The following is a 54340-nucleotide window of genomic DNA, read 5'->3' on the forward strand; positions in this document are numbered from 1 at the left end:
GCGTCGAGAGCAGATTTCAAAGATTTACACGTTGCCGTCGCTTTATTGGCTCGGTACAAACTGCAGGAATGGTACGAAGCACCCGCGGCGTTGGGTTTGAATAACACCACACCGAACACTAACGCCAAGCCTACAATGGGCGCACCGCTGCGCCTTACGGATGTGGTCACACTTTCAGTTTTAATTTCATGTAAAGTTTCAGTACTCAGTATTTCAGTACAAAAACAACCACATGTAATAACATAAAAATAATGAAAATAGCATCAGTAGAGTGAGGTTTATGAATAAAATATAATTTGAATTTATGTACTAATAAAGATAAAAGTATGTAAAATTTGTCAAACGTATTAAAATGAATCTTTTCGTATGTTAAATCCTATTATTATTTATTTTTTGTAAGAACAGATAACAATGTTTTCGAAAAAGATTCCTCTCTGATGTACGGCTAGTGTAGCTGGGTGGTAATATATGGAGTTGCACAGGTTAGCTCTTCGTAATCGGTTTGACAACATGTCCTTTAAAAAAATATTCGTAGTAATATGTCAATTGCAATTCAAATTTTTAAACTATTTAAAGTATGGAACAATCGGATTTCACAATCGTTCAACTACTACAACATCTATCTATTCAAAACAGTATTATAAGATTTAAATTAGCCACAATAGAGGAATATTCCTTAAGCAATATGAGGTAGATTTAACGTGTTAAGCTTTTCTGCATCATAATCCTTTCATAATGTATAAGGATATAGGTAAAGCTATACGTTATAGGTAAAGTTACTACGCCAATAAGGACCATTGGAATTTTATTTACATCCACAAAATTGTGTTATTTAAAGTAGTTGGACACCACTATTTCATGTAGCTATATTTCAAATTGTCGTAATTTTGCATTGCATGTATGCATAATGATTTTTCTTTCTTCTTTTGTTTTTTATCATGCTTAAATCGTGAGTATGATAGTTATTGCAATACAAATTACAAATGGGAAACTATAATGCAAAACGATGATTTTTTTTTTAATTTCACAATGCTGTAAAAGGTGTCAACGTTTTCAAATGTTTTTCTACAAATGGAAGCAAGCTATTACTTACATCTGATTTTTCCCAAAATCGATTACTGCATCATTTAACTGCATTAATCCTTAAAGATTTCCCAGTGCAAATATACCTCAACCACGTGCGTCACGACGTACCACAGGGTGACTCTGCGCACACATCGCATCACTCTACGCTCACATGAAAGGAAAAATTTCCACATTTTCCCAGGCCCGCACTTGTCAATGGTAAGATGCACCCGTGTTCTACGATCCGGCACCAACACACGCACAGTGGAAAGGACGACGTACTACGGCGAATCCTACGCGCATCGCACACAAACAGAGCCGACCCTTTTTTTTACTTGTGGGAAAATTTTCAACGAAAAATGGCAGCGAACCGGACGGTTGCGCTGCGTGCTGGGAGTATTTAGACAGTGAAATTCGGTAAAATTCCGGTCTATCTTCAACAGAATACGGCATAAAACGCTGCTACGAAGTGATAACGTTGCGGGTACGGTAAAGTGTTAAGCGAATTCCTCGAGTTCAGCGTGGAAATAGTGAACTAAAAAGGGAGAGATAACGAATCCTGATCAGTCTAGTATCCACCCTGATAACGGGCTTGTATTTTTCTTAGAGTGAAGAAACGTTCTAATCCTTGGCCGCAAACTGAGCAGTGGGAGTGTTGATCACATAACCCACCATACACCAAAGGGACAAATCCTAATGTGTTCTTGATTGATTTAACATAGCGATTCCCTTCGCTTAGCTAATCGTCCACTGTCTGCCTGCCCAAGAGTTTTTTCCCCCAGCACTCCCTTTCAAAGCACGCACCCACAAACACACACATACACACAGTCATCCACACGGCGGAGGTTTTCTTGTGCGGTCTCCGCTCGAGGGGTTGGAAAAATCGATACACCGACCGCGCTACCGGCAACCGTTACACCATCACATCCTTCACCGTCATCGACCGCCGTCGTCTTCATTTTCGCGAATGTAAACGCACAGCCGTGCATTAGAGTAAAAGGACGAGAACGGGCAGGATCTAGTGTTCGTTTAGTGACGAAACTGTGAGTGAGCCTTCGAATAAAGTGGGCTTTAAAACAGGCGAGTAATGCACGAGTGTACGTTTGCCAGGCTACCGATTGTTAGAGCTGTGCGATAGTGTTTCTTGTGGTCCAGAGAATGCTAGTGTGCACTATAAGTGATTTTGTGATATTTGTCTCACATATTTCTGTTAGTTCCGTCGAGCATTAAATCAGTTCTGAGACTGTTATCGCCGGAGACCAGTTTTGCGTTTTTGCGCCGTCAAGAAAATTCCAAGTAGTGTGACTATTTTGTTATTCTTATCTATCTATTTCTCGATTAGAATTCAAAGGAAGTATTTGCACATGCGACCGATTGAGTCATCATCGGTTTTTTGCACGTCAATCCTTCTTCACACCCTCCACCGTGTACTATGTGCTACTACTGGCGTTGCGCGCTAGTTCCGGCGGCGGTGAAGCAGGATTCCAGGAGCAGTGCTGCAATGTTCGTGTGACGAGATAATACAAGTGCTAGCAATATCCATTTTTCATCATAACATGGCTCTATAAAAAGCGTTCAGAATTGATCCCAACAACTTAGTATACCAAAAATATAGGAAAATGCAGACGATTCGCAAGAAGACCAGTCCTTTAAAATGTAAGTTTTGCATCTTTGATCGATATGAATTTTGTTCTTACACGCACGCGACACTAATATTTTTATGTTTATCTACCCTCAATTGTATGATAAGAGGACCAGAAAACAATAAAAGATAAAAAACCAAAAAAATTATCATGCAACATGTGCTTCAGTCCTTTGGTTTTTCAAAATATTTGCTAACTTTATTATGCATATGTATTCAAACGAATGAGAATCATATTTGTCATGTTTGTTCAAAACTAGGATACAACAATTGTTATTGTTAAAGGTCCTTTTTTAAAAATTCATAAAATATCCTGCTTTGCTAATAGGTTTTTCCGCTAGACATTTTGCATTTATAACGGAAAGGATATGTACCGTATGAAAACTTAGTGTACATTTGTAATATTAAAGTAGTATTTCTAAGTAGTAGTATTTATACTTAGTGTATAAGAAATACTATTTAGTTTACTGGCTTAAGGGTTAACGTTAATTCGCTCTCTCATTCACTCACTCTCTGTCTCGTTCCTGTTTCGCTCTCATTCTCTCTATGCCGCTGTCAGGTTACGCTTTGACAGCTGAAAGCTTGACAGTATTATAAACAAAACAATTTTACAAACAATTTTATTTTCAACTTCATACGATGTGTGAACCAGAAGGTGCTCTCTAATTGTACCTCGATGAGTAATCATCGACGGCATTTAAATGCCAGTGCAAAGCTATGTAAAAGGAAAACACGCGGCCGTTAGTGGCTAAGCCGCCGTGTTTCAATTCTGCGTTGAAAGGGTCGTTATTTGCACGGTCGAGGTAACTTATGATAGGATTTATTTTATCCATCACGAGACCTGGCCCAAGATAGCAGTTGCAGTTGCCGGATAACGTAGTTGGTTTATCGACTGCTGCATTCGTACATAAGGTGATAATTTAACATCCTCACCTACGGCGCCGTGTGAATTCACTTAACCAGTGCAGTGTTCAATTGCACTCTGCAGTAGTCGAGTTTGTTGTGTACGGTTTATTTACATGTCCCCGTCCGGGGCGGGCATATGGGGTTGTTTGCGACAATACGAAAAACTGTGTTACTGTACCGTGAAGTGAGTGTGTCCCTGAAGATGGTCATTCCCTTCCCGGACAGTTTACGCTAGCTGAATAGTGGCAGAAAGGAACGCCTCTGGTTCAAATTTGCCACCGGTTGCAAACGGTGCATTCGCAAACAAGAGCATTCGCTTGTATTCTTGTCTGGGAAAAAGCTGTTGAAGTGGTTACTAAGCAACTAAAATCATCCAAAAGCATAATGAAGAACACAACGCGTGCGTCCGATCGTGGCATTCTGCGACGTAAGAACAATGTGACCTCCTTTTTCGTCCTCTATCCACACGCAGAGAGGAGGACGAAAAAAAAATCCTTCAACAATCGATATACTAATGCCTCGCTTTTCCTCTTTATTCCAGATCGAAATGAACCCGGGCGGTTCTTCGGCGATGGTGTGAGCTTCAAGGCCAAACTCATCGGCATCCTCGAGGTCGGTGAGGCCCGAGGCGATCGGATGTGCCAGGAAGCGTTGCAGGTACGGGGTTCCCTCACACCGCCGCTGGCGGATGCAGCAAGAAGCGAATGATCAAGAAGAAGCAAACGAAAGAATAAAGGGCCACCGTGCACCCGCGCTCATCACGGTCCGGCTTGCTATTTTTAGCATGGCAGCTCCCCTCGCCGGCTCTGCCGTGCCCGCGAGATGTGCGCCCAAGCATCCTGGTTTGCCCGCACTTGGAGCTGAAATGCCGCATCGATTGCATGTGCGGCGCATTCTGGTATCGCGGCGCGCTTGTCAAGAGCAAATAAGATAAAATCCGGCCCCGGGTGTGCCAGCAGACTCGTGAGAATTGGCTTCAATTCAAACTGGCGGGCGCGCATTATCATACCGTCTCCAACACCCGGTCGAAGAAGCTCCCCCTAATCTCGCTCCAGTGCGGGTTTTATTGGCGAATTTACGATGGCAAAACATATAAATCATAAAACCGTGCAGGCCCACGGTGTTGTCTGTGGTGGGGATAAGGTGGTGCTGTACCTCCCGGCCACATTTGTTGCCGTAATCTGGTGCGGCATTTTATTGTACGATGGCGCAAAAAAAACAACAACCAGTATCATCCACACAAGCAGAGCAACACGCCGCCGTTCGGTACGCTTGATTGAACATGCTGACGAAACACGCGTTTGCGTTGTGCATTGTGGCAGCATTGTATCGCATTGTGGTATTGATCTGAGGTCACCTCGAAATGTAACTCTTCTCGTCATTACGAGTTTTGCAAATCGTATCGAATTTCCCTTCCTCTGGCCCACTGGTTTGCTGCTAACAGGCCTTACTGCGAGCGGCTGTATAACAATATACTACAGTATGTTCATTTGATACCAAATACCTGTTTACCAGAGGTCTGTTTTGGAGTCAATGAAGCGGAACTGTTGCGGAAATGTGTAATAGAATATCTATACAATTTCCTGCGCCGATTTTATAGTTGTCCATTTTAGACAAATTAATTAATATTATATAGAATGAAAAAGGCAATGGCCAAGTTGTGGTTACAGGCATGATTGAATTTCGTGTAGAACTTCTCAGCTCTTGGCAATAGGAAGTACGAGTGCGGCTGCATTACTCTTGTCTGAAAATCGCTTGTTCCGGTGACCTTTACCATTTTCTTGTGATATTTTTATTCCAGGACCTGAAAATGGCAATACGCGCTGCAGGAGAACACAAGCAACGCATCACGATACACGTCACGATTGATGGGTTGCGGTTGAGAGATGAAAAAACAGGCGTAAGTTTACTTTCCACTTCCAGCATTGAGGAAGCAAAACGCTAACGTGAGCATTTTCCCCCCCCCCAACAGGATTCTCTCTACCACCATCCCGTGCACAAGATATCATTTATCGCCCAGGACATGACGGATTCGCGTGCATTTGGCTATATTTTTGGTTCCCCAGACAGTGGCCATCGGTTTTTCGGTATCAAAACCGATAAAGCCGCCAGCCAGGTGGTGCTGGCGATGCGCGACCTGTTTCAGGTCGTATTCGAGCTAAAGAAGAAAGAGATTGAGCTGGCCCGGCAGCACATTCAGAGTAAAATTACGGCTCACGAACATCAGGCCGTTTCGGCTTCGTTGGTAGCGAAAAGTACGACCGCATTGGAGAGCGGAACAGGAATAGGCGGAAGCGGGAGTGCAACTGGTAGCTATGGAAAGAACCATTCAAACGAAACAGGAACGCTAGGCGCTCTCGGAGGTTGCAGTTCGTCCTTGGCTGGTCCAAGTAGTGGCATGAAAGTAGCCGCAGGCAAGAGTGAAAAATCACCGGAATCCGTTGCGGATCTGGTGGATCTCGAGCAGGAGCTGAGCTGTATTCAGCGTGGTATCACGCAAATGGAGCGCATTACACCCAGCGAAGGTCCTGGCAAGAGTGTACTAGACGACGATCCGTTTGGAGACTCGTTTGCAAATATTCCTCCGGTATGTACAACTAAAGGAAAGGGTATTTCTAGCACGCTTCCTGTTGACAATTCCTTTACCATTTTTCAGTCATACAATCTACTTCCACCTCCGGAATCAACCAAACGTCACCAGAAACAAACGCACCGTTCGACAGAAAATCTATCGGGGATCGAGACGAGCCCCGTAATATCTTCAACACCTCCTCCTATGCCCGCACCTCCAGTCCCTACACAATCAAATGCTTCTAGTAGTAGTGCAACTACGAGCGGTAACACGTCTCACCTTCCCATGGGGTCCTCAGTTGGAAGTAGTGCCAATAGTAACAACCAAGCTCCGCAAGCAAGTAGTAACAAGTTGACTAGCAGCAACTCGGTGCAAAACGATGACTGGCTAAACTCCCCGCCCAATACATCACGCTTTGATCCCGATCCCGCACGGTACTCAGATGAACCGATCAACATAGACGAAAATGGCAAGGTACGTTAGGCAAACGGGCATATTCTTCAAAGCCATTAAAGCTTTAAAGCTGTCCATCCGTTGGACTTTTTATCACCTTATCATTATTATCTGGCATTTACTTACAAATAATGCATTTTAATTATGTGATATCTTTTCACAGACTCCTCCAATAACGAGTGGGGCTGCCCAACCATCATCGTATACAGACGTCTTTACTGACCTTGATCCGCTAGGGACAGGAAAAATAAAGCCGTACATTGACAAGAAGTACTTCTTCCAGGAGCTGAAGAATCCTCCCAAAAAAGTGCTGAAGGACTTGTCAGGCAAAGAAAGCACGTTTAATGCAAATTTTGCCCCAGAAGAACAGTCCGCATCACAATTACTCCAGCAAGCTATGGGAGGTTCGGCTGCGTTAAATGCGAACAACATCTCCACGCTGGCCAGTGGAAGTGGAGATCTCTTTAAGGCTAGCTTCGATGAAGCGCAATCGATGAAGAACAACGCCACCGAACCATCAGGCGCAGTGAGTGAAGGTGGTAGGACCGGTGGTATGCCGCTGATAGAGTCGCTGGTCGGCGGAGGAGGATCTAAAACGTCCGTTGATCCATTCATGGAGGAAGACGATTTCTCCAAACTTCAGCTGGATCCATTTGAGGCACACTTCTCACGGAACGCATCACCACGCAATGCGTCAGGAAGCAGTGCGCAGCAAGACGGTGGAAGACCGTCGGATTCGGAGGAAACTCCGAATAAATCGTCCCATCCACCGGGAGATCAGTCCGCCGAAGGAAAGGACGGGTCGGTTTACAATGGACCGTTGCAGGTGAATCTTCCACCGGAGTCGTGGGCGAGCTACATCAGCCAGAAACGGCTCGAAAGGCAATCATCCGAAGCCAATGCAGCCCAAGCGCCATCGGGCAGTGCTGGACTTGGTGTGCACCGCACCCGTCCGGCGGCCAGCAGCGTGTTCAAACAGAACACAGTCGATGTGATCTCTAGTCTTAGTTCTAGTTCCAAGAAGATGAAACCGAATTTGTTTGGGCAGAAATTCTCCAAGCGCGATTCCAACAGCATAAACATGCGTCGTTTGCAGGAGAGCGACTCGCTGAGCGAAACGGAGACGGCACCAGAACCTCCCCCTCGACCGGATTCTGGCTCTCACATCGAACCACCACCGTTACCCCCGAAGAAACAATTTGCGGACATCGTGATAAGGCCTTCACCGAGATCATCGCATTCGGGCGGTGGGGGTAGCATGGGATCTGGGTCGGCTTCAGGACACGGCCCTCGGGAGCGCTACGATTATGTAGGTTCAAAGTACGAAAGCAACCGGTCACCGTCGGGAGTTGCTCCTGGTTCTGATGCGCCTCCATTGCCCCTGCCGTCGCGCAAGGTTGGTCGCTCAACCGGTGATACAATTGGCCCAGGACGTCCACAAAAGAAAAGCGCAGACGAGGACGACTATCTGACACCGATCGGGAAGGGAGACATCCCGACGTTATTGCCACCACCGCAACGAAAGGACGCATCGAAAACCACACGCAATACTCGGAAGCAATCGGAAACGGATCCGCGGAATCTGGACGAACCGACACCTCCGCCGACGTCGAAATCGCCCACCGCACACGTGGCGGGTCACTTTTCCAAAGAGCTCGACCAACAGCACCAACAGGCGGCGTCTTCTTCCGCCTCCTTGCTGCCCGACATTACGCTTAGTCAATTACTAACGCTCGGGATCGATGAACTTGCTGCCAAGCTGAATGTTCCGGTGTCCAAGCTGAGTACGATGACGCTTGTCGAGCTGACCACGTATCTGTCCGAGTTTATCGAAAACAGCAAATACCCAACCGCGCCGCCTCCACCATCGGCGGCACCTTCGTGGGCCACGAGCAGTAGCATTAGCCAGGACAACACGGCAGGACTGGATGGAAGCATCAGTGAATCGCCCGTATTTAAGGTGAACTTTGACGACACGAACGAGGCTACCTTTGTGGCCAAGTTTGACGATAACTTTGGAGAGGATGACCGTCCCAGGAGCGGTTCCACAACAGGTGACAGTGCCAGGACCGGTCGAGGTGTGGGCTCATTTGTGGCGAATTTCGACAACTTTAATATGCAGTCAGGCTCCTCTCATTCGCCTGCACCGGTTGTGGATAAGTACGCCGTGTTTCGTGAGATAATGCAACAAGATATTGGACCCGATGGAACTCCTGCTGATTCGGATCCGGCCGACCATGACGAGCGCTTGTCACGATCTGGACCGAACGATCGTGCGGATTCGCTAGATTTGCAAAGAGAAGTCGCCTCCGAGATGAGCCGGTTATCGCCGGCCTTCGGGGGAGGTGAAGGATCAAATATCGGATCGTCTCCTCTGCCCACGATGGGGTCCCATGCGTTTGGAGGTTCTTCCGCTAGTCCGTTGTCTATGGTTCCACCGTTGACTAAGATCGATACGAAGATAACGGAGGTGATTTCACAGGCAAAGGATCGCTACGCGGCCTTGAGGGACATTATTCTGGTGGAGGACCTATTCGAAAAGCCACCTCAGCCAGCACAGGCACCGATGGCACGGATGGAGTCTTCCTCGTTCGAAGACCGTGATCTGGAGGAGGACGCGAAATTTGAAGCAAACTTCGACGATATGGATCTGATGCCGAAACAACATGAGGCCACTTCTCCCGAGATTAACATATCCGACGCCGATTTGAACGAGGAAGAGATGCACCAGCAATCAACCGGCCACGGAGAGCTGCATGGAGGAATCACTTCGTTCCGCAACACCATGACACCGCGCGAAGATCTAGAGATTGATGAACTGATGCATAAGGCAGTGTCGAATATTTCCCTGCATAGCACAGAGCAGCTCTCACCGGCCCCACCTGTCCCGAATGTCCAGCCAGGGCTCGCGGTGAAAGGAAGCCCACAGATGCAGCACAGCTCGACCTCACCGTACAGGCCTACAAACATGTCCACTTCCACAACCCTGTTGAACGATATGATTGGACCGAAGAGCAAATCTCCCAGCGCCAGTACCATGGTTCAGTACGAGACACTTTCCCTTGGGCACAACGCGCAATCTGGCCGCGCTGGTGGCTTGAACGACATGAGCACATCTCCTATTCCACCCTTAGTTCCCAAGTCATCCTCTTCTTCCGGTGGTGGTAGCGGGATGGCGAAGAGTCCCATTCTGAAACCATCGCCCGGCACTCGAAGACACGAGGAGAGTATGCGTAAAAAACCAACTCCTGCACCACGTGGCCAGTCGTCCAGTGATAAGCGTTCGTCTGGTTCGATGAGCGATGGTGAGGGCGAATCCTCACCAGAAGGCGATAACAACGAAGGTACGTTTGAGAGGCTTATGGTTTTTTACAGATTATAGAAGTAATATATTATGGCTATCGTTTGATTGTCGTTTCAGGTGGTAAGCTGTCTCGACTGACACCCACCAACACTAATGAATCGTGGGCCGTTTTTGATCAACCCGAGCCACCATCACACCACACATCCAAGAGACAGGATCTAAGACATGATACAAGTCGCAACGATGGAAGAAGTACGTATTGTTCGATCTGTGCTGGAACTGTATTGTCCTTAGACCAGTTTGTAACATAATGCTTTCCTTTCACAGGAAGTGGCGATAAGAACGGACCAGATTCTCCGTGCTCTTCCGATCCGAAGGACGAATGGACCAAAACGGACCAGCGCGAGTACAGCCGAAGGTGGCCGACGAAAGGACATACATCGTCGTCCTCGCGGGACGTCAGCCCGTGGGACGAAGAAGGGCCGGACTATCGCAAACGTTCGTCAATGCATCCGTCTGGCCATCACCACTCAACGTCCGGGGAGCGTTACCATCATCCGCGTATGCCACCGCGACGCATCAACTCAAACGACGAAGACTATGACGAAGAGCTCGTCAAGGATCAACGCAGCCAACAGCGGCGTCGAATGAAGGGTGGCGTAGGATCGCGAAGCCGTGACAACTTCGAGGACGAGCACTGGTACCACGATCATCACGCCGGTCCGCAGTGGTCTTCGCCGACAGAGGACGAGGATACACGTGGTCCGCCGGGTGGCGATCGTGGTTCTCGATCGTTTGATCGGAACGCATATGAGCGCAGTACGTATGGTCCACCGTACGAGAAGCGAGAACCAAAGAGCCTGCCACCGGCGTATGATAGGAGAGATTACAAGAACTACGACAAGCGGAAGTACTATCGCGATAGAGATCCACCGCGAGGAGGCAGCGGCGGTGGTGGTGGTGGTCGATCAAACTACGATTACGATCCGTACGGCGGTGACGTACCTAGCGGCTACGGTGGAAGGAGATCCGATTACGACGACGGCGTCTACGAGCGGCCCAGCCGGGACAGTCGGGCTGCCAGGGAGTATTTTTACGACCGTGAGCGCAAAAGCTTCGACCGGGAAAGCAACGAATCGTACGACAGCCGGGAACGGCAGCGTAGCTTCGGCAGTGGAGACATCTACGGTAGCTTGGATAGTCGGGCGGAGTATCGCGATAGGGATCGGTATCTTTCCCTGGACAAAAGTCGCTCCCTACGGCGAGGCCTTCGCAACGCTGGCAGTGCCCGGCTCGATCAGGAGCTGGACCAGGATTCCGAAGGCGATCTTATGGGTGGCATGATCGGTGGTGGCCGTTCCGGGAGTGGATTACGCGATGGTGGCGGAAACAGTTTGCACCGCTCCAGTCAAAACATTGGCCGCGGAAGCAAACAGCAACAGCAGCAGCAGATGATGATGATGCTGGACGATGATGTGTGGGGCGTAACGAAAGGTGGTGCTGGTTCTGCGGCCACTATGCCATGGAAGAGACCCTCGAGTGCCACGGAACAGCAGGAGCAGCGGCGATACAACGAAGGGGGTCGAAACCGTGGCATGATGCCGTCTGGTGGCCACCTCGGAGGTGTAAATCTGGCTGGTTCCGATGGAGAAAAGGATCGTCGGTTCCGGAAGAAAAGCCGTTCACGTGCCGATAGGAAGGATATCGATATGCGGTCGAATTACGCCACCATGCGCTACCCGCTGAGGTCCAAGGAAGATTACTTCGATTTCGATGCACCAGAAGGCGGTCGAGGTGGCGGAGGAGCAGTGGACGACGATGAGGATGACGATGACGAAGAAGACGTCCCCGGAAGCGGAGGCAACAAGATGATGTTGGACGATCCGATGGATGATAGTCCGGCGTACTACGGCCGTAGACAGCCTTTGGGAGGATCGTTACAGGGTACGGGCGGATACTACGGGAAATCATCCACCCCGCGGCAGGAAGGACGAACCATGAACGATGCACTTATCGCTCAGGAAGCTAAGAAGATGTCACGCTACGAGTACGAAGAGGAAGCGCTGCGGCGCATGAAGAAAAGCAATAGTCGCGATCTGTACTTCGAAGGTGGAACGAGTGGCGGGCATGGCTATGGCAGTGTGACACCCCCCAAGAACGCCCAAAAGCAACATCCTCAGCACAACGTTCCACAAGCGTCCGCTGGGCGGACGATGGATTTCGAGTTTGATGAGTTCGCGGATTCGACCGGACCACCGGTTGGTGGGGATGGGTTTGAGAGTGACTTCAACTCACCACCGACTACGGTTGGTGGTGGTGTACCAAGTGGACCGTCACTTGGTGGAAGGGGAGAAGGCCATAAATCGTACCGGTTCTCGAGTGACTTCTCGAACGACAAGGAACGGCAAGCGCATTACGCACACGAACCCCCGATGGGATATCACAGGCAGCAGCAACAGCAGCATTACAAGAGTCACTCCGGGACCGGTGCGAACACTGGATACGGAGATACCGGCGAATATCCGCAACCTATGCAGCAGATGGGCCCGCCATCGACACCTCCTCCGGCGCATGGTTCAGGACATCACCATCATCGAGAGCAGCAAGCAAGCAGTGGTTCAAAGTTGCGATTCAATGAAAATGTCACCGTTTCTAAGTTCGATGCCGAAGCCACGACCATGTTCGAGGATGACTTTGCCGGACGCTCCGACACCGAGCAGGATATGGACGACGAGCAGCACCAGCCGCATCAACAACAACAGCAGCAAGGCTGGTGTTCAGCGAGTATCGCAACCAGTCCCGGTCCTTCGACGGGGACGAGCAATAATGGTAGTAACAAGAAGATATTAAAAACTTCTAGTCAAGCAGGGCACCATCAACAGCACCCGCAGCAACAGCACCAGCAGCAGCAGCAGCAATCACTCAGCCAGGATAATATTCGTAAATCGGACAGTATTAATATTTTTGCCAAAAAGGTAGACGACCCGTTCGAGGATGACGACTTCTTCTCCTCTGGCGCAGGTGGCGGTGGCCGGGGAGATCCATTTGGTGGTAACGGAAACGGAAACACTGGACCCGACCCGGCTAGTCAATGCGCCAATCCGAGAGGAGGGACATCCACATCCGGATCTGGGTGGGACAAAAATTTTGCCAACTTTGACGATAATATCTGATTGCTTGGTAGCCTGATGATCGACAGCAACTTCCTCAGTCGCCAGCTGAGCCGAAGTTTGAGTGCCCGGCAGCAGTATCAGTACTGCTGCCAACAGGACGAACATCAGCGCTACTCACTGGCCAAGGACATCCGGAAGCTGTACATGCGGATCAAGCACTGCAACCGGTATCAGGTGTTTGTTTAAGGTGGTATGTGTTGTGAAATTGTGTTTAACGTTGGACGGAACCGGCTTGGTTCTTTAACGATCTGTGGCACATCGTTTCGATAGTCAAGTAAAGCTTTAATCAACTTAGATTCTCTCTCATTCACATCACCCACCCGTCATTCCGGCCAACAGTGCTTCATTTTAATTGCCGCGAACTTGAGTTTTACTGAGTTCAGGCGCTTGATGGTGGGAACTTCAAGAAGCGAACACTGCTATATTTTAGAATAGCTTGTAATACAGGTTGGCAACTAAGGTGGCTTGTATTTCGTTTTGGTGCTGGTTTGTGTCGCTTAATCTTACTCACTCATATCAACCATTTTAACACTCGTTAGTGCTATTGATTAGTTAAATTATTATTCTTCGGTGGGTACGCGTTGAGGGTATCAAACAGGTAGAGTTGAATATCTGAATGTGAGAAAATTCTCCATTAGAAAGGGACGATATGAACTGCTGCTGCAGCTGCTAGTGCAGTTGAGATCACTTGCAAAAATAACGAAATGATATCGAACGCACTCAGTGAACAGAGGCATAAGCTTCCAGCTTGCTAGCAATTGTTCGCTATTCAAAAGCTGTCCTTTCTATTTCCTATTTAAAATTGTAGCAAATCCAAAATTTCTCCTAATACTTATATTCAAAAAAAATGGCAGACAGACACACAGACAGAGGAATAGAGAGACTTCTTTTATCTTTTGATTATCGCTCTTCATACGTTACTAAATATATGATGGAACTATGAGGGAAAGGCAGCAGGACGAGGGCAACCTGCGTGATGGTTTGCAAGGATCTACTCCTTACTACTAAAGGAGATGCCATACTAAACATGTAATCCGGAAAGAGATGAAACTGGACACTATCGAAGCGCAATATTAGACTTAGACACATAATCGCAACAGTTCGTGTAGGTGGGCAGCTGGGCAGCTAGGCAGCTAGGAAGAAAAATGAAATCAGGAACGCGAGCGCAGGCACGTTTGTTTTGGGCTGGGTTTAGTCTTAACGTTTTCCCGTGTTTTTGGTATAGCTATGCTAAACGGTGCTGTGTCATATTATCTCTGTTTATCGAGTATTACTCTCGCTTTTCTCGATCTCGGGAACCGTAGCAATGGAATCCGCTGACTATCGACAAGCAAAAGCAAATTCGCACGAAGAAAAGGCAAGCTTTCTAGGACCGCTGGGACCGGGATTCAGCCAGGTGGATTAGGTTAGCAATAATATGTTCAATGTAGTGTATTGTACAACGCCCTCTCAATCAGTAGTCGCTGGGACGGACGGAGGAAGACGTGCAGCTGCTTTAGTGAAAACCGGTAGCTTGATTTGTGGTTATGATTAGGTGAAAAACTAATAAGTTAATGGATAAACCAATTTTTTAGATTAATATTGATTCTACCCCGACTATGAGACAAGCCAGGCGCCAGATATATACATACACTCACCACATCCACACTTAATATGTGGTCTTTAGATATAATTAACAAAAATATTCAACGCAAAAGAGCACATACTAGCCAGGCGGGCAAGAGGCGACCGTTCCAGGGATGAAAAGCTTTGGACTCTTGCTTTTGGAAAGTTGGAACCCCCATTGGATTTTTCGTCTAAGTGTGATGAAATCGCACAGCGCTTTCGTGTAGTGATTACGTTTCGCTTATGATATGTTTGGTTTTGTAAAAATATCGTAAAGCACATAACAAGCAAAGCAACAAAAAAACGAGAACAAAATTCATGATACTCTAAATACTATTTCTCACCGTTTACGTCTTGGTATTTGATATTGAATATTGCCTGTCTGGGAGGTAGGCCATCCAGTACGGCGCGGGAAAGTAGTAGAATAAGTGAAACCCAACCAGCAAACCAACCGACAACACCATACTATACTTAAATTAACGTCGCCCCAAAGGTCTCACAACATAACGAACTTACGAAATGGAGCAGAAATAGAATCCTTCGGACGTACTCCTTATAGGTGAGCTGCATCCGTAAGCATTAACGCAACTCGAACAAAATCAATACTCAACTCAACCAGAACGGCCGTTCAAACCGGTCCAGGCGACTGCAGAGTTGTTGATATTCTTCCCTTTTTCCATTGGAAATGATCAGAAATTTGAAGAAGAAAAAAAAGGCAGCATAAATTACAGTCAAAAAAAACTAACAGATTTCATGTAGTGTCGAGTCCTGGTTTTTTTGTTCTCTTCGATTTTGTTCCACGATAGCGCGTAACAAAAAAAACCACTGTGTAGATGTTTTTTCTCTTGGATAACTAGTGTTGAAACTGTTGCATTTTTTGACGGGAATGAAGAGTAACAGGGATATAGCCGGTAAAACGGGAGTAGCGAAAGTTACATAGCATGTTACAGAAAACTGAACAAACTACATAAGTGAGCACTGAACGCAAACGGCAGCAAATAGCAAATGACGACGTATTGCAATGAGTCACGTGTGAGCAGAGGATCTGTGGAGCACCAGCAAAGCGCAAAGGTTGCGAATGAACAACTGCATACGGTGGGAAAAAGAGGAAAATAGCTTACCGTACGGGAAAACTGTGAGAAAAAACGACCGATTACAAACACAAAAACAACTATTAAGAACTAAAAGTATATCATTAAAAATTTTAAAAAACAATATATACTAGTCGTTTGTTTAAAGCATAGACGTTCGAATCAACCGCCGAACGTGCTTATTTCAAGGAAAAGGTTTATTAAATACCATCAACTGCGGATCATTATTGATGAAGACAAAAACGAACAGAAAAAATTCCCACAACCAAAGATCTTAGCATACCGGAGTCAAGAATCCTCGTCCTAGACGTTGAGTGCCTTAACGCTTTCTCGCCATAGCCGTTCCGAGGTTTCCTCGTCGAACTTGGCCTTGGATTTGGTTTGCTCGATGTTCGTCACGAAGTAACCGGTAACCGGGTTCTTTTCCTCCGTATTAACGTTGTCCGTCGCGCAGTGGATGATGTTTTGTGCTCCCTTAAAAAGAATGCACAAATGTTACGATGAGGATAAGGACATTCGGAGAAACTTGTTCCCTTACCTGACGAGCGGAACGCAGGAACAGCAGCACAACCGGCGAGAACAGAATATAGTGATACCACTTGGGATTGTAGTCCCGGAAGAAATCCGTGTGGCACAAGCCTGGACACAACACGTGTACGTTGTAGCCCTGCTTGTACAGCTCGCGGGCGAAGTAAAAGTTCATCAGCTTCGAATTGTTGTACAAATTGTTGAACCGATCACCTCGACCACGTTCGACCCATTTGCCCAGGTTGTCGAAGTCAATCCGTGCCCGCTCGTGCATCTTGGACGAAACCACCACGATGCGTGCTGCATTCGCGCGGATGTTGTCCTTCAGCAGATCTACCAACAGGAAATGGCCCAAATGGTTGACCCCGTAGTGCACCTCGTAGTTTTCCTTCGTGTACGTGGGTGTCTGTATGGCCAACCCGGCATTATTGATGAGACAATCGAACGACGGGAACCTACTTTTGATCGCTTCACTAAAGCCACGGATCGACTCGAACGAGGCCAGATCAAGCTCGATCGGAATCAGTTCCCCGTGTTGTGTGTGCTGCCGGATTCGCCGGATAGCTTCACCAGCCCGTTCCATGCTACGGCATGCCATAATGACCGTGGCTTGTCGGGCGGCCAGCGCCTGGGCCGTCTCAAAGCCCAGACCCGTGTTGGCACCGGTGATGATGAACACCTTTCCGCGAAGTGGCGCATTATTGCGCACCCAGCCCCATTTCCATTCTCGCAGTTTGCGGATCACGTACAGACTGGCACCGACACCGACTGGCACGAGGAGGTAGAGCAACGAGGCAGACATTTCCGCGGTTGTGGGTGATTGTCAGCAAGATGCACGATGCAGACTGAGAACAAAAAAGAAAAGCAGATCGTTGTTCTCATTAGTAATCGATGGGTGATGCAGTTGATGTAGCTCGTAGACTGCAATCTTGCGGAAAAAAACGAAGCGGACATGTTGCTAGCAATGAATTTTGTGGACCTCCTCTGTTTGAACTTGTCCTTTTTTTAATTTTACGCACCCCCTGAGTACCTCAGGAGGATATTTGCTTTACCCAAACCTTTAATGATACGATGATACAATTTGGTGCTCTGAATGACGAGCACGTTGTGGGATTGGAATTAGGAACCTACCCCAGTAACAGAGCGGTAAATTAGTTTGGTATCGATTTATTTGTATCGTACATTAACTCTAAAAATACGACTGAAAGCGTAAACGTTTGCTGCGAACAACACTCAAATCTTCACGTCGGTAAGCTGCATAAGGAGCTACTTCACTTTCTTGGGCTCGACCATGTTTGCTTCACTAGCGGTCTCATCCGGTGCATTTTCATCATCTTCTTTCGCGTCTTCATAGCCCCGCAAGGCGTACAGCAAGATGATCACGTTCACGACCAAAACTGCCGCCACAACGGAACCGCAGGTGTTGGGAAAGCCTTCGATGTGCAGGTAATCGGTCAGTGCATGCCGAGTGAAATAAAACGCCCCGAACGGAAGTGTGAACATGGCCAGGCTATAAATCAAAAGCCAGTCCAGCGCTGACGTAGCTCGCCGCTGTTCCAATATAGCTTGGCCGCCCTTTTGGCGCTCGGAAGGACTTGCGTTTTCCATTGGGTGTTTAACAATTGAACGATTACATTCACAATCTACAGCATACTAGCCGAAATGCTATGCGGCGCTGTAAAACGATATGTTGTATTTAGAAAATGGTTTCTATACATTTTATACACCGTATTACTAAGCACAAAATCTAAAAGAAATTGGTATTCTCCACGGAACGTAGTAAACCCTCTAGTGCCCTGCAAAAGCCCAACGTTTATATTATGCCCCCCTAATGCCTTGTCGTCTTCATATGCTTTCTTAAAGGTAGTTATCCTTTTAGCTGATGGTTGAATATCAATCCTTAACCGAGTACATATGCCATTCCATCACCATCAAAAGAACTCCGGAAGGGTATGTTTTCCCTGACTGCCCACGTGGTTACTTATGGTCAGATTCCTGCTTTTCCGACTCCGCAATCATACGAACGCTCTCATCCCATAACCGGACGGATGTTTCCTCGTTGAAATGAAACTTCGAGCGGCGCATCTTTACGTTCGAAATAAAGTAACCCGTCACTGGGTTGCGTTCGCGTGTTGTCACGCTCTCCGTCGCCGCGTATATGATATTCTGGGCACCCTGAAGGTAGAGGAATGGTAGACGGAAGCGGTTTGATTATCAGTTTCACCCCACACCGGAAGGGGTCCTATTTTTCCTCTCTCCACCGCGTACCTGTTCTCCGGACCTAAGCATCAGCCAAACGATGGGCGAAAACACCAGATAATGGTACCACCGGGGTTCGTAATGGCGGAAGAAATCCGTATGGCAGAGTCCGGGACAGAGCACGTGCACGTTGAAGCCGCGTTTGTACAACTCCCGGGCGTAGTAAAAGTTCATGAGCTTCGAGTTGTTGTACAACCGGTTCAGCCGGCTGCCATAGTCAACCCAGCGGCCAAGATTCTCGAAATCGATCTCCGCCTCGATCTCGTGCATGCGGGATGATACGACGACAACACGCGTTTGCTGCTCCTGTAGCTGCTCCTTCAGTAAATCCACCAGCAGGAACTGACCGAGATGATTAACGCCAAAGTGAACCTCGTAGTTTTCGTGGGTGTGCTGGGGAGTCCGCACCGCCAGTCCGGCATTGTTCACGAGGCAGTACAATTGCGGCGTGGTGCGCTTTAGCTCCCCGACAAACGTTCGAATCGAGCGAAACGAAGCCAGATCAAGCTCCATTGGGATGAGTTTGTCCGCTACGTTTTCTCCCAGCTCCGTGCGAATCGTCTTGATCGCTTCGCTGGCTTTCGTGAGATTGCGACATGCCATGATGACGGTTGCCTGGCGACGGGCAAGTGCCTTTGTAGTTTCGTATCCTAGTCCCGTATTGGCGCCGGTAATGACGAATGTTTTCCCGTGCAGGGAAAAGTTCGATTTCACCCAGCCCCACTTGCGCAGTTTGTACAACCGTAGAAGCATGATCGAACCAGCGAGTCCGGTGGCTCCCGCACCAGCCGTGAAAAGCGATACGTCCGATGGGATGAATGGCATTGCGATGGGATGAATGGGGGCTAGTGAATCAAGAGGTGATTCGTTGGAGAATCATCGACCACCTGCTGCTAGAGGGAAAGGAGAATGCACAGATTGTGGATTGGGCTGCGGTTCTTCTTCAAAGTGCTTCGTTTGTTTCCCAGCCACCAGATTAGCCAGCATGTTCTCCGTGCAGTTAATAGTTAATACAGGTAACAACACCAATCCAAACCCCTTGTTCCATTTTCTCTCCAATACTGAACCGTTCGCAGCTTTCGCTTTAGAAGTGAAATGTTTACATTCATTTATTAGGGGCTAATCTTGCATTGAACAAATTAATACGTTTGCTTCCGACCACGGAGGGTTGTCCTAATTCGCGCTTATTATCCCGCGCACTGCGAGGTCAAAGGTTTTTGATGTCAACGGTTCACCGGGCGTGTAGAACGGATTGCAGACGGCATCGGTGTAGAGATTGTGCAGGTTTCGGAACATCGCACGCACCTCGTTCTCCCGGTATGAGGACGTACTGTTCGCGTCGATTACAATCAGAAACTTGATCTTGGTATTCGTGACATAGCCGTAGATTTTGTACTGCTCGGTCGATATGAGCGATCCGAGATACAGCTCACGACCATCGGCCGCGGCCTTTTGGTTCGTGGCACACCGCTCATCGATCACGTCCAGCGAAGCGTGGACCTGGTACTGCAGCGCGATCTCCTTATCCACGTTCGCGGTCGCGATGTAGAGCGGAGCGTTGTCCTTTCCAATTATCGCCACACAGGCACACATCTGAACGGTTGGGAACGATAGCGGACGAAATGGTGCCACCCGGGAAGAAAGCAAAAAAGAACGTACTCCTTAATGTAATACCCCATTGAGTGATACCATAACGACACAAAGCTGATGCAAACACAAAGGTAAAAAAAGAATATTGTGCGTTCTACGATTCACGAGCTTGAGACCGTTACACGAGCATGAAAGGGCGTAAACGCCCATGCTTCAGTGATTTTGTGGACGTGGTAGGGCCCCAGTACATGGGAAAAGCAGGACGAATGCAAACCATGTAACCGATATTAGCTAATCTTCTCCCACGAAATATTTAAACCTTTGGGGAATTGTAAATTATGCACCAAATTTAGAAGGTCATTAAACCCCGATAAATGACGCACCACAATCGGGTCCGTAGCGAATGTCTCCATATTATAACCATAATACTAAGTAACTTAAGCTACCTGACTTCGATAAATAATACACGGTGAACGTACCTTATATGCTTATTTGTAGGAATGTTGAAAAACCAACGATTCAATGGAAAATACAACACAATATTCGAATAAGAATGCACTTTACAAGTTATCGTTCTGCAGTGGTTTTTGTTTACGAATTGAGCAATGTTTGACAACATCACAACCCATAGTCATGGAGAGTGTGAAGGCAAGAAAATGTAATTTCGTACATTTTTTATCAAGCAAAACCGTTTTTCCAATTTTAAATTATACAAAAATATAACCTTTTCGTCAAATAAACGGTGATATTCGATATTATATTCAAGAACGATAATATTAGTATTACGCAGTTAATATTCTATATCTTTTATTGTTTTATTTTTCCCGAAAATGATCCTTAACAAATGTTTCACCAATTAGTATCGGAAAAACCAAGCTGGCCTCCGCGTACACCTTTACAGGCGATGCGTCTTTCTTTATTTTCCCCCACGAAATAGCTTCATCTGGCCGGGCTCCACTATCGCTGCCATCGTACTCGGATGCGGTGTTGATAAACACCGAGAAATCCGCACCATTTCGCATCAGATTCGCATTGCAAACATGGTGCTTTATCACACCACCACCGACGATGATGATACCAGATTGAACGGCCTTCACAGCCATCGTGTTAAGTCGCCGTAAATCCGATACGATGTCCACTACAAGCCCCGGGTTGCGGAAAGAGTGAAAATACATCATATCACCCAGACTGCCATCAGTCAACGCAGGACTGAATACGGGAATGTGATTCTTGGCAGCCCAGTAGTAGATCGACGTTTCATCGTTAATTTTTTCACCCAACCTAGCGATCACCTTCGACGGTGTCCACAGAGTCCCTTTGCTCTTTTGCTCCTCTAGCATTTCATCTAGGATGGGAGTAACCCAGTTCTCGAATTGACAATAGTTTTCATTCGGTACCAGTAGGTTTCCTATCCGATTGATGCCTTTCTCGCGCAGTTCTCGCCCTGCTAGTTCAAATGACCCAAGGTAGGTTGGTGCCAGGCATTTGATCAGGTCCTCTTCTACACCTCCCGCCGTCGTCACAATGCAGTCCACCATACGATGTTGCACTAAAAATCTGATCGTTTCGCGTACTCCAGCGGATACCATGTTGGAAGTGTAGCCAAGGAAAATGGTACAGCTTGAACGCCGTCTGATGAAATCATCCTCTTCGTACACATCAAGTTTATCCTCAGGGAGAGGAACACGTCGAGCGGTAATCTACAAAAAGTAAAAGCGATACAATGATGCCATATACCGGAAAGTAATAACACGTGTTAGCATACCATTTTATTAACTTCTTCAATCGCTTTCCCGAGATTCGTCGCCTGGAATCCACTGTGAACATACGAGCCGAACAGTTTTTCATAGTTATATCCTTCGTTCCAATCGTAGCCTCGAATAGTTGGTGTGTCCGCCGGTAACTTTGCGCTTTCCTGCAGTACCGCTTCTTTTGCAACGGCTGGCTCCACGTTGTTATCCATTTACAAGGTAGATTATTCGATTTTCAATATCAAACACTAATGGTAAGCATGTGCTTTCCATGTGAAAATGTTTTTGTTTCTTTGCGGGTTGGAGAGCTCTTAACGTCACTTGGAGCTAAGAGCGCGCGAGAGAGAACGCGCAGAGAGGGTGTGTAGCATCTGGAATGAATAACAACAAAACTGTGATATTTTGCCCTCTTTTTTCGTCACTAATTAAATTATTGCTAATGAATAAACACAGCCAAATGCTCACCATGGTCTGGTGATTACATCTTCATACATGATTTTGCTGAAATAACGACGTTTTCGGCGCAGTCGTGCATTTTGCGTCACTCTCACGCTGCGCCAGCTGTCAAAGTCAGCTGAGCGTCAAAAAGGGCACAAAAAACACCATTCGTGAGCCAGAGCTGTCAGTTATACACACGCAACTCGGGTCGGTCGTCGCGAAACAACGCGTTCCTCTCGCGGGTTCGAATTAATTGTGGAGTTTTCCGCGGGTTTCGGTTCGGTTCGGTTCGTTTTGGTGTAGTTTTCCTCCGGTTCGGTGTGATTTAGTGATCTTCTGTCAGAAAAACTTCCCCAAGTGATGGTACAATAGCGCCAAGCTGAACATCCCTGATACAATACAAAAGGTAAACAGAGGGATTGACTGCCGCGTGACTAAGAAACGGGAATCCGGGGAAAATGTTACAAACTAGCAGCACAATGTGGGACAGATTGCGCAGGGGGTTACGTTCTCCATGCCAGTGTCAGTGGCGTCATTCTAGCTGTGGTCGTACGAGCAAAGAATCGAAGCGTCTGCTGCGTCCCCGCGGACGTAACGATTCCGAGAAATTCCACCCGGGAACGGAAACACCAAGTGCTGTATCCCAAACTATTTATCACCCGCCACCGCTTCCACCATGCTCTGCAAGCAGCCATCGCCGGTTGCCATGGCGTTGCGATAGTGCCTATAGTTTGTTGGTAATGCAGTAGTAAATTGCTGATAAACGGTTCTCTCTCCCTCTACCCCCCGGGTGAGCGTGTTTCCAGCGGAAAGCATGTGCTAGTGCCTCCCTCAACACGCCCCGCGAGAGGGGAACACAGGAAATTGAAGAGACGGCATTATCCGCCGCTCCACCCACGCCCACGTCAGATGCATCCCTTCGGTTGCATCGCAAGGGCCCACCACTGCACTAGTGTCCGGGTGCAACGGGGCTTGCTTGCAATTGACGGTCATTCGTGGGGCAAGGCCACCCAACACATTGACAGCACGAGGAGACCCCAAAATAACGATTGAACCAAACCCCGTGGCTGGGGGTGGGTTTTGAGTGCTTTGAATGTGCTGCGTCTGAAATTGCCCCGTCGTCGCCTGGCACGATTTCGATTCCACTCCCCTCAGGGGTGGCTAGAAGGTCGCTGGGTCTCGTCGTACACACACCTGGGCACGAACGCGTCGCTGAAGGGTGGGACAATTTAAATGCAACATCGCTCCCTTCTTCTGCTATTGATTGCAGAACGAGAATCTCGCAATCGTCGGGCTACTTTTGTTCTCCAGCAATCGATCGCTGGCGTACGACCGACCTGGCCTGGCGCATCTCTGCTTCTTGCAGCAGGTTCTGTGTGAGGTGTTCTTGAACCGGTGGCCTTGAGATACGCACGATGCCCTTGCTAGGCTGGCGTGAGTTTATTTTTTTCTTTTTCTTTTCGCTTTTCCGCTCGGCTTACGCATTGCGCGCCGCCGTCGATTTCCCGTCCGGATGGTGGTTCAATCTCCCTACCCCTTTACGAGTCCATGGCACGGTCTGCCAATGAACTGAAACAGAAGCAAAAGGATTTGCAGATCCGATCGTCTGCCGCGACCTGGTATGTGCGAACGATTTCCATCTGGTCTGGTGTGTTTCTCGGGCGCCAGTCGATTCATTCTCAAGGTGTTCGGTGTAACATAACCGGCTGAAGGAAGTGGACGAACGGAAATTCCATCCGCAACCGATGGACCTTTTTATGATCATTTTGATCATTAACATTGTACGCCTCATCACGTGGAAGCAGCTCGTCCAACAGGCGCAATTAACTGCCGATGGAAACATGCCAGCCTACTTTGTGGCTAGTAAATTGAAAAAAAAAATGGCAGTCAAACTGACAAAATAGTTTGAATTCCATATCTCAACAAACTTAACCGAATTCATTAAACTAACACCGGTCGACGTTTACCAAAAGCTTACATGATCATTTCGCTAACCTCTCCCACCCAGCAATGATGTCGTAGATCGCGCGTCCGCCGTTACGTCACCACCCTTAAACACACACAAAGGAAATGCAACTAGCGGCAACTTCATCGAGAAAATTCACAAAATAACGCTAAAAAGAACTCGGGTATTCACCGCCGATTGCGCCCTCCATGCGGATGGTTTGGGTGATTCACAAGTTCCCTAAAATCACCGGCAGCTTATCTTATGGATACAATTAACGTTTTTTCGCTGCTGCCAAATCAGACCCCCCGATAATGTTCGCTTTCTGCGTGCGCATGTGGCGTGGGACGAAGTGGTGTTTTGTGAGATTAAACACCATCGAGTAGGTTAGTGGCTTATGCAACTGCTAAGACAAAATAATAACTCAACTCTCCTCCGCTGGTCGCTTGACCACCAAACCGAAACCTCCAAATGGCCCTTGGTGTGTGGCACTGTCTCACTCACTCTTTATCACCCCATGAAATGTGTGAATTATGGAAGCGTATTGTATTTCCTCGCCGTGCTGCGCCCGTGAGTCCGTTTGGCCACACAAATATGACGGCATGGACATACGACGATTGCGTGCCCTTCCCTGCACGTGCTGCTCAATAATCGAACCTCCCAAACGGACGAATGGGGATGGCTGTCCTAACCCCACCCAACACGCTTTGAGGCCCGCAACGCGGCATAAGGATCCTGCCGGAGGGTGTCTTATTTTCTGCCGCTGCTTCTTCTTCTTCTTCTTCTTCTTCTTCTTCTTCTTCTTCTTCTGCGATGCCTTTACGGCTTCCCGAAATGCTCTCGCTTGCTGACACACACCCCCCCGAGAAGGGGGGCCACCCAAAAATTGGCTCTCGAAGGCATCGCGACACGCACGCTGGGCACGTTTTAAACTTTCTATTTACCTGCAAAGTTGGGGTTATTTTTTTATGGCTCGCACCGGCAAGCGCACACGTACTGCTCCATCCCGGCGTGGAATTGCATAATGGGGCCAAAGTTGATCTATCGAGCGGTGCGCTGCTCTGAAGGGCAAACACCACAAATCGTACTAATGAGCCCGCGGTAAAACACCCTCACCGAAAGGACCGAGCGTGAGGCTGCGGTTCGATTGGCTTCGAGTTTGGCTTTAATCCTTTACCAATAAAAGTTGGTGGAGCAAAAACATAAAAAAAACACCCGTACCGTTTATGACGAGAGAGAGAGAGAGAGGGTCCCAAATTGGGTGGACAAAGCGTCCATTGGGTCGCATAAAACAAAGCCTGTTCGAAGAACGGATGAATGGAGATGACTCGACTTTACGACACATCCTCGCATCCCTCACGATCCTTCATTTATTATTAGTTTGTATTTTTCCCTTGTTCTCTCTCCTTCTTCGCAGCACCACCGCACGCAGGCAGGCACCAGGCATTGGAAAACAAAAAAAAAAGGCAGCCCCACCACCAACGGCGATCGATAGCGTGGCATGGTTTGAAACGTGCGCGCTTCTCAACAGCATCTGCATCATCGGTAGCATCATCAGTCAGTCGTGGACAGTCATTCGGGGTGATTGGATGTGCGGATTTGGCATACCGAAGCGTGCTGCCACTTTGACCCAGTCTCACACACTGCCGTACGATCGTTAGCTTTCCAACAGAAGGTTTTCCACCGACACCAACGCTTCGGCCAGCGTGTTTTCGCGCCACGTGGCACTGTTAGTAGCGCGCGCGGTAAGGAAACTCGCACCCACATGGCCCAGGACAGTGAGAGTGTGAACATATCGTAGTGTGCGCGTTCGTGTGATCGTGTGGTTTTTCCGGTTGTGGGAAATACTTTGGTTGCGTTTTCGTTCGAGCGTGTTTTTTTTTCGGTAGCGAAGCAAAAGAGCGTAAAACAGACACGACGACGATGGTGATTTCGAAGATCTGCTGCATCGGGGCCGGGTATGTTGGTGGGCCGACGTGCAGCGTGATGGCACTCAAGTGTCCTGACATCCAGATAACGGTCGTCGATCGCAGCACGGAACGGATAGCCCAGTGGAACTCGGACAAGCTGCCCATCTACGAGGTAAGCAAAGCTGGCCGTCTTTTGTCGATCGTGTTTTCGGGCTTTTTGGGTGTTTTGGGGCACTTTTTTGGGGGCTCTTTTTTTTGCAGCATAGGCTGTCGTAAGCATCCGCACGTTGGGCTTATCTTAATGGCCGAAGTGTGAAAAAAAACAGTTTCTCATTTTCATAAGTCGGTTAAGGTCTTCCAAGCGCACACATGTGGCCAAATCAAAAACGTGCCCCCCAACGGGTTGGCGCTCTTTCGCACCATGCGAAATGAAGAAACCAGTTACCCGCGAAAGGCAAACAAAGTGAAGATCAACCGAGTGGGGGAGAGAGATAAAAAAAGACAAAGTTATGTCGAATTCGGTTGGGATGGCCGGATCGTGCAAAGAAATAAAAACTAACGGATGCGGCATAATGCGTAATTTATGCTAAGCGATCGTGAGCGCTTCCACGGGCGAATGGAAATCCTGCCACACGGCCCAGGTAATTGGGGAATTTAATCCACCCGATGAGAACGCGCCACCCGGGTGAAAGGTGGGATTTTTACATCATTTTCGGTCATCATTGTGCCGGCGATATACGGCTGATTACGGTGCTGTACTTAGATAAGTTGTCGCAATCCATTTTGGGTGCTAATTGCATAAATGTTTCACGCTCGATGGGGTAGGTGATTTTTATTTGCTCTGCTGTACGTGCAAAACGTTCGCATAATCTTGATTGTTTTTTTTTGTTGTGCCATTCGCTTTTGCTGTTTCGGGGAAAATAATACGACCAGCAAAAACACAAATCATTGTTGCTACACTCTGCTGCAGTTCCGAGAAGGGCGATCGAGTGAGAGAGATTTGCAGTCGTAAAGATGCCGTTCTAAGCGCACCGAGCGGAAGGACATACGCGATAAGCGGTGAAATGGCGGGGCCAAGTCGCACAAATAAATAAACAAAAAAAGAAACAAAAGGGTAACACGTTCGGTCGCACAGAATGCTGGAAAGGCAGATGGGAAAGCAGCCGGATACGATCTTATCGTAGCCTGGAAAGCAAAGCCACACTAGCTTTTGGCGATAACAAACGGCTGCGGCCACGTGGAGGAGCAGCGTGTTGTACACGCTATTGGCTCGGTGCGGAATTATGGCGATACACCTTGCTTTATCGCTCTGTATTACATGTGTTACTATTATCTGCAGGTTGAGAGTTCAGCCCAAGCGTCCATGAAGTTGTCACTTGCACCATCGCTAGGGGGATAACATTTTACGGCTCATTTGGGGTGGAGATTTGTGCATGTTTCTCGTGTTCGAATTGCTTGTTCTCTTTTGTACCGGTTGTTCTGATGTTGCATTTGTCTCCAACTCCCCCCACACACACACACACACACACGCATGCGGTGCATCCGATCCGGCTGCATTCCAGTGCGAAACGTCAGGACGAAGACAAGGGCCAAAACCTGTCCCCTTCTCTGCACCGTGCTGCATCACAGTCCGAGTGCGGATCGCTTCTTTGTTTCACGAATGCACCACCGGCCGGCCAGTCATTGTTCCGTTCTGTGGCCCCACGTCCCTGTTTGCGGTCTGTATGAAATCTGATAAAACAGCCTCTTCCTGGGACCCAACCACCGTATTGGTTTGTGCTTTTAGATAGTTAATTACAAGCACCCGATAAGAAGCGCCCTAGATCCATGTTGACACTATTATTAGCCCTCGAAAATGTGCGCAATCCATAATATCGTACTCTCGCTCTCCTTCTCTCTGCGATCGCTTGATCGTTATGTGCTTCTAGCCGGCATCTGGCCCATTCCCTGTTGGGTTGGGTTTGTGCCAACTAAACATACCCCCAGGCATCCGAGAGAAACGCGCTCGCACTGCACCGTGGGGTGATAGTTTCGCTTGAAGGAGACTGCGAACGAACACAACAATTCGAACGGTCTTCTTGAGTGCTCCAAATTTCGACCTCCCCAAATGCCGGGCAGGGTGCTGGAAAAAGGGCAAAGTTGTTTCATAATTCGTGATCGTGGTGGACCATCGGACGGCGATAGAAAGGCACAGGCAAGAAGGGAAAGTGTCCGACCGGATGGACGTAAGCCGTCGGTCGATGCATCGTTGGTCCCTTTCGGGATAGGCAACTCGTGCCATAAACATTACATCATCATTCGATGGGTCGGAAATCGCGTTTTGGGTGGCTTGAAACAGGGGATTGCTTTTGCGGGGTCTGGGTGATGTGATTTAGTTTTGGAAGAAGTAGCCGCCAACCCGCAAGCAGGGGGAACCAAATGGGAACTTTGATCGTTATTCTCGAGTAGCTGTCCGTTTTGACGGTGTCGATCATAAGCTGAAAGGGTAAAGGTTTGTGGCGTCCAAGTTGACTGCGATTTACACGATCATAATCGGAAAATGGATATTCTCCGATTAAGTTCTAAATTAGGAAATTATTCATAGTTAAGCGTCTAAATTTGGTACGGACTTTTGGAGTTTTATTTTTATTCTAAAGATAGCTTAGCCCATTAAGTCGACGCTGCAATAGCTTAAGCAAATTGAAAATTAGATGCGTTTTATACATCTATAGTTCGTCCTTTTATTGAATTGTTTCGACTCCTTTCCAGACCATTACAATAAAATTGTATAGATTGTTTTGGATTCGATACTGTCCCGATATGCGTTAGCTTGCTGGCTTGGGGAAGAATTTTTAGCTAGTTTTCGTCGAATTATGATATAGGAATTATAAAATTACGATGAAATATTCATGAGCGGTGTGCAGACTGGAGAGGTCACATACCGGAAATAATTAAATAAATTAACTGATGAGTCATACAATGCCAAAGGGCTAAGACAAGCTTCCCGCAATCTGTAACATTCATCGATGCAATGAAACCCACTCGGGACAAACTGGAAAAGTCGTCCAGCAAAGGGGATGACCCCCAGGAAGTACCGTTTTTCTTTTTCGCCTTTTTTGCTCGTCCCATGAACGGATTGAGATCATGTAATTTTGAATTCCTCTCGTGTGTTGTGGCATTCGCGCTGCGTATGATTCTCACGTTCATAGGATGGTATCACGATCAGCGAAAAAAAAAACGCCTGGCCCAACGACGATGACGAAGGCGATAATCTTATTCAAGACACGTCACCGTGCAATTATGTTCCCTCGACCTTTAAAGTTTGAATGGGAGGAGAATTCTCTGGATCGTGACTGTGAGGTGAGTTGTATGCATTCTTAGCTCATCGAGTACCTCGGATGGGATTAAACTGTGTCATCCTTCCGATACGGTAGGGCAGACAATTATAAGTAAACCCGTTTAATGAAGCTATCCGGGTTGAAGTGGGACGTTTCGACGTAAAGGGACGTTAAGAGGGACGTTTTGAGTGCATCATTAAGGCAGGATTTTCCTCCATCGATGCAATGGGTTCTAACACTGGTCTCGTGCAAGTTTCTGGCATTTTGTGGTAATAGTTTTTCTCGTCCTTTTCCAGCCGGGACTCGATGAGGTGGTCCGCCAGTGCCGCAACCGTAATCTCTTCTTCTCCACCGACATCGAGAAAGCGATCCAGGAGGCAGAACTCATCTTCATCTCCGTCAACACGCCGACCAAAACGTACGGCAACGGGCGAGGACGTGCGGCCGATCTCAAGTACGTGGAAGGATGCGCACGCATGATCGCCGAAATGTCCCAGAACAGCAAGATCGTGGTGGAAAAGAGCACGGTACCGGTGCGAGCGGCCGAAAGTATCATGCACATCCTGAAAGCGAACCACAAGCCGGGTGTCAAGTACGACATCCTGTCGAATCCGGAGTTTCTCGCCGAGGGTACGGCCGTCGAGGACCTCTTGAAGCCTGATCGTGTCCTGATCGGTGGCGAACAATCTCCCGAGGGCCAGGCAGCGATCGAGAAACTGTGCTGGGTGTACGAGCACTGGATCCCGAAGAAAAACATCATCACGACGAACACGTGGAGCTCGGAGTTGTCCAAACTGGCGGCGAATGCGTTCCTGGCCCAACGCATATCCTCGATCAACTCGCTGTCGGCGGTGTGCGAGGCAACGGGTGCGGATGTCTCGGAAGTGGCCCGTGCGGTTGGACTGGATTCACGCATAGGGCCCAAATTCCTGCAAGCGTCGGTTGGGTTCGGAGGTAGCTGCTTTCAGAAGGACATCCTGAATCTGGTGTATATTTGCGAGGGGTTGAACCTGCCCGAAGTGGCCGCCTACTGGCAGCAGGTGATCAACATGAACGACTACCAGAAGACGCGCTTCTCGCAGAAGATCATCGAGTGTCTGTTCAACACGGTCACGGACAAGCGCATCTCGATTTTGGGCTTCGCGTTCAAAAAGAACACGGGTGATACTCGTGAAACGCCCGCCATCGCCGTCTGCCGGACGCTGCTCGACGAGGGCGCTCAGCTCAACATCTACGATCCCAAGGTGGAACCGGAGCAGATCATCGCGGACCTAACGCACCCGAAGGTGACGGACAGCCCGGAACACGTGAAGCGAGCCGTACAGATCTTTGCCGATCCGTACGATGCCGTGCGGGGCACGCATGCCCTCGTCGTCTGCACGGAATGGGATGAGTTTGTCGTATGTCATCAACTTCAGCATGGTTGCTGCACCGCCCCGACGCCGACGATCATCGACGATCATGACCACAACCACCACCAAAACCACAACCATCTCCTGTCCCACCACCACCACCACCAAAAATACCACCATCCTCACTACCAGCACCACCATGATCCGCGGAACCGGCCCGTTTCTAATCGCGTCCCCGTTGTACCTTTCGCTGTCTTCCCACAGAGCCTCAACTACGAGCGCATCTACGCGTCGATGATGAAACCGGCGTACATCTTCGACGGGCGCAAGATCCTGCCGCACGAGCGGCTCCAGCAGATCGGGTTCCACGTGCAAACGATCGGCAAGCGATTGTTGCAGGAACCGATCGCGAAGCCGTTCCCGGCGCACCTCACCAATGGGCACGCGCATGGCCACGTGTCCCTGCCGGCGAACGGTGATGGGCCACTGGCGCAGGCCTAGTAGCTCTGCTGCCTCGTAGATAGTACCGCTAGTGACATCGCTTCGCCCGTAGACACCGCAGACCTGGACAGTGACAGCGAGGATGATGCGAATCAGCGCCGTATTCTGTTCGATGCCGCCGCCGGTTGGTGGCAGTGCTTCCTGCGTATGGATTGCACTGGCACGGCGGCAAAACCCACGGTACCAGCGTCTCCTTCCGGCATCGTTGGCCCACCGTCGTCGGTGGCCGGCCGGTTGCGAGCGGCGACACCACCACCTGCGCCACCACCGACACCGCACCGGTTTCAGATTGGGTGCCGGATCGTGCGTACCGTGCGCACCAGCGTGCAGAGTGATGCCATCCTTGGTGGGGTCACGTCGACGGTGGAGAGCTTGCTGGGACCGCGACGAAGCCGAACGCGAAGTGCTACCACGCCTGGGGGTAGCAGCACGGCTGGTGAGGGCGACAACATTACGATACCACCGGAGGATAGAAAGTATTACTACTGACGGGGGAGCGAGCACACGGTGAATACGGGCTTCACGCGCATGCTTTACCACACGCGGACGCGACATCACAAGGATATCAAACTTTTGTAGGCTAGGGATTTGGCGCGTGGTTCCGGGTCGCGGTCGGGCGGTCGGGTTCCGCTGGCCAAATCGAATCGAATCTATACTCAAAACACGACACGGTGCTGCTTTGCGGTGCTGTCTCGTACCCCATGCCGTCGATCGCCGACGTTACTCTTCTCTAATCCTTTTCCTCTGAAACACACGCACATGCATGCGCTTGCACGAGTGAAAGCGAGGTCCTGCGCGATCCATCGGTTGGCGTGGCCACTAGATAAGATAAGCACACTGCTCGCTAGCGCTAGGATTCACGAGATTAACCGATGGGCGAGACTTCTACGCTTCCGTAGGAGCTTTTCGGCATGTAGTATTTTTGCATTTCTTTATTTTTGTACGAAATCTATACATGTGTACTATACGATAAGGAGAACTTCTAGTATTGCTATTATTTTGGTTTATTGTATCATAAGAGCACACGCCACAGCCACAGCAACAGCACGATCGTGTTAGCAAATCGAACAAAGCACCATCACTGCAGCCACTCACTACCGCGCACGTTGTGACTCGCAGGGCACGTGTTACGATGTCCCTGCATCGCCCTGGATAGTACGCATGCGGCCAGTAGTTTAGGTATGCGAGGGTACACGCCTCTAGAGGGTCAGTTTCGTGCAATAGCCCAGGTGGCGTTAGCTTCACAGAATGCGTTTGTGGACGACACAAACCGAGGGTGCAGTTGCATACCGAAATAGCGAAAATGCGGTCGGAATATTCCGACGTGGATGCCCTTACGCGTAACATACTTCGAGTAGGCAGTAAGATGGTAACATTATTAAGCATAGAACCACGAATAGTGCATCACTGTAAGACTTGTGAGAATAAATAATATTCAATAAACGATACACACATATTGTAAGCGACGGCATGGTGGAAGACCTGCCCGCGCGGATCGAGCGGAGAACCGATACACGAGATGCCACGTGAAGCGGTTGTGAGGCCAGCTTCATTGTGCAGCACATGTTGTTCCATTTCGGCATGATATCTTTTTAGGATTCACGGAATCAATCACGCTGGCTAAAGTGGTTCTTCAGAGTACGGAAAGCGAATAGAAAAAGCGAACTGAACTCGACGGTAATCATCTCCTTCAATGCTCCCGGATAAAATTGGATACGTAATGGATATGTTTCTTATCATACCTTTCATGTATTTGAATATTTATGGTATTTTATTTGTTGCCTTATGAAACATTACAAATCAACTACCAACCGATATAATAAAGCATGCCAGAAGTTGGCTGGAAATGGTTGAATGGGTATCATTTAAAACGTGTTGTTTAATACGTAAAAGATGATATGAATTTTATTTGAATATTCGTCTTTTTCCTCATTTTATAAAGTTATTTATCGTTCAATATGAAAATGCCTCTTAATTTACTTTTTTTCGTCATATTTTGATCAAAATATCATATTAAATTTCATTAGAATCATTATTTTGCTTCAGCTAAATAAAGAATATGGAAAAACTTTTAAAATGATGTATATAATAAAACATTTATAATGTAGTAACACGTATTTAATATGTTTTAACTCGAAATTCCTGAAGTTTTTATTATCACAACATGTACAATAATATCACGGTTATTGTTATGCATTTCGAACAACATTTTGCACATTGGTGCTTTTTTTTCCAAAATATCACATTAAATTAATAATTAATAATAACAATTAATAATAATTAATAATTTCTTATTTTTTCAAATAAATTATTTTTCGACGAAGAAATTATGACCGATTCAGGCTCATAGTGTACCAGTCGCAGCAACTGTTACCTCCTACTCGCATGCTCTCCTGTTACTTTGGTGCGGAAATTTTGTGCTCCGAAAGGCAATTTTCGGAGCCAAAAATTTAGTTTCGGGCCTGCTGGTGTTAGTGCGTATACGTATAAGCCCCAGGCGTGGGCAGGGCGAAAACGCGTGAACGCGAGCGATGCCGGGTTTCTATGCAATCGGCCGAGGTAGATAATCTTTTTTAGAATTTAATTATGTTAAATAAGTGTATAATAAAGGTTTTTCTTGAAAAAAACCTATTTTTATGTGTTTAACGGCAGTATATTTACATGCGGCGAAATTTTGAACACGCCGTAATTGTCAAATTTGACGTTGATCTACGAGTGCAGTGTGTTTGCAATTGTTTTGGTCGGCATTTGGTAAAGTAAATAAGTAATTTCTTTCCATTTTACTCCAATAAAACTAAGCAAAACTTCCCAATAAATGTATTTCAACGAACAAAAAGAGTAAACCGTGCATGTGTGCTTCCTTTGCACAAGTTTCTTATAGTGATATACTTGGTGCCCACGGAAATAAGAAGACATTGCTTACAAAACAACTCATATTTTTATTTTCAATCACGATACAATTACAGAAAGCGTGTGTGTTCCGTGGTCAGTTCTCATGTAACGTAAAACTTGACCAGACTCACTCCAGATTTGTAGGTTATCTTGACAAGATCCGGAACGTCTAGCACGCGTAGTGCTATCCACGGATATTGACATCCCGGAACCGCTCTGTTGTGCAATAGCTGTTACAAAGTGAACGATAGCCACAGGCGACATGTTAAGAACAGTATGTTTAACGCTTAGAAAGCCCGCAACAAAGTTACTTGTTGATGGAGGAAGCAATAAAAGCAAGCTAGTAACAGAGGGGCTACCCATCGTTCGGCCCATACACACTCGTACAAAGCCACGCATTACGCCACCGCCAAAAATCAAATCATCCCAATCCGACCACACCGCCAGTATCAGCCCGTTCGGATGGGGCCTGTTGGTAGGTTCGTTTGCGTTCGGCAACTGCTACAGGATGTCCCGGCTCTCGGCATTAATGGTGACGTTTCACTTCCAGATTATCCCGGCGACTACCTTCGGGCTCGGTTGCTGGCAGGTGTACCGAAAGCAGTGGAAGGAGCAGTTAATAAGCGATCTTGAACGAAAGATACACCTGGCTCCGGTTCCCATACCCGACGAGTGAGTGTGATTGGCCGCGTTCAGCAGCAGGACACGGGTGGCGAAATAATCGGCTGGCTTTGCTTTCGTTCGTTGGTCCCCCTCGTAGCTTGTCCGAGTTGAATGGAATGGAGTATGAAACCGTCACGGTCCGTGGGCAGTTCCTGCACGATCAGGAGATCCATCTGGGTCCTCGGGCTTGCATACAGCACGGCGATAGCCACACGACCGGAGGACTCTTCTCGCAGAAGGAAGCTTCAATCGGTTTCCTCGTGATAACCCCGTTTAAGCTGGAAGGACGCGAGTAAGCCTTATCTCCTCGCCTCCATGGGTTCGTCCTCGGTCGCACGTTGACTTTCACTTTCCTTTGCAGCGATAAAATTCTGGTGAACCGTGGCTGGGTGCCAAAACGCTTCCTCGAGCCAGAATCACGTCCGCACGGACAGGTGACTGGAACGGTCGAGCTTAACGGTGTCGTTCGGTTGCCGGAAAATCGACCCCAGTTTACGCCCAAGCAGCGGGGTGCCATCTTCATGTACCGGGATGTGGAGAAAATGGCCGACGCGAGGGGTACCAGTCCGTACTTCATCGATGCGACTGCTTCGTCCACGGTGCCACACGGTCCGGTCGGTGGGCAAACTCGAGTCACGCTGCGTAACGAACACATGTCGTACATCGTGACGTGGTTCAGCTTGTCCGGTTTTACCACCTGGCTGTGGTTCCGTCAGATCGTGCGGGGCAAATCGTTCTGAGTAACAACACGCCGTCGTTAACTGTTGATCTGTAAATGGAAATATACGTTCGTTTTTAGTGTTACAATAAAATTGTCTACCTTAACACTTCGAAGCGTGATGACCACGATACCGGCTTCAGATTGCAGGTCAGCAGAAGTAAACTGAAACGAAACACACAAAGTATTACTACGCGTGCATACTGAACTATTGCTATGAGTTCGGCGATCATTAAAACCACCATCAGCGCAAATTGATTTATTTTTTGCTTTCCTTTTTTTTCTTCTGCACTCACTTCCGGTTTGCAACATTTATTTCGCATAAATCCTTAACGCATAGGTAAAGTTTTCATTTAAATAAGACCTTTCTAAATGAGGATGAAACGATAAAACACTTGCCTTTACTGCATTTGTATTATGTTCGTTCTGTCCTACACTGTCTCTCCCTTGCTCTCTCGTTCTCCCTACTCTGTTATCCTCATTAATCTGTTGTCATTGGATAGTGAGTTATGGTTTTACAGCTCCTACTTATGATATATTACAAATTGTTACTGCCAACACACATCTGCGTACTTTAATCGGCTTTCAAAAGGAAAAAAACAAGTGTCGATTCCACTCCACACGAGACAGATTACACGCAAATCGACGGTGAACACCCTACAACCCTCCATCTACAGTGCTAAGACGCAACGAATTGGTAGTGTGTGGAGGAAATGGATCTAGTGTCCTGGAGAAAACTAAATTAAAGTAGTGTGTTCTCTTATTCGCATAGAAACTACGTTTAATAAATTGTAAAAATTAACAAAATAATGTCTGCTCCTTGTGGGAAGTCTGTGCAAGGAGAAACCCAAAGAAAAAGCGCCTAGAATAAGGTTGCAAAGTTGTTGTTTAAAAAATACGCGTCTTATGCTCAAGCAATGATTTGGTTTCTCTATGACTTCCGATGAACCGAAACAGAATTGTGTGTACAAACCAGCAAAACCAAACCATTTTTCTTTTTTACCCAGCAGCCCTCATTATGAGAAACTGAACGAACTTTGCCATTTTACCGCATGTTAGAGTGCGCTTCGCCATTTGTTGGCTGGTTCATTTGTTGCATGGTTACGACAGGTTACTTCGCTTCTTGAAGCCGTGGCTACTACGTGGATCTGTTAATGTTGGCTAGCCGTTTCTTAAAACCATACCTTAGCCTACTTGCATTTTCCGACCTACACTGGCGAATGCTAACCATAACTTCCCTGCGGACATCTTGCCATCTCGGACCACCTATATATTTCTCCTATGTACAATCTTTCTCTATATGGTACAATATTTTCGGCCTACATCCTCTCACCCCTTGTAATGGCTGCGTTCCCTTAGATACTCGCCAGATCTGAGGGCACATCCACACATTCTCGCACGTGTACTTCTCTGTTACCTCCAAAATGCTAGTCTGCACTTGCACTGCTGAACCATTTCTCGTCGAGTGGCGTAAGAAATAATAGTATGATCATTTGTGTGTGTGTGTGGTTTAATTAGGTGAGCTGTTGCTTCTTGTAAATCGAAGATAAATTGAGTGTACTTAGGCATCGGAGAAGAAATAATGGTCAGCGAGGAAGAGCTAACGAACCGCGATTACCACGTTGTGAAAGAGAAACAAAAACCCTACATCCAGCGTAAAAAGAGATTGATGGTGAGCATTTACGCGATCACGTTGTTGGTATGCCAGCATGAAAACGCATATGTCCGGTGTATCATAGGGCAACCATCCTTACGAAGCTAGTATACACTATGGAAGCCGCGAGAGACAAGACAGCAGAACACACACGTGATCATCAGCCGATTAAAGCGTTATCTTTTCTGTTCATTTTTTGGTAAACAATTTTACACCCTTGTCGAAGCCTCCTACTACGTGGTGCCTAAAAAACAAGATAACCTCAAGACGCGCACGACAGATAGGAACGGAGAAGCGCGCCAGATTCAGGGATGATGCTGCTGGCACCAAACTATGCTGGCTAATTACACGCTCGAAATTCTCATCTGCTGTCAACTGCGTACAAGACTGTGGGCATATGGGTGCTGCTGCACGCGCCTGTTTAGTTAAGCGATGGAAAAGAAAAATAGTTATATTACATTACCCTTCTCAAATGTTTCACTCTCCCTTTGAATAACGTAACATCTGTGTCACGCGAGCTGATCGACCATTGAGGTAAACCGGGAATTTCCCTGATCTATCTCATATTCTTTAGCTTTTTTTGTTATCCTATAACTCCTTTGCATACTTCAACGACACTGGTGTCTCTTGTTTAAACTAGTACGTAATTTATTCTTCATTCCATCTTTCCTAACTTCACACATAAGCATGTGTGCGCGCATACAATATCTCGTTGTTAAAGCTAGCTGTTTATTAAAATAAAATTTGTTTAATCAGGGGGAAGAAGGTTAGGAAAAGGTGGGAACGGATGAGGGACATTTTGTTCCTTTTTCCCAGCTTTGAGTACCTCTCGCAACGATTAAAAGATCGATTAGTTCTGATCTCAGAACCTAACATCAGCATTAAAAGGTTCCAACCGAGGTGACCAAACGTAGCAGTTCCGGTGGTATTCATCAAACAAAACCCTCACAATTAATTAATGGCTTTGTCGTACTTCTTTCCACGGTAAAATTATTCTACTATTACTGTTTTCTGTGATTAAAAGAAACGCGCATGCAACCAACCCCATTAGGAAGGTTGTCATGGATCCGAGATCGGTTTTGTGAAGAGGTTGAGATGAGTAAGTATGTTTGTGTGTGTGGATGGTGCAAATGGTGTACGGTTTTGATAGTTTTCAACTGTAGAAAAGTTACCCTAAAACCTTTTACTTTTGGCTAACATCTTGAAGGGTTCAACATATGTGTGTGCTGCTGATGTGTGTTCCGCTGTCCATTGTCCGAAAACATCATTTAGTTGGATTCGTGCGAACGAAACAAATTCTCCTTTGCTGTACACTGGGTGCGAGTACGCAAAAACCTATATTTCATCGATGAGTTATACATCGATCTGTCTCTTCTCTACGCGGTTCATATAAATCTTAACATTTTAATCGTCTCCTATTATCCCCTTCGCCCTACTGCCCGCAACTTGAAATTCATAATAATTAGAAAGAATGATGTAATATTTACAAATGATGCTTCAGGCTTTCCCTAATTGCAGTGGGCGTGCACTGCGCGGCGGGCAATTTCCTGTGAATTCTTTTTAAAATAAAAACCGGAACACGTTCCGACGCCATTCCGCCGATCCTCTAAACGGGCCGTGCATGAATCCTGTGGCGCTTGGGTACATGGGAAGGCGTGTTTCCTTCCCGACTCTCTAAGATAAAGCGCAGTTTTTGCAAAGGCATCAAACGGCAGGATTTGCTTCGCCCCTTTGAATAGAGTGTTCACGTTTCACCAGCTGCAGAGGCATGGTTATGCGTGCTGCGCGCTTGTGACTGCATCGATACAGGACCTAGAGCAAAAGCACAGGAGAGCGTTTAAAAAAAGAAAAGAAACCCATCAGTTTTTGTTGCCACTCGAATATCAGCAGCCGGGTAAAAGGCATACCTCGCTCGCGCGCAAATATCAAAGTAATATTTACCTATTTTACTTGCTGCTGCTTGATAACGATTTGCGGTTGGATGAGCTCGTCAAAGTTGAACATCTGATCGTCACCAGTACCGGATGACGTGACGGCATTCCCCGCCGTTGCGGTGGTTGTGATCGTCGTACCATTCGAGCTGGTGACGACTGCGGAACCTCCATTAGTCTGGCCACTCATGTCACCACCGACAGCGGAATCATTACCACCCGCCGATGCTCCATTCTCGTCGTTCACCTCATTTTTGAGCCGCTGCTCTTCCTCCTTCGTTTGGAGAATAATCTGACCGCCTTCTGTAAGGATGGCTCCTGCCTGATGCTGCTGCTCGTCCGACATACCGTCGGCATGCTGTTGATCGTCCGCTTCCGACGCAGCGGCTTGCTGGAGGTGCAATTGTAGCTGCTGTTCGCTGCCATCGGCCACCGACACCGTTAGCTGGCCCTCGTGGCCAGCCTCACCGGCTGTCGTAAAGGCAACCGACACAGGAATCTGCAACCCATCCTCGGTCGTGATGTGCGTACCCTCGGCATTCAGTTCGCCTTCCTGCGACTGCTGGATGACGATGTTACCATCCGCGTTTAGCAACGACGCGTCGATCAGTTGCTCCTGACCGTCGGCGCCTTGCACCAGGATCATCTGGTTGTTACCGTCGCCGCTGATCATCTGTAACGTTTCGCCTTCGCCGAGACCCTCGCCTCCCTGCATCACCACACCGACGCTTTGCAGCAGCTGCTGGATCTGTTCAGTGTCCGTGCCCTGCACCAGAATCTGGTTGCCCTCGGCGTCCGTCGTAAGAATGTGATTGTCGAGCTGCAGCACCTGCCCATCGTTAAGGATCAGGTTGATCTGCTGGCCCTCGCCGGTCTGCATGTCCTCCAGCTCCATCGGTACGTTTTCTGTGTTGGAGTTTTGGCTGTTTTGCGATTGCTCGCCGTCATCGTCCAGGCTCGGCATGCTGACGGGCATGCTTTGGAGCTGCTGTTCCTTCTGCTGAGGTTGCTGCTGCTGCTGCTGTTCATCGCCCTGGTCAAGCGTTGGCATATCGATTCCAACGGACTGTTGATGTTGCTCCTGTTGTTGCAGAAATAAACGTACCGGTGAATGGAGATTAGCAACTCCAGCAGCAGTTCTAAACGAACACGAAAACTTACCTCCAATTGATGTTGCTGTTGTTGCTGCTGCTGCACAAACGCCGCCGTATCGTCCTGCTGGGGTAGCGTAATATTAAACGTAATGTTTCCTGTCGTTCCGTCCTGATTCGTAATAACCATGCTGCCGCCCTCGGCCGCTGATGCCGGATCGGCCACCTTCTGGTCCGAATGCATTCGCTCGAAGATACTCTCGAGGTCTCCGTCGGAAATGGTGGCCGAGTTGGTGCTCGCGTTTCCGCCGCTGGACGCTGCCGTCGTGGTAAGGATCTTAGCGCTCAGCCCACTGCCGCCGCCAACGTCCACCGACGTCGATGTGCTGTTTGTTCGCGCCATGGTCTTCCTGCTAGCCACGGAGCTATTCGAGAGCACTAGCTGCTGCTGCTGCTGCTGCGACTGGCCTTGGTGCGTTTGCTGTTGCGTTAAGCCGGTCGTCACGACCGCCGAAGTGCCCGCACCGTGGGCATGGGTCTTGATATGCTGCGTGTACAGCTTCTCGTTCAGGAATGTGAGCGAGCAGGAATTGCAGGTGTGGAATTGTATCATCTTTGCATCGATCGTGTCCGCGATCGATTCGCGCAGCGCCTCGTCAATCGATTCCTGTAGCAGCTTTTGCGTCGAGGGATCCGATGACGTTCCGGCCTGTGCCGTTTGCTGATGTTCGGACTGTTGCTGCTGCTGTTGTTGCTGTTGCTGCTGCTGCTGTTGTAGCTGCTGCTGCTGTTGAGTAGTCCCCGTTTTGGGGCTCTTCTTGTTCGCCTCGTGCACCTCAAGATGTGCCATTAGCAGCTCGCGCTTGTTGAACGTCACCCCGCAGATGCCGCATTTGAAGTAGTCCGGTTGATGCTGCTTGGCGTGAATGGACGCTTGCTCGCGGGTTTCAAAGCGCATAAGGCAGACGCGGCACTTGAACGGTTTCAGCTTGATGTGCTTCCGCAGGTGGTCATCGTGGGCCTGCTTGTCCGTTGTCTTGTACGGGCACACGTTGCAGGAGTACAGCGATTGCGTGCCGGCGGCCGCACCCGTCACTCCTTGCTGCTGGTCCAACTGCGCTAGCCCTCCGGAGGTAGTGACGATCGTCTTCTGTTGCGGCTGTTGCTGGTGGTCCTGCAGGTTGTGCTGCTTCAACAAGGCAATGCTGGCGAATACGAGCTTGCACAGCTTGCACCGGAAACTGGACGAGGTGGAGTTGATGACGGTCGAATTTTGCAGGGCGGCGTTCCGCGGAGGGCAGTTTTCGTAGTGTGGCTGGAACTGGGCTAGATCGGTTGTTTTAAATCCGCACGGCATGCACTTGTACAGTTTGGCGGGTTTGCGGGTCAACCCCGCTACCGTCGAGCCTTGCGCCATCGTCCCACCGTTGTTCGTCGTCACCACTAAGTGCTGTTTCGTCTGGCCAGTTCCCTGTGATGGCGTATTACCGCCCTTTTCGAACATACTCGTAAGCTGGGCCTCGACATCCGAATGAGCGCTAGTGTTCAGATCCGAGCCACTTCCCGACGTGCTCATCTTGATCGTGTCACCATCCACCACCTGCTTGATGCTGTACGTTATGTTCCCGCTTGCTGTCCCCACCGTACCGCCGCTACCGGCTGTGCTTAAGTGCGTTAGCTTCTGCATCTTCGCCGGTGGGGAACCGCCCAAACCAGCCTGCAAGTCCGCGTCGTCCGGGATGTTGTTCTTTTTGTGAATGAATCCTAACAGCGTGCCCCGAAGGGCATCCATTTCAGAATCGAGCTTATCCAGCTGGTTCAGGATTGTTACGCAGCGACGACAGATGACATCCTCCATTGACAGGACGACCGAGTAGTTCGGTCCAATCACCTTCGCCAGTTTCGAGACGTACTCGGTCTGCGTCGTCGTGGTCGAGGACTCCGAAATAAGGGCGGCGTTTGCGCCGGCATTCTCGCCACAAATGTAGCATTTTTGCTGCCGGCTAACGAAGCTGTTAGTGGACGTGATCGACAGACCTGAGGACGTAGTCACAGGTTTTCTCTGCAGGATTCGTTGCTGGCCAGACGAGATACCAGTCACGCTGACCGTGCCGCTCTGCAGCAGGCTGTTGATCTTTTTGACCGCATTCATCTGCTGATGCTGTTGCTGTGACGGGGTTGTCGTGTAAACCTGAAAAAAAGTTGCATCAAACAAACAAGACAGATATGAAATCATATTCTTTAGCGAACTAAATCATGTCCGATGTATTGCGCATATGCTGCCCTTAAACTACTCGAAGAAATTAAATAAAAACGCGATCTAGCGCAGTTGATGCTAGTCAACAGCATCCCATTGCTAATCACAATCGTCAACCCGATAGGAACCGGTTCTACAACTTTGTTTCGTCCATTTCACGCGGGGTACGATATTCTATTCTTCTAGTTCGAAAAGTAAGACTTTTGTTATTACACCGATCGGCCGGATATGTTGTTATTGGCATTTTCCAGCACCAGATACAGCAATCTTCCTACGATTCCTCGTAACGAGATAAAGGGAGCGAATTCTGATGCATTGCTACAGCACACAACTCAACAATAGCATTTATATTTTCCTATTAGCATGACTATTTAAGATATCTTTGAAAGATAACACCGACAAACTTGGGTGTTATCATGATGGTCAGCTTCAACACATAAAAAGGTAGCAATAAACATCAAAGGTTTGACAAAAATTTGTTATAATATGGAATGCGGAAAAAATATGCCAATAAAGGAACAGAAAAGAAGCGGTAAAAATCTTCAACCATTTCTAAATTTGTATCTATTTCGTACTAAAATGGACATGTGCATTTTACGGGGCAAATGAAAATGTAAATTTCTGTGGAACAGATGCAGCTAACAAAATGCATTCATTGCTGCAAAAAGCTTCAGAAAAAGATCAAAAACTATCTATGTACGGCGAACGAACTGAAGGATTGATTCCGGAGAATGGCGAAGCTGAACAAAACGCCCGTATGCATCAGAATCATATGGACAAGGATCGCGAGCAGCTCCATAAACCACTGGGGGAAGAAGAAAGGCATCGTCTTCACGGTTTATGAAATGTGTTTTTCAACACGTCTCGCTCCTCAAACGGAATGCGCAATATGAAGCATTTCCACTGGTTCGTTCTTGCATCTTGCAAGAACCAGCGCATATTTTAAGCACATGGGCGCGCTTCTGTACCAAAGGGAATTTTTGATCTGGAGCACCGAAGGGCCAGAAGAAAGAAGCACGATAAAGAAGGAAAGAGTACCACAAGATGTTATGCGGATGTTATTGGCAGATACTTAAATGGTGATCTTACTATGGTCGATGGACCGCGAACTACACAAGTACAGCATGAGTTAGGGGAACTAAAAAGGGTTCTTTGGAAGCATATGCACAAACAAACGCATGCACACATGCACGGGGACTCGCGTGCATGTTGTGGCGAATTGCTATTACCTTCCGTGTTAGTGGTATCTGTTGTTGAATTATTTTCTTCTGCATCTTTGCTTCACTTCTTCCGTCTCTGGTCCGGCTATCGAAACTGCGTTGTCGTGGTGGTGGTTGGAAGTAACTGGATTGTTGCAAATGTTATTCCTTCTCGTTTGTTGCTTTCTTCTCTCAATCGTATCTCGCTTGCTCTCCCGCTCCGGCGTTTGGTTTGACGCACTTTTGCCCAAAGGGGGTTGTTATTGAAAGGAGTGCGTGCGTTTGGAGTAAGATCCCAGCTACTATTACTTCTCACTAGTCGGCGATGTTGCCGGTTCCGTTCCGGTGTAGCGCCACTTCTGCCCTGCGTCGCCTTCGCCGGTTCACCAAAGGTTTCGATCCGCAACCGTACAATGCTTGTATGCGGAGAATGACGACTGCCAGCGGCATCGATGGGAAGTTACAAGATTGCTGCGCGATGCGAGTGGCTTGCAGCCGCGATCGCTTCGGGATGAATCTGGCTTACACCGAGAGGGACACCGCAGAAGAGGTGGTTCGGGTTAAAGCGAGAACGCGTCGCACAAATTTCGGCTTAATCGTCGTATGTCCGTTGCTTGTCGGCCGTCGTCTTGCACGCCCGTGTTTAAACTGTTTTGTTTATTCACCACGCACTGGCCCGGAAGATGAGAACTCGCAGCTTTAGCACATTCTTGCTTTCACTCAAACAGCACACGCGTGATGCCTTCTAGTTGCCGCACGGGATGAATGGAACGCACAACCTGCGGATACAAATGCACATAATACACACACGCACCATTAGGCACAGTAGCATTTTCTTCCCAATTTTTTGCTATAGGAAACACACTCCAAATGCACGCGACTGCGAGACAAACGTGGCCTGCTTTGTGTACTTTTCACGCATCATTTTGGAGTTTATTTTTCCACCTGCATGAGGTGCACAGTCGATAACACTAACGAGAAAGAGAGAGAGGGATATGATGTCGAAGGTTTCTAAAGCGATGCCACAAAGGGAAGTTTTATGTTTTAACAAAAGGGCAACCCGTTAGTACCATTAAACGAAAATTCTTTCCGAATCACACCACCCGGTACTAAAAGCATTAAGCGCGATGAACCGATAGCAAGCAAAAGAAAGAAAAAAAAGAACAGTGAACATTGGACGCGCGCGCGTCCTCAGAAAACAATAGTCGCGACGCCGCTGCTCTCTTGCGGCAGCAATCTATAACGGCTAGGCCGTCTCACGATGCCAACCAGTTTGCCGTCCGCTATCGAGGCGGCTAGAGCGAGAGGCATGGATGCGGCGTTCGCGCCTCACAAACACACGCACACACAAGCCCACGCGTAAAAATCGCCGCAGTTTTCGCTTTTCGCCCGCAACCTTCGCATCGGATCTCTCGCTCTCTCGCACGCTGCCGCTGCTCTTTCTAACCAATCGGGTGCGCTCCCGGCCGGTCTCTCCATCGCAGTGGATCGGCACTTTCTTTGCTCGCCACAAGAAACATCGCTTTCCCTCCCCAGGAACGGCTCCGAAATGCACTGCCACCGAACGGGCACACCGAGCTCGAGCTCCTTTCCAAGTGGGCGTTTTATTATCGCTTTAGCCCGAGCATGCAATAAATAGCTCGAGACAGAAGAAAAAAAATGCACCGATTAAACGTCAAAACCACACTGCACAAAAGCCTCTCCTCAGGGCTGCTGCTATTTTTCCTTTCCGAAGCGCTCCATCCAAACTGCCCCCGTCGTGAGTACAATGCCAGCATTATGCAGAACGGTCGCTGTATGACGCTTACGGAAGGTTTCCGCCCAATTAGGGCACCCGTTGGCGCTGCACGATGGAGAGAACGTATTATTTTCCCCGAACACCCGACCCGAACGAAACTTGGAGCGGCTTCCTTCACTCAAGTAACGGACTACGGCGTATAATTGATGATGACACACACTGCCGCTTGGAATATTTCTCGCACGGGCAACGCACGGAATTAATGCGGAAATAATACGGGACTGCTGCTGCGTCTAAATCGTGCGTCAACATCGCGTAGTATCGTAACACAAAGGGCGCGGACTAGCGACCCCAAACCGCGCGGTATTACGCAAAAACCGAAACTAACCCGTCATGTGTCGCCGGATTGCGCGCCCAGAATCTCGAAGAGCACCCCGTGCTGAGACGCCGCCGACTCCGTGCACTAGAGAATTCCGCCCGCCGAACGAGCAAATTCGAGCCGCGCGTATGAGCTACACCGCCGCATCAAGAGCGTCCTAAACGACGACGCGCGAGTTCGATTGTCAAAACTTTCAAAACTTCACAATCGCTGGCGAAGAAGACACTTCAAAATCGATTTTTGAGTGAACATCAAAACTCCAACATGGCGGCCGCCTGCTCGAGACGACTTCTTTCACGGTTTGCCAGGGCGAGCGGGCGAAGCGAATCAGTCAAAGCGAGCGAACAGTATTTTTTGCGCGGCTACCAGGGCTGCCAACCGCAGCGGGAGCAACTTTTGACGTTAACCAGCACCTCGTACCGCGCTGCTGACAGAAGATGGCGGCGGCGGCGTCGGTGTTGTCGACAAGAAATGGCAATTATCGTGCCAGCAGAAGGGCACAATTTAATGCGGCTTCTTTCCCTTGAACCCTAGCTATTCCTACGATATGCGATTGCTTTCACTGTTAATTCACCTTCGTGGAAATAGTGATAAACCACCATCAACGACGAACGCGTCCGCCTCGCTTCCACCAAGTGTTATGCGTTATGCTGGCTGTCAAACAGTGAATGGCGCTTGATTTTCGCTCTGGTGTAAACTCGGCCTCACGTAACGGCGCTGTTCGGTGCGGGAGAATTCCAAACTACGCTAGTTCTTCCCAAGCGGCAATTCGATTCCATTCAGATAATTATAACCAGTTCTTAACGAAACAAGCTATGTTATACATACAATTCATTTTCAGATAACTGGATATCGTTCAATTTGCATATACTATCTAAAACATGCTGATATGGCCACATAAATTCCACAAAACTATCATAACTAGCTATCTTTCAAAATCTTTGAATACCGCCACAAAACTACTTATTTACTTGAAAGATTTGTCTCCCAAGGTACTCAATGAGCGTTAGCTTAAGCCGTTAAAATGTTATAAATTGTTGCAATGCTTCATTTTAGGTAAAAATGATTGTAACGTACCATAGAATGTAACGAACACGGCGTTGCTAGGGACCGGATTAAAGAGACAACAACAAACAAATGTCAATGTTTCGTTGTGGCCTTGTTTTGTCAACAATCCTCAATTTTTCCGGCTTGCGTTTTTCGTCCGGTCCCCTCGATTGGGTATTGGCGCGGAAAAAGAATCCACCAAACACCGGTCCTTAATTGCTCTCCAACGCCAATCATCGTTTCTGCGTGGTGGAAACGATGCGCGCCATACCGAAATGGGTTGAGAAAATTCACGATTCCAACGATAAGACTGACGTCGCCAGGTGAGTACGCACGGTCACCTAATCGATAACTGGATTGACTCCGTATCGCTCAAACGTCGTTTTCAGCATCCACTCGATTTGTTTCCACCCGGAAGGCCTTCAACTGGTAGCAGGCGCCGGTGACAAGGTTCTCGTGTACGACCCAATCGAAGGTAACCTGATCAATTCGCTCAAGGGTCACAAGGACACAGTTTACTGTGTGGCGTACGCAAAAGACGGCAAAAAGTTCGCCTCCGGAAGTGCGGACAAAACAGTGATTATATGGACACAGAAACTCGAGGGGCTGTTGAAATATTCGTACGTACTTTTATCACCCATCATCTAGTAGACCAACGGGTGGGAAGTGCAAATATATACTCATCTTTTTCCACATTCGTCCACAGGCACAACGATTCGATCCAATGTTTGGCGTTTAATCCAATATCGCACCAGCTGGCGTCGTGTGCGATATCGGATTTTTCATTCTGGTCGTCCGAGCAGAAAGCCGTTCAAAAATACAAATCATCTTCGCGCATCAACGCGTGCGCCTGGACGAACGATGGCCAGTACATTGCACTCGGGCTGTCGAATGGAACGATCTCGATACGCAACAAAGCCGGCGAGGAGAAGATCAAGATCGAGCGTCCCGGTGGTACGAACAGTCCCGTGTTTGGATTGGCCTGGAATCCACCGGCAACATCCGGCTCCTCTGACATTCTATGTGCCGTTGACTGGGGCCAAACGTTATCGTTTTACTCGCTCGGTGGTCAGGTGATCGGGAAGGAGCGTAACTTTGGTTTCGATCCGCTGTGCTTGACGTTCTTCCCGAACGGGGAATTCATGATCGTGACGGGATGTAATAAAGCGCTGCAGCTGTTCACACGTGACGGCATACGGCTGGGATTGCTCGGGGAAGAGCACGAATCATGGATTTGGTCCGCGGCCGTACATCCTTCCGGGAACTACGTGGTAAGTATGCTGATCAGGAATTAAGAAGTCCGCCGCCGTCTAACATCCCGCGGGGGTTTTTGTATGCCATAGGTCGTAGGATGTCAGGATGGAACGCTGGGATGTTACAGCCTAGCGTTCAACACCGTTCATGCGCTGTACCGCGAGCGATATGCATTCCGCGAAAACATGTGCGACGTCATCATCCAGCATCTCGTGTCCGGCCAGAAGGTTCGCATCAAGTGCCGCGATCTGGTGCACAAGATCGCCATCTATCGGAACCGGTTGGCCGTGCAGCTGCCGGAAAGGGTTGTGCTGTACGAGCTCAGCTCGGCCGAAAACCAACCAATGCACTACAAGGTTAAGGAGAAGATTGCCAAAAAGTTCGACTGCAGCCTTCTCGTCGTCTGCGCGCAGCATCTCGTGCTGTGTCAAGAGAAGAAACTCCAGAGTCTCGATTTCAATGGCGCTCTGCAGCGCGAATGGATGATGGATAGCTTCATTCGGTACATCAAAGTGACGGGTGGACCGCCCGGTCGGGAGGGTTTACTACTGGGACTGAAGAGTGGGCAGGTGTGGCGTATTTTTCTGGACAATTCGCTTCCCATTCATGTTACCACTGTGCTGTCGTCGGTGCGATGTCTCGATTTGAATGCATCTCGCACGAAGCTAGCCGTTGTGGACGATGGCGGACGATTGGTCGTGCGGGATCTCATCAGTGATACGATGCTGTATCAGGACTCGAACGTAAACTCGGTTGCATGGAACACACACCTCGAGTCGATGATCTGCTACTCGCATACGACGGGAGGGCTGAGTGTACGGGTTGGTTCTTTGCCTCCACGCAGCCCTCAGACGATGCTTGGAGTGGTCGTGGGATTATGCGGTGCGACTGCGTTCTGTCTACGAGGGAACGCGATGAGCAATGTTCCACTGGCACTGGGAGCGACCATGTGGCAGTTTGTGGAATCAGGATTGTTCGAGTAAGCACTAGTGGCTCAGTTGGTTGTCCGAGAATCATAATTCACTTTCGTTGCTCTTTTCCAGGGACGCCTATCAGGTGGCATGTTTAGGAGTTCCTCTGAGCGATTGGGAGGGTCTTGCACAAGCTGCCCTAGACGCGCTGAACTATCAGGTCGCCCGGGATGCTTACGTGAAGGTGCGCAATTTACCGTGGCTCGAGCTGATCGACGATCTGAAGGAACGCCAGAAGCGTGGCGAAACATCCAAAGAGATTCTACGCGCGGAAACGTATGCGTTTGCAGGGAAGTTCAAGGAAGCGGCTCGGTTGTACCAGAAATCGGGAAACGACTCCAAAGCGCTGGCGATGTACAGCGATTTGCGAATGTTCGATTTAGCGCAAGAGTTCCTGAAGGAAGGAAATGCCGCCGACCGAAAGGAGTTGATCCGGCGGAGAGCGGAGTGGGCCTGCTCGGTGCATGAACCACGGGCTGCTGCAGAACTTCTGCTCACGGCCGGTGAACCAGAACGTGCGATCGAAATCGTAGCAGAGCAAGGCTGGGCGGATGTACTGCTCGATATCGGGCGACGGCTTGCGACGACTGAAAAAGTCCCACTCGAGCTTATTGCCTCGCACCTGCGACGACTCAAAGCGCTTCCGCTAGCGGCGGAGATTTATCGTAAGCTGGGCGAGGAAGAACAGGTGGTGCAGTTGCATGTAGAAGCGCGCGATTGGCCGGAAGCGTTCCGGCTTGCTGAGCATCTGCCCAAGGTTCTGCCCTCGATTCACTTCCAGCACGCGCAATGGCTCGCGGAATCGGATCAGTTCATATCGGCCCACGAGGCGTACATTCTTGCCGGCAAGCCGCACGAAGCGACCAAACTGCTGCGTAACTTGGTGGAGTGTGCCGTTTCCGAAGAACGCTATTTGGATGCGGGATATTACATGTGGTTACGGGCGAAGCAGGCATTGAAGCTGCTTAGCAACGCTGAATCTCCAGCGGAAGTTAATGAAGCTGGTGTTGCGGAATACCGATCGTTGCAGAAGCTTTCGTCCATTTACTACGCGTACCACACGATCAATTCCTATCTGAAGGAGCCCTTCACGAGCAGCCCTCCGCTGACGCTGTTCAACACTAGTCGATTTGTGGTGAACCAAATCAATGGGGCCTTGCCGCCGAAAGGTGTCAGCTTATTGTAAGTCCCTCTGCTTTCTGTTGTAACTCTCCGATGCAGAAACGCGCCAATGAAACCCGTTTGGTTGCTTATTTTCAGTGCCGTTTACTACACCCTGTCTAAGCAGGCAAAGGTTCTCGGAGCGAACAAGCTACACCTGCAGATCAACAACAAGCTGCAGTCGTTAAAGATTCCGACCGGTATTCAAGAACAGGTGGACATCAGCTACATCAGCAGTCGGGCGTGTCCGGGTGGGTTTAACGATCCGGAAGAACTGCTCCCGATGTGCTACAAGTGCTCGAACTACAGTCCACATTTGCACGGTAATCGTTGCCCAAACTGCCAGCAGGAGTACGTGTTTTCGTACGTTTCTTTTGAGATTCTACCATTGGCAGAGTTCGCACCGGAGGCCGGTATCAGCGAAGTGGAAGCAGAGAGGCTTCTTTTGGCACCTCCAAAAAGTACGACCTACGATCACCAGGATCAGTTTATTCAGGAGGTACGAAGAAGGCTCGTGCGGAACTTCAAAGGACGTTTTATATTTATGTGTTTTGTTTTTTTTTGAATCTGCAGGATATTGTCGACACCTTTCCGTCCACGTTGGATCGCGATGCGCTACGAGCCATCGATCCGAGAGAAGTAATAATGGTACGTGGTCCTGCGCCGCTAGCCACACGCTACTACCGGAATCTACTACCTGAACTACAGATCACGGTATGCACGGAGTGCCACCAGGTGTTTCACTCGGAAGACTTTGAGTTGCAGTTTTTGCAAAAGGGCCACTGCCCGTTCTGTCGATCGTCAGACGAAGGCCTTATGAACTAGATAGAATTGCAACGCCTTTGGAGTGTCAGTTCATGGAATGATCTCAACAGTTTTAAAATAATTCCGTCCAATAGAAGCTTTTAGAATAAATGTTGAAGGCGAATGAGAACCTCAAGAATACTCAATATTCGTAAGGACTGCGTGGTAATGGATGTTAAGTGAGCCTTACAACTATTTACGTTAGAGTATCTGTACGTACCTTCTGCTTCGCGCAAGAAGCGATGGTGACGAAATGGTGGGTGTGTAATCCATCGATCATATTTCACCAAACTCTCTCTATGTGATCCTTAGTCAAACAATTTAAGAGCAACAATACACCTGAAAGAGAAAAGTGAGAAATGTCAATATAAAACAAATTATAATGAAGTTTGTTTTTATCGCGTATATTTATCACATTTGGTCTGTAATCGAAAGTTTCCTGATTTTGGTAAAAGATTTAACTGTATCTCCTTAAATCAGGACGATAGCTGTAGAAAAATGTTTTGAAAGAGCAGACTTCATTATCTTGGCACAACTAATGATTAAACGGGTTCAAAAGGAATGGTCCATTTTATTTTAACGGAAGTGAATGACACTAGGCTGAAGAACGGTAGCATTCATGGTATGAAAATTTGCATTTCCCATCCAAAGAGAGCTCAAGAAAATGGGTCGATTTCACTAGAAGTACGGTGATGCCTTGCAGCGATTAAATCATTCTCGTTGCCTGGGCGTTGGTGCTGATATTTGAATACGTTTGAAGTGTGATACCGCTCGGAAGAGAGTAATGGAAAGCTGGTGCTATCGTTAGTGGCAATTTACGCTCATGTGGGCATGGAATAAGCTCGGTCTTTATATTTACCGAACTATCGCTTCAAATCAGAGGTCGTGTGCATTTGATACATAGCAAACGAAGTGAAGACATATATATCGGTGAAATGTGTGACACCGTTAATGGAACAGGAAAAAAACGAATGTTTCATGGTTTATACAAAGAGTACAGATAGCTGCTTAGTAGCTGTTACATCAAATAGCTACCAATCGATATGGAAACTTGCAATTGAAGACAAGTCATGATATATGCTCTTAGCTATGATCATAAATCATGACACGCCCTTCTGTTGGCGGGTATGATTTGCGTACAAGCTGCGAGGCAGCGGCACAGTATGGTACGATTCCGATTCGTCCTTTGAATGTATACGCGTGAACGAACAAACACAGCTTCCATCAATTCTGGATTCCTGACCATCACTTTACATCCTGATATATCGGCATCATTTCCATGCGCTTGCTGATGGGTGTTGATGGAAAGCGAAAGCGTTAGGTGCCAAAGTTTTCCATCAAACTGGCAACAAACTGTCCAATCGATCCGGATATGGATAAAATATTTATTCCGGTCGATTAAACTTTTCGATCGATGATTGGTGAGCGTTCACCTGCGGCAGAGTGAAACCTGATTGGCATATCAATTGCCAGGATTGCTGGGGGTAAATATAGAGCGTGTTTTTTGTACTACCACTTGGCATGGAAGGATATCTAGTTTGCCATGGAATATTCTTCAGTGGGACAAAGTTGTGAAAGATTTGAAATAATTCGCTATGATTTTCATGTTTTTGATCGAAATTTGAATGCCTTTTCCGTGCTTTCCCTCATGCTTATTTCTCGTCCCTGTGAGATTCAACACGATTGATCTTCTCGAGGCTCCCAATTGGCATACGTTCCATTCATCGTAAAGCAAACTCCCGCCTCCAGGATACGCCCGCGGACGTCGTCATCTCGGGAATCGACGTTCTATTTTTTGACCGATTGTCCTCTACACGCCACACGCACTCGAACGATCAATAAAACGCTCATATTCTCGAGCAGCGTGGTCACGTGGCGTTTGGCTAAGGCGGCTGAGGGTGGAAAAAGGGTGTCATTGTTTACACCTCGCGACACGTGTCGCTTGTTCAACGAATTTCATACCGCGCTCCTTCCCGGCTCGCCAAATCCGGATGATTACAGGCCGACCATTAAATAACTACCACCGTGTAATAAGTCCCACGGGCTCGGTTAGGGCAAGGGTGCGCTTTCGGGTGCGGATGGGTAATTGTTTCCTGTGCGAATCCTTGGGCGCGCGCGCGCCCGACGGATGCATTTTTGCCGCCGGGGATATTTCATTCCGAGCGCATTGTTTCCGTTGACCGCGAGGATTTAGCATCGATTTAATCCGCGCTTCGGTTTTGGGTGAGCTATCGGGAGGGATTTTTCTCGGCGACTTTCTATGCGTTCTCACCATTGTTGCGAAAGCAGAGGCCATTCCGTGCCCTTTCCCAGTGGACCTATTACTCGCTCTCGCTTAATATGGGGGAATAAAAACCAGCGCACTCGCGGGATAAAAAAAACCCTGCGGTACATGACGCTAAAGTGCAATTGTTTTGTAACATTTTGCTTTGTTCGTAAGCAAAGCACAAGTTCTCACGAGAATTGACACGTCAAGGAGTCGGCTAGGTTGTGGATTATCGAGTCAAAAGGAGGCACACGCTCTCATCCTCTTGAGATAATTCACCGAAACGACGATTGTTTAACGGTGTCTAGTAGTTTTATTTGTCAAGCTGGGACGTGGTTATGTAAAACATAAATAACTAATGCACAAAGGAACACAGGCACCGGAAAAATTACAGTATCCAGCTGAAGCTCTAGAACGAGAGTGAAATGTGAAGTACGAACTCCAGCCCAGCGAGTCCTTCGGGCGAGAAAAGTGAAACATTTCCCCACATTCGAAACACGAACATGTGCCGCGCGTTGTTTGGACAGTGGAACTAAACAAAACCTCACATCCATGAGCTATTCCGGTGAGCATGTGGTGTCTGCATGCCACAGGAACTGGAGAAAAAGGACCCCTCCAGAAAAGCCCATCCACAGCGCGGTTGTTCCACACCGCGCATATCACATTCGCGGGCGTAATATTGTAATTTGATTTCCCATTCATCCCGGGCTACAAATGATGGCACAATCACGAACGCTGATGAATGCTTCCGTGCTGTCCCGCGAGCGCCAGGAGGCGAGCACGCTGCTGGCTGACAAAAATCCGCCTAGTCGATGCCGCCGACGAATCAATTCGCCATTTCGTCACTGCCGCCCGGGCGATCGTCCGGTTGCCGACGGGGAAGGCGGGAAGATGGGAACAAGCGGACAAGGGT

At 48.2% G+C, this 54340-nt stretch overlaps 10 protein-coding genes across 12 annotated transcripts; 4 read left to right on the plus strand and 6 right to left on the minus strand.

Moving 5' to 3' along the window:
- Positions 1–3997: 3997 nt before the first annotated feature.
- On the plus strand, positions 3998–13115 carry LOC128722687 (protein disabled). The gene is made up of 8 exons (XM_053816363.1): positions 3998–4040; positions 4155–4270; positions 5415–5513; positions 5586–6200; positions 6270–6659; positions 6802–9982; positions 10060–10194; positions 10270–13115. Exons 1-8 carry the CDS (start codon positions 3998–4000, stop codon positions 13113–13115), a joined length of 7425 nt encoding a protein of 2474 aa, XP_053672338.1.
- A 2883-nt stretch (positions 13116–15998) lies between these two features.
- Positions 15999–17141, minus strand: LOC128726537 (retinol dehydrogenase 12-like). Its single transcript, XM_053820351.1, has 2 exons — positions 16350–17141; positions 15999–16285 (listed from the first exon to the last, which is right to left on the minus strand). The coding sequence occupies exons 1-2, from the start codon at positions 17139–17141 to the stop codon at positions 16115–16117; spliced, it is 963 nt and encodes a 320-aa protein (XP_053676326.1). The 3' UTR covers positions 15999–16114.
- Positions 17142–17551: 410 nt separating this feature from the next.
- LOC128722948 (uncharacterized) lies at positions 17552–18118 on the minus strand. The gene has a single exon (XM_053816642.1). It carries the CDS (start codon positions 17945–17947, stop codon positions 17606–17608), a length of 342 nt encoding a protein of 113 aa, XP_053672617.1. The 5' UTR covers positions 17948–18118; the 3' UTR covers positions 17552–17605.
- A 198-nt stretch (positions 18119–18316) lies between these two features.
- LOC128724615 (retinol dehydrogenase 14-like) lies at positions 18317–19423 on the minus strand. The gene is made up of 2 exons (XM_053818338.1): positions 18608–19423; positions 18317–18514 (listed from the first exon to the last, which is right to left on the minus strand). The coding sequence occupies exons 1-2, from the start codon at positions 19421–19423 to the stop codon at positions 18317–18319; spliced, it is 1014 nt and encodes a 337-aa protein (XP_053674313.1).
- Positions 19424–19771: 348 nt separating this feature from the next.
- LOC128724616 (trafficking protein particle complex subunit 2-like protein) lies at positions 19772–20191 on the minus strand. Its single transcript, XM_053818339.1, has one exon. The coding sequence runs from the start codon at positions 20189–20191 to the stop codon at positions 19772–19774; it is 420 nt and encodes a 139-aa protein (XP_053674314.1).
- Positions 20192–21003: 812 nt separating this feature from the next.
- On the minus strand, positions 21004–22151 carry LOC128722947 (probable deoxyhypusine synthase). The gene is made up of 2 exons (XM_053816641.1): positions 21954–22151; positions 21004–21888 (listed from the first exon to the last, which is right to left on the minus strand). Exons 1-2 carry the CDS (start codon positions 22149–22151, stop codon positions 21004–21006), a joined length of 1083 nt encoding a protein of 360 aa, XP_053672616.1.
- A 4094-nt stretch (positions 22152–26245) lies between these two features.
- Positions 26246–31597, plus strand: LOC128725709 (UDP-glucose 6-dehydrogenase). Its single transcript, XM_053819475.1, has 2 exons — positions 26246–26404; positions 29846–31597. Exons 1-2 carry the CDS (start codon positions 26246–26248, stop codon positions 31400–31402), a joined length of 1716 nt encoding a protein of 571 aa, XP_053675450.1. The 3' UTR covers positions 31403–31597.
- A 2678-nt stretch (positions 31598–34275) lies between these two features.
- On the plus strand, positions 34276–35825 carry LOC128723276 (SURF1-like protein). Of its 3 annotated transcripts, XM_053816998.1 has the most exons (4): positions 34276–34769; positions 34845–34966; positions 35055–35249; positions 35319–35825. In XM_053816998.1, the coding sequence occupies exons 1-4, from the start codon at positions 34557–34559 to the stop codon at positions 35695–35697; spliced, it is 909 nt and encodes a 302-aa protein (XP_053672973.1). In that variant the 5' UTR covers positions 34276–34556; the 3' UTR covers positions 35698–35825. The 3 variants fall into 3 exon arrangements, with proteins under 3 accessions (XP_053672973.1, XP_053672972.1, XP_053672974.1); XM_053816997.1 differs by having other exon boundaries at positions 34276–34966; XM_053816999.1 differs by having other exon boundaries at positions 34661–34773; positions 34845–35249.
- Positions 35826–39270: 3445 nt separating this feature from the next.
- Positions 39271–43882, minus strand: LOC128726497 (myb-like protein K). The gene is made up of 3 exons (XM_053820310.1): positions 43838–43882; positions 40472–42542; positions 39271–40361 (listed from the first exon to the last, which is right to left on the minus strand). The coding sequence occupies exons 1-3, from the start codon at positions 43880–43882 to the stop codon at positions 39271–39273; spliced, it is 3207 nt and encodes a 1068-aa protein (XP_053676285.1).
- Positions 43883–47229: 3347 nt separating this feature from the next.
- Positions 47230–51182, plus strand: LOC128726201 (intraflagellar transport protein 122 homolog). The gene is made up of 7 exons (XM_053819995.1): positions 47230–47294; positions 47361–47591; positions 47678–48242; positions 48315–49204; positions 49269–50378; positions 50457–50856; positions 50931–51182. The coding sequence occupies exons 1-7, from the start codon at positions 47230–47232 to the stop codon at positions 51180–51182; spliced, it is 3513 nt and encodes a 1170-aa protein (XP_053675970.1).
- The last annotated feature ends 3158 nt before the right edge of the window (positions 51183–54340 follow it).

This window comes from Anopheles nili, chromosome 3 (assembly GCF_943737925.1).
Source record: "Anopheles nili chromosome 3, idAnoNiliSN_F5_01, whole genome shotgun sequence".
NCBI classification, from domain to species: domain Eukaryota; kingdom Metazoa; phylum Arthropoda; class Insecta; order Diptera; family Culicidae; genus Anopheles; species Anopheles nili.

What these genes read in the sequence shown, in the direction of transcription:
- LOC128722687 (XM_053816363.1), top strand. Translation starts at nt 3,998, where the DNA reads ATGAAGAACACAACGCGTGCGTCCGATCGTGGCATTCTGCGAC. An exon ending in TGAGAGATGAAAAAACAGGC is followed by an intron (nt 5,514 to 5,585) that starts GTAAGTTTACTT and finishes CCCCCCCAACAG; the next exon opens with GATTCTCTCTACCACCATCC. An exon ending in AGAAGGCGATAACAACGAAG is followed by an intron (nt 9,983 to 10,059) that starts GTACGTTTGAGA and finishes TTGTCGTTTCAG; the next exon opens with GTGGTAAGCTGTCTCGACTG.
- LOC128726537 (XM_053820351.1), bottom strand. Translation starts at nt 17,141, where the DNA reads ATGTCTGCCTCGTTGCTCTACCTCCTCGTGCCAGTCGGTGTCGGTGCC. An exon ending in TCCTGCGTTCCGCTCGTCAG is followed by an intron (nt 16,286 to 16,349) that starts GTAAGGGAACAA and finishes ATTCTTTTTAAG; the next exon opens with GGAGCACAAAACATCATCCA.
- LOC128722948 (XM_053816642.1), bottom strand. Translation starts at nt 17,947, where the DNA reads ATGGAAAACGCAAGTCCTTCCGAGCGCCAAAAGGGCGGCCAAGCTATA.
- LOC128724615 (XM_053818338.1), bottom strand. Translation starts at nt 19,423, where the DNA reads ATGCCATTCATCCCATCGGACGTATCGCTTTTCACGGCTGGTGCGGGA. An exon ending in TGCTTAGGTCCGGAGAACAG is followed by an intron (nt 18,515 to 18,607) that starts GTACGCGGTGGA and finishes CTCTACCTTCAG; the next exon opens with GGTGCCCAGAATATCATATA.
- LOC128724616 (XM_053818339.1), bottom strand. Translation starts at nt 20,191, where the DNA reads ATGTGTGCCTGTGTGGCGATAATTGGAAAGGACAACGCTCCGCTCTAC.
- LOC128722947 (XM_053816641.1), bottom strand. Translation starts at nt 22,151, where the DNA reads ATGGATAACAACGTGGAGCCAGCCGTTGCAAAAGAAGCGGTACTGCAG. An exon ending in TTGAAGAAGTTAATAAAATG is followed by an intron (nt 21,889 to 21,953) that starts GTATGCTAACAC and finishes TACTTTTTGTAG; the next exon opens with ATTACCGCTCGACGTGTTCC.
- LOC128725709 (XM_053819475.1), top strand. Translation starts at nt 26,246, where the DNA reads ATGGTGATTTCGAAGATCTGCTGCATCGGGGCCGGGTATGTTGGTGGG. An exon ending in ACAAGCTGCCCATCTACGAG is followed by an intron (nt 26,405 to 29,845) that starts GTAAGCAAAGCT and finishes GTCCTTTTCCAG; the next exon opens with CCGGGACTCGATGAGGTGGT.
- LOC128723276 (XM_053816997.1), top strand. Translation starts at nt 34,557, where the DNA reads ATGTTAAGAACAGTATGTTTAACGCTTAGAAAGCCCGCAACAAAGTTA. An exon ending in CCGGTTCCCATACCCGACGA is followed by an intron (nt 34,967 to 35,054) that starts GTGAGTGTGATT and finishes TCCCCCTCGTAG; the next exon opens with CTTGTCCGAGTTGAATGGAA. An exon ending in TTTAAGCTGGAAGGACGCGA is followed by an intron (nt 35,250 to 35,318) that starts GTAAGCCTTATC and finishes TTTCCTTTGCAG; the next exon opens with CGATAAAATTCTGGTGAACC.
- LOC128726497 (XM_053820310.1), bottom strand. Translation starts at nt 43,882, where the DNA reads ATGCAGAAGAAAATAATTCAACAACAGATACCACTAACACGGAAG. An exon ending in AGATACCACTAACACGGAAG is followed by an intron (nt 42,543 to 43,837) that starts GTAATAGCAATT and finishes ACTTTTTTTCAG; the next exon opens with GTTTACACGACAACCCCGTC. An exon ending in TACGCTACCCCAGCAGGACG is followed by an intron (nt 40,362 to 40,471) that starts ATACGGCGGCGT and finishes ATTCACCGGTAC; the next exon opens with GTTTATTTCTGCAACAACAG.
- LOC128726201 (XM_053819995.1), top strand. Translation starts at nt 47,230, where the DNA reads ATGCGCGCCATACCGAAATGGGTTGAGAAAATTCACGATTCCAACGAT. An exon ending in GAGGGGCTGTTGAAATATTC is followed by an intron (nt 47,592 to 47,677) that starts GTACGTACTTTT and finishes ATTCGTCCACAG; the next exon opens with GCACAACGATTCGATCCAAT. An exon ending in CCGAAAGGTGTCAGCTTATT is followed by an intron (nt 50,379 to 50,456) that starts GTAAGTCCCTCT and finishes GCTTATTTTCAG; the next exon opens with TGCCGTTTACTACACCCTGT.